Raw genomic sequence first — 72,089 nt, 5'->3', positions numbered from 1 at the left:
TTTTTTCCATATAGCAGCTGGTGGGTTCGAACCACTAACCTTTCAGTTAGCAGCCGAGCACTTAACCACTATACCACCAGGGATCCTTATATGTTTACTTAGTAGTACTTTAATTAAATATTGTCACTTTATAGGTGCAGGTACTTGAAAGGGTAAGCTTCCTTTACGTGGTTTTCATTTAGTTGTTTCTTCATGGGACAGTTGGTGTTGCTGTCAAAGTCCCACATGAATGTATTTCTCTTTTTTATGTTTTAGTTTTTATAATACAGAAACTTTCACTAAATTACCTAGATAGACCATGTCGATAGATTATTTCTTGTCTGTAGACAATTACATCAGGAATATGCTCGTCTTACCGAGAGGCTGACAGTTCTCATCCTGTGCACAAGGCCATGTATGCCTGGCAGTCCAACAGCTGCTCTTATTTTTAACTGCTTTTGTGTGAGAATACAAAGAGAAATATCATGTACAGAACAGGATGTTTTCAATGCTGACTTAGATTGCATTACCTAATACTGTAGTTACAGACTTCGTAAGAGCCATCTGCAGGTGTTGAGGGCCTCAAATATGCCTGTGATTGCGCTTTAGATACTGATAGCTAAAACCAACTGGAACACTCCACACATAATATTTGAAAAGGCACCAGAAATAAATCATGTATTATTTTGGGCTGGAACGATGACCTGACTTGTTGCAGATATCCAGTTTATGAAGGCTGTGCTCTAAGTGTGTTCTCATGGGCAGTGAACTTGGGGGCTGGCTCCCGTGTCTGTGAACTGGAGAGAGCACGACACTCTGTCACATAAGGCACATTCGATTCCATGGGATGCTGGATGCGAACCACTGTGGAGTCCTGGGTGCCACCCAAATGCAAGTTGTTAATATTCGGTGCTTTGAGGTTTTACTAAAAACACCCTCTCACCTTTCGTTCACTTTTGAGACAAACCTAGGAGGTGCCCATATTTGCAGATGAGAAGGTTCACTTTCAAGGTCAACGCTGTGAGGAGGTGAACGTGGAACGTATATCTCTCAGCTCCTATATGTATCCTCTTCTATTATTCCAAATCATGTAGGGTATAAGCTATAAGATTGAATACGGGGCAATTCTGTAAGCATTCCTTCAGAAGAATGTAAGCTCTTCATTCAAGAGTGGCAAAATTTAGACCTTCTTTTCAAACTCGGATAGGAGTGATGTTGAAGGGGCGCTCTCACCCTTTTCCCAGCATTACAATGGGACTGACTGAGGAGTTCCTCTACAAATACCACTGAATTTCACTGACCTCCCTTTTTAAGCTCTGTCATATGTGGTTTCATAAACCCCAGGCTTACTGTGCTGTTTCAGGGAGCACATCATCAGACCCAACAGTGGGCTTAGCAGGGGGAGACCACCACTTCCTTGCTGCATGGCTTCCCCCTTGGCAGGTTCTACCTGCAGTGTTCACAGGGAGGGAACAGAGAGTAAGGTCATTGATTTAATTACAGCACAGCGATCATTTGTTGAAAACTACTTCGAGGAACAATATAAGCATCATCTCATTTAGGCGTCACACGAAGCAAAATGGTTAAGAGATTATGTAGATTGAAATCTTAGCTCTCTCCATCTGGATGATCTTGGTCAATTATTTAAACACTCTGGGCCTCAGTTTCCTCATCTGTAACATGCCCGGTTCTCATAGAGCCTCATTAGATTTAAGTTAGGGATATGAAAGCCGCTTAGACAATGCTTGGCACATAGCAATACTTAGTCACTGTTAACTGTCTGTATTAGTATTAAAGCCCATTTTACAGACAAGGAAACTGAGGTTGCAGTAGTAAAATGATTTGCTCAAGGTCACACAGTTAGGCAGACAAACCACAGGTTTCTGTCTTAACCATGATATTTGTGGAAAACTCACAATCAAATCTGTGACCTAGGAGGAGACTAGACAGCCTGCTGTCCTCTGCTGGGGTCAGAATTTTTCCATCTCTTAAGGGAGGATGGAACTCCTGTATTGGCCAAGGCTTCTCCAAGTTTAAGGCCAGTCAGAGGCTTGGGACATGTATTGCTTCTTGCAATAGCTATCATTTATTCTGACATCAATTCTGAAGTCTTTACATCTTACTCAAGGAAACCAAATACAGACCGCAAATAAGCGGTGCTACTGCAGAGCAGGCGACATGCTTTCCTTTTTTCCTTTATGGAACTCACCAAGATTAAATATTTTTCTTGAAATCATATGCCTATAATTCTTTGCTAACTACTTGGCAGAGGTGACCATGGCCTGAAGGCACAATTGATTTTTATTTCAATTTCTTTTTGGGCCATTGCCCCTGCCTTGAACAAAGAGCATCCTGACTTCTCGTGCTGGTTAGTAGACTCAATTGCTAGGTTTTCCTGCCAAGCTGTGGATTTCATGCAAGCTCTTGCCTTGGTGGTTATGAGGGCAGAGAATGAATGCTGTAGAGAACTGCATGAGCCACTTTCTTGGGAGGGAAAGGAGGAAGCCTTATGGTTAAAGCAGGTTTCTCAGTCTCAGCACTGTTGATATTTGGGGCTAGATCATCCCTTGCCATGGGGCTGTCCTGGGCATTACAGGACGTTTAACAGCACCCCTGGCCTCCACCCACTAGATACCAGTGGCACCGTCCCTCCCCAGTAGTGACAACCAAAAACGTTTCCAGACGTTGCCAGTGTCCCCTGGGGGGCACAGTCACCCATGGTTGAAAACCACTGTTACAGGTTTGGGGTCTTTGGCTTTTCCAGGGTATCAGAGACAGAGGGGGTTTTAGGGCCTGAGGTTAGGTTTTGGTGTGCTGCTGATAGGTGGCGGAGTTCAACCAACTGTTCATGATACTCAGGGTGTTGGAAGACAAAAGCTTTCACTGCTAGGGCTGTTTGCATATTAAAACACATAATAAATTAATATGTTGGCTCATAGCTCTTCACACTGTAGAAGACCGGACCTCTATTTTTTTTAACAGTTAATCGTTTTGCAGTGATCTTCTATATCCAGAGGTATGTTGGGCTTTCTTACTGTTTAAAAACACATACCACCCAGACTCCCTTAGAAAATAAATTTCACGCAAGAAGAGGAAATGTTTAGAAGTAGAAGAATAGGTTAACTTTTTCATTAGGACTATGGTGTGGTTTTCATTTCTTCTACCGGGGTTTCTTTGAAGCCCAGAGCATGTTTGCAAGGCTAGTCTAAGTCTTCTCCCGTACCGTTACTGGACAGAATTAAGAAAATAAGAATAAAATGGGAAGGTCAGGTTCTCCATGGCCCAGTAGGGGCCCTTGTAACTCCTCCTGCTGCTGCCACTGTGTGTGTGTGTGTGGTTTGAACTTGGTTGTGTTAGTCCAGTGAGAGTTCCAACCCCTTTTGCAATCCAGAACCAAATGAGGCAGTTAGGAAATGTACTTAATTGCTGCTGGGAAGATAGAGCTGCTTTGTGGAGCTTATTTCAAATGGGTTTTGTTTTGCATCTACAAATTCATTCAAATCCTATCAGCAAAATCCATAGATTGTGATGTCATGCAGATTGAAACCAAGAAAGGCTGTTTAGGATGCCTCCTGCCAGATTTCACTCACAGCTTCAGGAAACTCCCCCAGCACCGGTTGTTTCTTTCCTATTTAAAAAAAAAAAAATTGGTTTTCCTTTATGATCAAGACTCTAGGGCTGTGCTTTGCTAGCCTCACTTCCATTTATAGATTTTTCTTTTTGTAACAGCCCTTGGGCCTATGGCAGCTCATCTGTACTACTGTTTTTCTAAGCTCACATCATGCTAATTTATTATATTAAAAACAGAATATATCTTCATAACTGTGCAGACACCAAAGTTGTCTAGGGCCTGAGAAGAGAGTAGATAGAGGAGGAATTTACTAGTAACCTGTCTCACCTATTGATGATTCTAAGGTTGATGAAATTGAGACAACAATTTCAATGTACATAATTTATGGACTTTAAGGCTAATTGAAATGAAAACACATTCTCAATCTGCACGTGGAAGTCCCTTTGCGTGGACCCATTCTGTGCACTCTCTCTGAGGTAAGACTAATTTTGTTGTGCCTCCTGGAGACCTCACTCTTTCATCACTGTGTGGAGGAATTGGGCTTTAATAAAGCCATTGGGGATGACTTAAGGAATCGATATATTTTAAGTCTATTTAAGGGGAGGTGTGAGCCTTAGCCATTTTTTTTAAAGGAAAAGGATGATTTTCAACGCAAGGGTAAGAAATTGGAGGGACCTTGGGCATGTGCATTTCACCCCTCTGTCTGTTCCATTAGGAATGTGGTGGGGAGGGAGCCATATCCTTTAGCACAGCAGGGGGTCTGTACTGCCCCCTGTGATGGGAACTATATGCCCACCCTGGTTGGGATTAGAACTGGGTGTGTGTCTGATTCCCTTTGGTGAGTCTGTTACTGTTGTTAGTTCCCATTGAGTAGATTCCGATTCATGGCGGACCCCTGTGTTGCAGAGTAGAACTGCTCCATACATAGGGTTTTCTTGGCTGTAATTTTTATAGAAGCAGTTCACCAGGCCTGTTTCCGAAGTACTACTGGGTGGGTTGGAACTGCCTACTTTTAGGTTAGCAGTCAAGTGCAAATTCTTTGTGCCACCCAGGAACCTACCAAAAACTGCCTCTTCCCAGTGCTGTTCTTGAGTGATAGCAAAGGTCAGGTGTCTTAGCTCAAACTATCACAAACAGGGAATGAAATTGTAGTGTTGCGTTAATGAATTCATGAACAGATGTACAGTGGCTTGGCAGTCGAGTTTACTTTGTGTCTGTCTGGGGATCTGAATGGCCGATCCTAAGAGCAGGAATGATGTGTTTACTCTCTGAGCTGTGTTCTTGTGTCACCGGTATGTGAGGCCATCCTTGATTTTACAGTCATGCTTACTCCTTTCTTACCACAATGGTTACCATTTCATATGAAGTTGCTTGTTTACGTCCATGCCCCTTACCCCACAATTTCAGAACCGAAACCCCGGTGGTATAGTGGTTAAGAGCTATGTCTGCTAACCAAAAACTCAGCAGTTCAAATCCACCAGGCACTCCTTGGAAACGCTATGGGGCAGTTCTACTCTGTCATATAGGATCTCTGTGAGTCAGAATAGACTGAATGGCAATGGGTTTGGTTTTTGATTTTAGAAAAGTTATAACTTCTAGGAGCTTGTTTCCACACTTAGTACATTGACACAATAAATATGCCAGTAAACTTTGGTTGAGAAAACAATTGATGCATGAATGAAGATAAGTCTCTCTAATGAAAGAGTGAGTTCCTGGATGATGCAAATGGTCAAGCATTCAACTACTAGCTGAAAAGTTGGCAGTTCAAAACCACCCAGAGGCACATTGGAAGACAGGCCTGGCAGCCTGCTTCTGAAAGGTCACAGCCTTGAAAATGCTATGAAGCCATTTCTACTCTGCACACGTTGGGTCACCAAGAGTCAGAACTGACTCCGCACAACTAACAACAATGAGACAGCCTCCAAGATCTCAGAGTTGTGTTTGGAATGTGCTGTGAGGCGATAGACCAAAGAAACAAGGCTGGAAATACTGAGGTGCAATAGATGGGTCTAATATTTCAAAATGCAAAAAATAATACAATGGAGTCATTGTGATGTTGTTCAACCAAAATGAGTTTCTTTTTTTTTTTTATCCTAATTTTTTAGCTCCTGCCTGCTAAAGGGCCTGTACTTAATCTCGTAGGAACTCATATTTATTTAACAAATACCTTCTGGACTCCTACCATGTGTAAGGCACTCCACTAGAGTGCCCCTAAAACACCTTACAGTCCAGTAAGACTGTAAGCATCTCCTTGTTCATTCCCTCATCCACTCAGCAAACCACCACAAGTCCTCGGCTAGGTCAGGAATTGTGCTGGTGCTTAAGACAAATGTGGGATGGGGCGGTCTGGGTATCATTCAGGGCCTGGCATAACACACTGAACTGGATACTCTGAGGAGAGTACAGTGAAGGGGACATTTACAAAGACGTAGGCAGGTTTCAGGAAAAGCAGCAGGGAGTGCTGGGGAGGTATAAGGTGGGTGTCTTTACAACCTCTACACCATAGCCGGGTGCCCCTGGAGCTAGAGGACAGGGTCCAGTTGCAGGATAAATGGAGAATGGTGAGGAATGGGTTGCAGGCCCTGAGCCATAGTCCTGAGTGTGTGAATGTGCTATTTAAGAAGCAGAGCAACAAGACTCAGTTGCTGATTGGACTTCAGTATGTGCGAAGGAGAAGAATCTGGGGCCCTCAAGTTTTCTGTTTGGGTAAGAACAGGCAGCTATACCAGTCACCAAAGCTAATGGGGAATACAAAAGGATGAATAGACTTTGAGGGGAAAGAACATGATGGTAAGCTTGGTTTTAGTATTTTCAAGTTTGAACTGCCTATGAGATGTCCAGTGGAGATACCCACCATGAACTGGAAGTGTGAGTTTGCAGCCTGGGGAACTGGGAAGCTGTCATGGAGATAGCACACCACCAACCAAGTAGATGTGGATAAGATCTCTCTGGGAACAAGGGGGAAACTGCATGGTGTTCGTTGAAGGAGGGCTATGGACTTGATTTTGATTTTAAGGTTTGGTTAGAATTATCTGACTAGAGGGAGGGAAGAAGTCAAGATCTGTGGAGGGAAGGGCTGTGCAAGGCTGTGGTGGGAATGCCCACAGGAGGAAGGAGACGGGAAGAAGTCTCATTCCTGATAGGCCCCTGAGGAGCATGAGCCCCTTCTTACAGAGCAAAGGTGAATGGCTGTGAAGTCACTAACAGCGATGCTGGGTCCCAGGACATGGTGGCCCCGTGTGGGCTGGCCTCTGTCTTGCTCACTGTGACATCTCCAGAGTACGGAGCAGGGTCTGGCACCCAGGAGCCTTTGACAGTAATTTGAGCATGAACCACGAGAAAGAAAAATGCGTTGCAGACCAGCTCTGAGGTTATGGGCCTGCATTCCTGGGAGAATGATACTATCTTTGGTAGAAATTGGAGATCAGGTGGGCTAAGCTAATTAAATTTGGGAAGGAAGATACTGCATTAGCTTTTCAATTTACTGAATTTTCAAACAATGATATGGAATTCAAGTGAAAATGTCTACTTGCAGCTGGAAGTATGCACCTATGACTTGAGAAAAATGTCAAGGCTGTAGCTGCAAATTTCAGTCATTAGTGTAAAATGTTAGTGTAAAGGTAATTGTTGAAGATCATAAGAAAAAAGAAGGCCAAGGTTGCAGCCTTAGGGCTCAGCCACAATCAGGTGGGAGATGAGAAAGAGAAGCTACTGAGGGAAGGAAAAGCATCAAAGGAGATCTGTGATGGGGGAATCCAGAGCTTTCTTCAGAGAGAAGCAGTGAAAGCGGGCTTACCAGCAAAATGTACTGTTCCTCTGGCAGTTGTAAGCTCTTGGTGTGGGAGAGGCACAGGTATTGTGTGGAGGCCTGCCTGCCCACCCTTCAGGACAAATTGCCCAGGCATTATATGGTGAGTGAATCAGGAGGGCTTTCCAATTAGTCTCTGATCTTTGTACTGACAGACTTGAAGTTCTATGTATGAAGGGAAGAGGAATTGCTGTTTTAGTTTCTATCTCTGAAGAGGGCCCAGATTTTGGGGGAAAAAAAACCATCACTCCCTTTAGCTTTATAAATAATCTTTAGGACCTCCAAACACACACACGTGAATCTGGCTTTTTGTTGTTTTTCTCTTTCTAAATTTTGTTTCCCCATGCATCTGTCAATTTGTCATACTGTGGTAGCTTGCATGTTGCTGTGGTGCTGGAAGTTATGCCACTGGTATTTCAAATACCAGCAGTGTCAGCCATGGTGGACAGATTTCAGTGGCGCTTACAGACTAAAATAGACTAGGAAGAAGGACTGGGCAGTCTAGCTCTGAAAAAAGTTGGCCAGTGAAAACGTTATGAATAGCAGTGGAACACTGTATCATATAGTAGCAGAAGATGAGCCCCTCAGGTTGGAAGGTACTCAAAATACAACTGGGGAAGACCTGCCTTCTCAAAGTATGGTCAACCTTTATGATGTGGATGGGGTAAAGATTTCGGGACCTTCATTTGCTGAGATGGCACGACTCAAAATGAGAAGAAAAAAAAAAACAGCTGCAAACATCCATTAATAATCAGAACATGGGATGTAGGAAGTATGAATCTAGGGAAATTGGAAATTGTTAAAAATGAAATGGACCACATAAAGATCGATATCCTAGACATTTGTGAGCTGAAATGGATTGGTGTTGGTCATTTTGAATCAGACAATCATATGGTCTACTATGCCAGAATGAGAAATTGAAGAGGAATGACATCTCATTCATCCTTAAAAAGAACATTTCAAGATCTATTCTTAAGTACAATGCTGTCAGTAATAGGATAATATCCATATGCCGACAACGAAGACTAGTTAATATGACTATTATTCAAACTTACACACCAACCACTAATGCTAAAGAGAAAAAAATTGAAGATTTTTATCAACTTCTGCAGTCTGAAATTGATTAAACAGGAAACCAAGGTGCATTCGTAATTATTGGTGATTGCAATTCAAAAGTTGGAAACAAAGAAGAAGGATTGGTATTTGGAAAAAATGGCCTTGGTGATAGAAATGACACCAGAGATTGCATGATAGAATGTTGTAAGACCAAAGACTTCTTCATTGCAAATACATTTTTTCAATAGTATAAATGGTGACTATTTGTATGGACCTTGCCAGATGGAAATACACAGGAATCAAATCGACTACCTCTGTGGAAAGAGACAATGGAGAAGTTCAATTGTCATCAGCCAGAACAAAGCCAGGGGCCAACTGTGGAAAAGACCATCAATTACTCATATGCAAGTTCAAGTTGAAGTTGAAGAAAATTAGAGCAAGTCCACAAGAGTCAAAATAGGACATTGAGTATATTCCACCTGAATTTAGAGACCATCTCAGGAATAGATTTGACACACTGAACACCAGTGACTTAAGATGAGATGAGTTGTAGAATGACATCAAGGACATCACACATGAAGAAGGCAAGAGGCCATTAAAATGAGAGGAAAGAAAGAAAATGCCAAAATGGATGTCAGAAGAGACTCTAAAACTTGTTCTTGAACATAGAGCAATAAAAAAAACTGAAGAAATGAAGTAAAAGAGCTGAACAAAAGATTTCAAAGGGTGGCTCAAGAAGAAAAAGTATTATAATGAAATGTACAAAGACCTAGAGTTAGAAAACCAAACGGGAAGAACACATATAGCATTTCTCAAGCTGAAAGAACTAAAGAAAAAATTCAAGCTTCAAGTTGCAGTAGTGCAGGATTCTATGGGGGAAATTATTGAATGACACAGGAACCATCAAAAAAAGACAGAAGGGCAAATCCAAACTCCCTTAGGGACTGAATTACTGGGCTGAAGGCTGTGGGGACCACAGCCTTTGATGAGTAGCATCTTGGGTCTTAAAAGCCTGTGAGAGGCCGTCTAAGATACTCCACTGGTCTCACCCCTTCAGGAGCAAGGGAAAATGAAGAAAACTGAAGACACAAAGGACTTACAGACCACAACTACCACAGCCTCCACCAGACTGAGTCCAGTACGACTAGATGGTGCCAAACTACCACCACTGACTGCTCTGACACAGATCACAATAGAGGGTCCCAGACAGAGCTGGAGAAAAATGTAGAACAAAATTCTAAAAAAAAAAAAAAAGACCAGACTAACTGGTCTGACAGAGACTGGAGAAACCCTGAGAGTATGGCCCCTGGGCACCCTTTTAGCTCAGTAATGAAGTCACTCTGGAGGTTCACCTTTTAGGCAAAGATTAGACAGACAATAGGACAAAACAAGACTAAAGGGACATGCCAGCCCAGGGGCAAGGACTAGAAGGCAGGAGGGGACAGGAAAGCTGGTAATAGGGAACCCAAGGTTGAGAAGGGAGAGTATTGACATGTCATGGGGTTGTTAATCAATGTCATAAAACAATATGCGTACTCATTGTTTAAGGAGAAGCTAGTTTGTTCTGTAAACCTTCATCTCAAGTACAATAAAAGGAAAAGAAAAAAGGTGGAAGGAATACATAGAGTCACTGTGCCAAAAAGAATTGATCGACACTGAACCGTTTCAGGAGGTAGCATATGATCAAGAGCTGATGGTGGTGAAGGATGATGGTTAAGCTGCACAGAAGGGAATGGCGAAAAACAAGTCTCCAGGAGTTGATGGAATACCAGTTGAGATGTTTCTACAAAGGAATGCAGTGCTGGAAGTACTTGTCTATGCCAAGAAATTTGGAAGACAGCTTCCTGGTCAACCAGCTGGATCCATATTTGTGCCCATTCCAAAGAAAGGTGATCCAACAGAATGCAGAATTTATCGAATAATATCATTAATATCACATCCAAGTAAAACCACGAGGATCATTGAAAAGCGGTTGCAGGAGTACATCAACAGGGAACTGCCAGAGGTTCAAGCAAGGTTCAGAAGAGAATGTGGAAAGAGATATTGCTGATGTTAGACGGATTTTGGCTGAAAGCAAAGAATACCAGAAAGATGTTTACATGTGTTTTATTGACTATGCAAAGGTGCTGGACTGTATGGATCATAACAAATTATGGATTTGTTCATTTCAAAGAATGAGAATTCCAGAACCTTTAATTGTGCTCACGAATAACCTATCCATAGATCAAGAGGCAGTCGTTGAAACAGAACAAGTGGATACTGCGTGGTCTAAAGTCAGGAAAGGTGTGTGTCAGGGTTGTATCCTTTCACCATACTTATTGAGTCTGTATGCTGAGCAAATAATCTGAGAAGCTGCACTATATGAATAAGAATGCGGCATCAGGGTTGGCAGAAGACTCAACCTGTGATGTGGAAATGACACAACCTTGCTTGCTGAAAATGAAGAGGACTTGAAGCACTTACTGATGAAGATCAAAGACTACAGCTTTCATTATGGATTGCACTTTGACATAAAGAAAACAAAAATCTTCACAACTGGACCAATAAGCTACATCATGACAAATGGAGAAATATTGAAGTTGTCAAGAATTTCGTTTTACTTGGATCCACAATCAATGCCCATGGAAGCAGCAGTCAAGAAATCAAATGACATATTGCATTGGGCAAATCTGCTGCAAATGACCTCTTTATTAAAGTGTTAAAAACCAAAGATGTCACTTTGAGGACTAAGGTAAGCCTGATCCAAGCCACGGTATTTTCAGTGGACTCATATGCTTGTGAAACCCGGACACCGAATAAGAAAGATTGAAGAACTGATGCCACTGAATTATGGTGTTGGCGAAAAATAATTGAATAAACCGTGGGCTGCCGGAAGAACAAACAAATCTGTCTTGGAAGAAGCACAATTAAAATGTTCCTTAGAAGCAAGGGTGACAAGACTTCATCTCATGTACTTTGGACATGTTATCAGGAGAGACTAGTCTCTAGAGAAGGACATCATGCTTGGTAAAGTAGAGGGTCACCAAAAAGGAGGAAAACCCTCAATGAGATGAACGGACACAATGGTTGCAACAATGGGCTCAAGCATAACAAAGATTGTGAGGATGGTGCAGGACTGGGCAGTGTTTCCTTCTGTTGTATATAGTGTCTCTACGAGTCAAAACTGACTGGGTGGCACTTAACAACAAATTTTATTTTTTTTTGTTGTTGAAAATATACAAAGCAAAACATACAGTGATTCGACAGTTTCTACACATACAATTTGGTGACACTGATTACATTCTTTGAATTGTGTAACCATTCTTACCTTCCTTTTCTGAGTTGTTCCTACCTCATTAGCATAAACACAATGCCCGCCTAAACTTTCAAATTGGTGTTGTCAATTTGATCCCATACAGATAGTTCTTTAAAGAGAATAATGCTTAAGGGAGACATTTTTAACTAGCCAAGCTAAACTATTATTTGGTTTTAAGAAGGCTTCAGTGGATTAAAAAAAAAAAAAAAAAAAATTTTTAATTTTCAGTGGATATTTTTGGTTTAAGGTTTAAAGATAATGTCAGGGCAGTAGTTTCAGGGGTTCACCCACCCTCCATGGTTCCAGAAAGTCTGGCATCCATGAGAATTTGAAATTCTGTCTGCATTTTCCCCCTTTTGGTCAGGACTCTTCTATGGAATCTTTCATCAAAATGTTGAGTAATGGTAGCTGGGCACCATCCAGTTCCTCTGGTCTCATGGCAAATGAGGTAGTTCATGGAAGCAGTTAGCCACACATTCCATGTCCTCTTCCTGTTCTTGACTCTCCTTTTTTCCCTGTTGCTCCATATGAATAGATACCAACTGTCATGCTTTGGATGGCTGCTTGCAAGCTTTTAAGACCCCAGGCACTATGCAATGAACTAGGAGGTAGAACAGAAGCAATGAAGATGTTATTAGACCAATTAACTGGAATGTCCCATGAAACCATGACACTAAACCTCCAAACTGAGGAAGCAGATCCCATGAGGTATTTGGTTGTGCATAAGCAGCCTCAGCAGATAGTTTTTTTGGGGGGGGCGGGGGGTAACTCTTGTAAGTATATCTATCACAGAGCTGTTGCCAATTCAACTTTTTATAGGTGTACAACTTATTGACAGCAATTACAATAACAGGCTGTATAACCCTACCCTTAATCAATGCAATTTTTCTGTCACTGTTAACCTGTCTTGTCCCTCTCTCTCCTGCCCCTGGTAACCACTAATAAACTTTGGTCTCTATATATTTGCCTTTTCTGTCTTTTTACACAAGTGAGGTAATACAATATTTGTCCTTTTGTGATTGACTGATTTCACTCAGCATAATGTCTTCAAGCTCCATCTATATTGTAGCATGTATCAGGACTTCATTTCTCCTACTGGCTGAGTAGTATTCCATTGTGTGTATTTAACACGTTTTGTTTACCCATTCATATGTTGATGGGCATTTAGGTTGTTTCTGCCTTCTGGCTATTGTGAATCGTGGTGTAATGAACATTGGTGTACAAATCTCTTTTTGAATCTCTGCTTTCAATCTTCTGGGTATATACGTAGGAGCAGAATTGCTGGGTCTTATTGTAGTTTTTATCTTTAGTTTTTTGAGGAACTGCCACTCTGTTTTCCACAATGGCTGTACTATTTTGCATTCCCACCAGCAATGGATATTGTATCCCTGGTGGCGCAGTGGCTAAGAGCTACGGTTGTTAACCCAAAGGTCGGCAGTTCGAATCCACCAGCTGCTCCTTGGAAACCTTATGGGTAGTTCTACTCTGTCATATAGGGTCACTATAAGTCAGAATCAACTTGAAAGCAATGGGTTTGGTTTGATTTTTGCTAGTAATGAATAAGAGTTCCAATTTCCCTACGTTCTCAACAACATTTGTTATTTTCAGTTTTGTTTTTTATCTTAGCCAACCTAGAAGGAATGAAATGGTATACCATTGTGATTTTGATTTGCATCTCTTTGATGGCTAATGACGATAAGCATCTATTCCTGTGTTTGGTGGCCATTTGAATGTCCTCTTGGTGAAATATCTGCTCAAGTCCTTTGCCCATTTTATGATTGGGTTACTTGTCCTTTTGTTAAGTTGTTGGGGTTTTATATGTTTTTGTTATTAGGCTCTTTTTGGATATATGGTTTGCAAAGATATTCTCCCAGTTGGTAACTTGTCTCTTCTCTTTTTTGGTAAAATCATTTAATGAACAAACGTTTTTAATTTTTATGAGGCCCCATTTATTTATTTTGTCTTTTGCTATTTGTGATTTTATTATATTAGATAATCCATTGTTAAAAAGTTAGATCTGACAGCTTTGCCTCTGCATTTTCTTCTAAGAATTTTATGTTTTTAGTTTGCATATTTAGGTCCTTAATCCACTAAAAAAATTTGCGTGTGTGTGTATGGTGTGAGGCATGGGTCCTGTTTTATTTTTTTGCATGTACAAATCCAATTTTCCCAATACCATTTATTGAAGAGACTCTTCTTTTCCCACTGAATGGACTTATCACCCTTGTCAAAAATCAGTTGGCCATAGATGTGTGGGTTTTTTTTCTGAACTGTCAATTCTATTACATTGGTCTACGTGTCTTTTGTTATACCAGTATCAGGCTGTTTTGATTACTGTAGCTGTATGGTATGTTTTAAAATCAGGAAGTGTGAGTCTTTTTACCTTGTTCTTCTTTTTCAACATTGTTTTAGCTCTTTGCGGCCCCTTGCCATCCCACATAAAGTTGAAGATTGGTTTTTCCATTTCTGTAAAGAAGGCTGTTGGAATTTTGACTGGGATTGTGTTGAATCTGTAGATTGCTTTGGGTAGTATGGACATCTTAACAATTTTAGCTCTTCCAGTCCATGAACATGGAACATCTTTCCATTTATTTAAGTCATCTTTAATCTCTTTCAGCAGTGTTTTATAGTTTTCATTGTTGAGTTCTTCGTTTCCCTGGTCAGATTTATTGTTAGGTATTTTCTTCTCTTAAATGCTATGGTAAATGAAATTTTCCCCCTAACTTCCCTTTCAGACTTCTGATTGTTGGTATATAGAAACCCAATTGATTTTTGTTTGTTGACCTTGTATCCTGCAACTTGGGTAAATTCCTCTATTAGCTCTAGAAGTTTTCTTGTGGACTCTTGGGGATTTTCTATATATAGGAGCCTATCATCCACAAATAGAGATAGTTTTACTTTTTCTTTTCCAATCAGAATATCTTTTATTTCTTTTTTCTTGTCTTATTGCTTTGATTAGGCTTCTAATACAATATTGAATAGAAGTGGTGTGAGAGCATACTTGTCTTGTTCCCGATTTCAAAGGGAAAGCTCTCACTCTTTCTCCATTAAGTATAATGTTGGCTGTTAGCTTTTCACATATGCCTGGAATCATACTGAGGAATTTCCCTTCTATTTCAATCTTCTTTAGGGTTTTTATCAACAAAGGGTGTTGGATTTTATCAGATGCTTTTTCTGCATCCATACAAATGATCATATGTTTACTTTCCTTTATTCTGCTGATGTGGTGTATTACGTTGAATGATTTTCTAATGATGAACCATCACTGCATTTCTGGAATAAATTCCACTTGGTCACTGTGTATGACTCGTTTAATATGCTGTTGGATTCTGTTCTCTAATATTTTGCTGAGGAGTTTTGCAGTGAATCTGTTTTGAGCTCAAGAATTGTAGCAGGTTTTTGATGATTCTATTATTATAATTTTACTCTCTGGTTTAATGCTATTTTAAAATAGTGTTTTTGGTTTAATCATTTTTCTAGATCTTGCTACTAGATTAAAAAAAAATGTTGCTAGAAGCCAAGATAATTTGTTCGCATAACTGATTTTTAAACAGATATTATGCAAGCTATTTAGTGCAGTAAAGCTCAATTGTGCATCTGCTCCTGTGGGCAGACACCAAGATGGACCCCAGATGACAGGCTAATGGACGTGAGACACATGTGGCCAAAAATCAGTTCTCATGACTCAGGAGGGGAATGCAGGTCTCTGTGGCTCACAGCCCTGGCTGGAAGCAGGCTCTGCCTGCTGCTGAGATAAGCAGTTATTCTCCCTGGAGCAGCACTTGCTTCCCAGTTCCCGGGGAGAGCCCCACCTCCTCTGGCCACCCCAGGCCTCCAGCCCCCACTTCCTGGAGGCAAATGAGCAGCCCTGGGAAGGGAATTGTCCATCCTTGGTTTGGCTTACCTCTTCCCTTATATTAAATCCCGAACTGGGTCAGTGAAGTGACTCAGGAATGATGAGGTGGATCACCCAGATCCATTTCACTTTGGGATGTTCCATTTTCTCCCATCCTTGAATCTGGCAAAAAGCACCGGGCGGGGGGGGGGGGGGTGGATTTCAATCATCAGAATTACTGTAAAATTAAAAACAGCCTTAGTAAGCACAGCCACAGCCCACTTGAAGCCAGTGGCTGGTATGAACTTGTTATTGAAAAAAACTGTAGTTCCTGTTTTAATTCTTTCTTTTATTGTAACTCAGCTAGCAACACTGTTTAGGCAGCAGGCAGGCAAAAAGAAATAAAAGTGTAACTTGGATTTTGCACAACTGGGTTCTGCGCCAAAACACACCACCCATTCACTGAAACCGCGTGCGTTGTACAGAGACCGCACATAGGTGTAGTTTGGAGAGAGTGGCCGCCTCCAGGGCAGCGGGGACCTGGCCAGCCTGCAGATCGCCCCCTTGATTCGAAGGCAGCCACTCTGCCGCTCCTAGCTCTATTCCGGGAACACACAGAAACACATCAGGTTGCTTTGCACTTTTTTCCTCGGGTATTTTATTCCCTCCCCCCCCCCCCATGTTTTTACAGTCTCTGTGTAATGACTAGCTGGCAGTGTTTCCTGTCGTTTCATGCTTCTCTTGCTCTGGTTACAGGTTGTACTAACCCAGTCATATCCACAGGGACCACAGACAGCCAACATTTCCAAGTGATATACAGCATCCCCCTTTCTTTTCAAGTGTAAAACATTTACAAGGAAATGGGCTAACGCACTGGAGCCTTCCCCTGGTCGGTCATTAGCGCTAGTCCTCCCTAAGCCCGGGGAGCCCCCCGCCCTGCGCATTTCTGTGCCAGCGGGCGCCACAAGGCCACAATTGCGCTGCCCTAGATTGACGAGCCTCCGATGCCCATTTACTGTGCGCGGCAGCCACTCTGGAGCCGAGGCACATCTGGATGGAGTCAGCCCGAGCGCCGGGGGCCAGCGCAGCCGGCCGAGCCAGCGGAGCGCGGCGGCGAGCGCGGGGAGGCCGGCGCCGCCCGCCCGCGCCCGGCCCCCCCGCCCCCCCGCCCTGCGCCAAGGCCCAGTGCCGCGTCTGGCCCCACTCCCCCGCCCCACTCCCGGCTCCCCGCGCCCCAGCCCGGCGGTTTCCGGAGGTAAACAGAGCGGCCCTGGAGGCCCCGAGTGGCCCTGCCGAAAGTGTCAGGCCTCGCTCTTTATCTGCTGGAGGTCAGAATAGCGATTTAGGAAAACAGAAGCACTGCTTTGAATTTAAACAGCTGAAGAGCCGTAGATTCTGCTGCTACGTATGGGGGCAGGGGGCCTGAAAACTTAGCTCCTGCTTTGGTGTTTACTTGTTGCACTTGACGGTAATGTTGGGCTAATTTCATTATCTACAGCCAAATTGGAAAGGAGATGCCGCCTCTGCGCACGCTGGGCGTTAAAGGCTTGTGAGTCCCTGTTCCTGGGCGCCCACCAGCGCCTGGCGACCCTCCCCAGTCCCTGCCAAAGCTGCAGTGATTTCCCACAGGAATGTCAACTGCTGCTTGTAGGAGAGCATTGCTTTCTGTCACTGGGCACCGTCAGGAATGTGCTTGCTGCCTGGATCCACCGAAAGGGTTGGGGGCTGGGAGGACCGGTCTCCGCGCCTGCAGAGGGGTGCCATTCTTCTGTTTCTGAAGGAATGGGAAGAATTCCACTTGTCCAGTTGTCCACTGGAGTGTGTCTACAGGGGGCTAGGTATCTTCCTTGCTTCACTGTGTTGGTTTACTTTCCCTGGTTCCATCGCAGGGGATGAGCTCTTAAGAATTTTGGTTTTGAACGTTTAGTTAAAGCAGAAATCAGTCTAGGAAAACAGGAGAAAGCCACTTGAAAGAGATGGTAGAGAGGGGGAAATGCTAGTGTGTTGTCACCCCAGTGGAAATGGAGAGACGCTTCGAGCTTGATCACAGGTCACTGACACCGCTGCGTCTAGTAGATAACAAGGGCGGCATACACCCTCTTGTACTAGCAGACCTTCCCTCACCCTGGAGTGAGGACTAGTTTCACAGAAGTCTTTAAATGGTGGTGAGGAGTGTCTGAGGGCAGGATATGGAGTACTCAGGGCAGCAGAAGGCTGGAAATGCTCTGGGGTAAGACTTCAGTAAAGCTCCTCATGTGGGATTTGTCATCACGTTTGAAGTCCTCTGACACAAATATAGGGGACTTCAGGACCATTTTCATCTCACAAAACCCTCATGGGCATCACTGTAGCTACTTCATATGTGGCTGCTTGCTAAGAAGGTGACTGGTTACACCAACGCATAGAGTACCCTCTTTCCTCCTGGAGGCTGTATTTTGATGAATTTGCCAGAAGTTGAGCCAAACTGGTGGAGAAAACTGAGGTCCAACTCAGCTAATGAACTATTGGCAGCTATTTAGTGATCTGATGAGGAAACTGGGCTAAAACCCATTCTTCAAATGAGATTTATTTAGCACAATCCCATGATCTACAAATGGCAAATGCAGAATTGGCTCCACCCTTGTTCTCAGTTTACATGTTGAAAAACTGTAGTGGGACCCTTCAGTGACCTCCTAGGGCCACCAGGTGTTCCAGCCCACTGAACACTGGTTAGGCATGCAGGAATCTTATGTCCAAAGCAATTATTCCTACCTTTCCATTTTATGAAGTGTTTCAGTAGGTCCCATGGGTACAACCAAGGTACCTAGATAGAGAATTCCGAATTTGCTAGGTGAGAGACAAGAAATTATGTGGCCTTGGCCCGGTTACTCAGCTGCTTAGAATCTCAGTTTCCTCGTCCATCAAACAGGGATAACATCTCTACATTTCAAGGTCACTAGAGGTTAAATGAGATAATGTATGTGAGGACCTAGACTAGTGCCTGTGGCATAGTTGTTACTCCACAGATGTTTGTAGAAGAAGGATTGTCACTGTGCATTTTGATTTTGGTTTTTGCCATTTTCCTTCTCATCTGTTAGAGACACAAAGAATATGAAGACATTTTGATCGCTTGCCCTTGAATTCAGAGATCTCTTCAAAATTCGTCCCAAACATAAGTCTCGCATTTTCTGGGACGTTCTCGATTTCACATATTTGGTTCATTGTCAAACTTGGGTCAGACCATGTATCCTGATTTTGTAAGTTTAGAAAGAAAGATCTTTCAGCATAAGATAGTAAATGTGCATCAGCTGTGTTGGAATGTGTTTATAAACTCCGATATCTGGAAGATGGTGCTGGTCTCCATGTCTACAGGGACAGTAAATAATTATGCATCATCTGATCCTAATATTGCAGGATTGCCTCAGTGAAGTGGGTTTTCTCCTAGTGATGGTCCGCCGCTAATCACACTCTCTGGGTCTGCACCTGGTCATGGTGGAGAGGCAGTGGACTGTCGGTGGCAGCATCTCTAGGGAAACATACGCATCCAGGTAGAGGTTGTTGCATTTTTTTAATTTAAATTTTTGTTGAGATAGCTGTAGATTCATATGCAGTCATAAATAGCACACAGAGATCTTGTGCACTCTACCCAGTTTCTCTCACTGATAACATTTTGCAAAACTATAGTAATACCACAGCCAAGATATTGATATTGACACCATCCACTAGGCTTATTCAGTTTTACTGGCACTCCTTTGTATGTGAGTGTGTTTATTTGTTCTATATAATTTTACCACATATGTAGGTTGACATATGTATCCACCAAACGAGGCACCCTACAAAGCAGTTACAGTATCACAAGAATCCCTCATGTTGCCAGTTTATAACCACACCCACCTCCCTCTTGCCCCCCATTCTTCCACTTCTATCCATAGCCTTTGATGACCTCTAATCAGTCCTCTATTTGCCATTTCAAAAAATATATATATAAATGAAATCATACAGTATGTAACCTTTTGGGAGCAGATTTTTTCACTCATCCTAATTCTTGGAAGTTCAGGTTATTGCGTGTATTGATAGTTTGTTCCTTTTTATTACTGAGTACTATTTCATGGTATGGATGTACTACTGTTTCCTTAACCATTCACCTGTGGAAGGATATCTGGGCTTATTCCATAAAGCTGCTATGAACATATGTGTACAGATTTTGGTGCAAATGTAAGTTTTCATCTTTCTGGGATAAATACCCTTGAATTTGGAAAACAAATGCCAAGAGTAAAATTGCTGGGTCCTGTGCATTTCTCTGAAGGCTTATGAGGTTTAAAATCTTTCTATGTGCTTATTTTCCATCTATGTATTCTCTTCGGTGAAATGTCCCTTTATGTATATCTTTTGTTCATTTTTTAATTGAATTTTTTTTTATTGTTGAGTTTTGAGAGTTCTTTATGTATTGTAGCTACTAGTCCTTTGTCAGGTAATGTGGTTTGTAAATATTTCCTTCCAGTTTGTAGCTTCTCTTTTCACATGGGCCTTAGCAAAGCAAAAGTTTTTTTGATGAGGTCCTACTTAGTCCGTATTTCTTCTAATGGATCGTGCTTTTATGTCAAATCTAAGAACCAAAACCTCCTGCTTCTCCTCCTCTTCCCTCTTCTCCCTCCTTCTCCCCTTTCCCCTTCTTCTCTTCCTACTCCTCTTCTTCCCCCTTTTCCTCCTCCTTCTCCTTCCCTTCCTCCTCCTGCTCTTCCCTCCATCCCCCTCCTCTTCCTTCATCTTCCTCCCCCTTCTCCTCCTCCTCTTTTTTTTTTTTTTAACCAAAATGCCTCCCCTTCAGAACAGAGCTGTAACTTCCTGCTATACTGTATCATGGAGCCCTGGTAGCACAGTGGTTAAGAGGTTGACAGTTCAAATCCACCAGCTGCTCCTTGGAAGCTGTATGGGGCAATTCTACTCTGTCCTATGGAATCAACCCAATGGTGAGTTTTTATATTGTATCATAAAATGTGAAATAATCTTCTTAAAGAATATCACAAAATAGGATAGAGCCTCCTGTGTTATCTCACTTCGGTTTCATCCTTACATCCTTCCCTTTCCAAATTAACCTACCAGGTTGTTCCCCAGCTTTCTCTAACAGCCAGATACTATGCTTAGGCAGAGGCGCCCACACTGAGGGCACAGCCAGCCCACACTCCCTCCTTGTTCCTGTAGGCTGTGAAGAAGAGAGCCACCTGGAACAGGCAGTGAAACATGAAAATTAGCTGAGGGAAAGATGAACGATTAAATCGATTGGGCAAACTGCACCAGTGCATCCAAGAGACTTCCTGCCTGCTGCCACTTGGCAGCACTCTCCCTCATGCCTGGTGACACTAGATCTCTTCATGCAGGGGAGTAACCAGGGGTGGAGTAGATGGTCCAGGGGGTATGGAGGAAAAAATCCAACAGAAGAAAGTAGAGCTTTCATAATACGTAATAAATGGCTGACTATAGGACATATGTGACATATACATTAAAAAAAAAAAACTTGTCATGGAGTCAATTCTGACTCATAGTGACCATATAGGACAGAGTAGAACTGCCCCATACGGTTTCAAAGGAGCACCTATATGTATACTACACTTTTAAAGAAAAACTTCATAGAATAATAATAATAGGTAACATGTATTTAGCCCTTACAATGTGCCGAGACTTCCCCTGAGTCCTCACTGCAGCACTATGTATAGCTCGACCATATGATTTACCATCCAAACCACAATCCTTCCGAGAGTGAGAGGATGCTATTGTTAGAGGAACCAGGGCCGCAGGTATCCATCAGGGCTTCCAGGAAAACTGGCAGGCAGGTCACCTACCTTAGATGCAACATCCAAGCCTAGAGGAAAGAACAAAGTGCTTACTGATGCCATGCCAGAATGCATGGAGACCTGGAAGTCAGGTTCCGGAGCTGGCCACTAGCCCTAACACAATAAAGGAGGGGGAGGGGAGATGATGACCAGGCTGCTAATTGACTCCTGATCTCCCCTCTTCCCCTCTGCAGTTTGTCAACCCCTAGGTGCTACTCCTTTGCTGGCACCCAGGCCTTTCTCATAGTAGCAGGAACCTGTTTCCTGGCACTGTACTTTGCTCCTTGATTACATTTTTTTTTAATTTAATGACTTAAATACTATAGAGAAGACAGTGCTGGTTATGACAAGGTGTTTGTTACCTGTATTTTCTTGCCAAACAATTTCCTGACAATATGGATATTTTGAGAAGGTTTCCTGGAAATTTGCCACTAGTTTCAACCTGTTGTTTCAAAAACAACTTTTAAAAGTCGATGATGAAAGGTCTCTTTGCCATCCCAGGAAAGAACTGAGGAAAAGTTGGTAGACTATTTTAGGAATTACCCCTGCTAGTATCTGCTATGAAGTTTTTAGGAGATAATTCATTTTGTCTCCCCAAATTTTTATGTTAAGAAAAATAATCAGTTATACAAAATCTTAAAACAATGATATTCTTGATTATGTAGGAGTCAATATACTGTCAGCTAATTTCTTTCTTAGTCTTCAATTACTCCAATAACGTTTTCCGTTTATTCTATAAGAGACTATCTAGATCAATTAGTTCTCAGAATCATCAGACTTAAAATTGCTTTAAAAAGATGTTTTGTGTACCCAATTGAGGTACACAATCTGCCACAAACACTTCAGAAATATCATGTCCTAAATGCACTCATTAAGGACTCCATTTTCAATCAGAAATGAGCACAACCACTTAGACCAGCCCCAGGTGTCTCCACCTATATACCTTACTTAACTTGGCCTTTCCAAACCCACTTTCTCTTGCGACTTCAACATAGTAAAGCCAAGAGCCCTGCACCTATTTCACAGGACAGAAAGGACATGTGGCCCAATCAAAAACTTGCCCCCAATTCGAAAGGACCCACCTTTGCTTAAATGACATCTTGCCAGATCCTACCCTCTTTTTTCCATCTAGCTTCCTTAGAGTTTCTTGTAAATGGAGATCGCTGTGTTTCATAAATCAAAGCCCTTTTATCTCTTCTTTGAGTGCCAGGCTTCCTTGCTGCAGCAATTTGGTTTAGTCCCAAATAGAACCTTTGCTAAAATTTTTATAGCTCGACTCCAGAATTTGTCACTTAAGATGAGGCATTATCTTCATAAAAATATTTTTTCTTTTAAAATGCATTATCAAATTTTTTTCACCTATGGAGTTATTTCAGTGTTATTGTTAAAAGAACATTCAGGACAATACATTCCTGAAAACCTAATTCTAGAACTATATTGCTAATCTAGACAATTTTCCAATAACTTTTAAAACATTTTATAATATTTCTTTACCATCATTATTATAATTTTTACTAGAAAAGCCAAAGACATGGGTTCTATATTTCTGTCATCTAAATAGAGTGCTCTGCAGGCTAGTCTTCTCTTCTTGGGTACCATCTTGTCCTGGTAGTGCCAACACATTGAAATTAATTTAAGAAGTACACAGTTTGATCAAGAGAAACTCACTTAAAAGTGCTATGGGGTTGAACTTAACAACAGAAGACAACCCAATCAAAAAAATGGGCTAAGGACTTGAACAGACATTTCACCAAAGAGGATATTCAAATGGCTACATGAAAAGATGTTCAGTGTCATTAGCGATTAGATGCAAATAAAAACTACAATGAGATACCACCTAACCCCTATTACTATAACATTGATCAAAAAAACTGAAAACAACTGGTATTGGCTGGGTTGTGAAGACTGGAACCCTCATCCATTGCTTGTGGGAATGTAAAACGGTACAGCCACTGTGGAAAACAGTTTGGAGGTTCCTCAAAAAGTTGAACATAGAATTACCACATGACCCAGCAATTTCAACCCTAGGTATATACCCAGAAGACGTGAATGCAGGACTGCAAACAGAAACCTGTACATCAATGTTCATTGCAGCAATATTTACAATAACCAAAAGGTGGAAGCAACCAAAATGTCCATCTACAGATGAACAGATAAACAAAATGTGGTACATATATGCAACGGACTATTACTTAGCCATAAAGAGAACTGAAGTCCTGATGCGTGCCACAACATGAATGACCCTTCTAAACATTGTATTGAGCGAAATAATCATCAGCTGCAAAAGGACAAAGATTGTATGATCTCACTTATATAATATAAGCAAATATATAGAAACCAAAGATTGTTAGTGGTTACCAGGGGTGGGAGGAAAGGGGAGGGTGGGAGTGTTTGCTTAGGGGGTATTGAGTTTATGTTAATGGTGGTAGAATGACAAGGAAGAGGATAGTGAGAATGAGTACAACTCGAAGGATACTGTTAACGTCACTGAATTGTACATGTAGAAATTAATGAGATGGTATGTATTTTGTTAGGTACATTTTTACCACAACAAAAGTTTTTAAAAAATGAAATGATATGGGGTTGATATGTTATGGAAAGCTTAGTTTGGTCAGACACAGTGACAAGAGAATTTCTAAATCGAGATTAATGTTAGCTTTGCACATAGGGTGCTGGCCAAAGATGGACATATTAATTAGGCCTCTTTGCTGTCATATCTCTGTTAAAAATAATTTTCAGAATTAAGTATGATCATGACTCTCATACAGGTATGAAAATGAATGCGTGTTAAAGATTTTATTTTATGTGTTAATCAATTAAGGAACCAAACAGATGTTAAAACCAGTTCAAAGGAAAGTCAAAACACACAAATTTCTACGGAGGAAAGGAATTAGACTGCATATGGAGGCAGAACTAGTATTTCCCTCAGTGGGAGGAAAGTCATTTGAAACTCTACACAACAAGATCTAGTTGGCAATTTAAAAATTACCTGCAACTTGTAAAATAGCTCAATAACAAACAAACAGGGAAAATCAGCCAGCCAGCAGGGCATGCAATACACAATGGCTAATTTTTCAGGAAGTACTCTTTTTTTTTTTTCCTGAGTTGTATGTGGGTTAATTTTCCCTCCTACAAGTGAATTAAATCATAGGAAGGAGTAAAAGACAAAAACCAAACCACGTTTGTACAACCCTTCAGTTCACTGTGATCAAACCAAACGAATATACATTGTTTCCAACTGAATTTAGGAAATTTACTTCACTTAAATGGAAATGGGCTTTCCATTATTAGTAATACCATCTTATTATTTTTCCAACAATGCACCAAGGCTATGCCATTACTTTTGAGTCCAGAACTAATGAACTAATGCTCCAAAAAGACCAGAAACTACAACAAACCAGAAAAGTAACAAAGTATAATAAAAGTAGTGAGATATTGGATAAAATCATAATAATTTCACATAAGAAAGTATATTTACTGTAATATCCTATTATACATATTCCATGGGTTTGCTATTTCCCTCTATCCTGTAAGGAAACGCTGTGCAGAGTCCAGTTCCAGCCCTAACCAATCTTGCTCAGGTCCTAGGAGCTGCGTAGTCATAGTCTCTGTAAACTTGATTCATCTGATCAACGACAGGAGGAAGTTATTAAAGAATTTGGAAGTTTATTTCACTTGTTCCAAGCTTTTCCTCCCCAGTTGCTTCAGCATACAGTGGAGGTTTTTGAGGGCAAATTTAGAAGTAAAAACATTTTCAATTCCCCCAAGAATTTAGCATTAGGTCAGCTTCTGGGAAGGGAAAGAAGTAAAGAAAGTGTTGACTAACTAGTTTCCCTTTTTGGATACATTTAAAAAAAAAAAACTTAAGGAAGTTTTGAATGGTTTAAAGGACAAATTCTAGTGAGTTGAATAAACTAGTTGATGGGTTTGGGAAAGAACTTTAAAGCTTCCTTCTCCCCTTCCTTCTGGGGTTCTGTGCTCTCTGAGGGGTGAGAGAGAGTGTGGGTCTTCCCAACAGCCTGCCCATGAACATGTGCTCAGCTGAGTTATCTGTCCTGACTGGTCAAAGCCACTTGGAGCTTTGTCCTGTTACTAAACCTAGTGAATCTTGGTTTATGCATCTATAAAATGGGGATAATAATATTGACCTTGCAGGGTTGGGAAAATAATGTGTGCAGAGTAACTGGCATAATGCCTAGAACTCACCAGTAATTCAGTGACTAGTGCTATTATTAAGTACCCCCCCCCAAATGATCATCATGATACTTGGTGGCTCTGCCTGGCTTCCTGCCAAGCTCATAGCAAGGCTGGCCCCATGGAGATCAAGCTACTGAAGAGTCTGATGGAGGCAGCCTGATGGACAGGACTGAGGCTTTGGACTCAGAAGGATGGGGTTCAGATGTTGACTTCGCCACCAACAAGCCACACAATTGTGGGAAATTGGAAACCTATTATTAAAGTTACCATCAGTGTGTCATCACAGAAATAGAAGTGATTCTGCTTCATGCAATGGAACGAACTAAATGAGGTGGCTCATGGTGCTTAATAAATGACTTGTTACTATTAATATTACTATTAATATCTGTGTGACTCAGTTACCTCCCACTAGACCTGAAGTCATCCGTAAGTCCCCCTTCTCCTCCCAGTCTTTGTCGTCAATCCCTAGTCACCTGTCAAGATCTAGCCTCAGTGACCCCTTTATTGTGAAGCCGTCCACAGCCTGTCACGCCCTTCCCTCCTTGCTGACCCCCTTGTATCCTTTGGACCCTTTCACCGCAGCTCTCCAGTGGGCCTTAGAGCCTCTGTGGGGCCTGTAAGGACCTGTGCCTGGCCAGCTTTTAGAGTACCTTGGTGGGGAAAGAGAGCATTATCGCCTCGAAAATCTGTGACCACTTACTGAAGGGACGTTCCTTACACACTGCCCTACTCCTAACCAAAACCTCTTAAAAAAAACTCTTGCTGTCAGAGACTTCAGGGCAATTTATCGAAATTTTCTAAGCCTTAGTTCATTATCATCAAAACGGGGAACCTAAAATTTTTTTTTTTTTTTTTACCTAGCTCATAGCTTTCATAGTCTGAAGGAACCTGGTTCTGAGCACATGAAAAACAATGGCTTGTTAAAAAGTTAAGGCCCCAGTACCACGCATCCCAGGATAGAGCGGACTTGGGTGTCTAGAAGATGTGTGTCTTCTCTGTGAACACACTGCTTCTCTCTTCATTGAGCTCTGGCTCAGAGACACACTGAGGCCCAGGAGAAGAGGAAGGGCATGGTTCTCGCAGAAGGCTGTCCTCGGCCTCTCTGCAGCCCGTCCTGGGGCGACCCAGAACTGGCAGCCACCCTTGCTCTCCTTAGCCATCTGAGGGCTCCTGTGAGGTCAAAACCAAGGAGCAAGCTCTTTCGCATTTGTGCAGTAATCTAACCTATTGTCTGAAAATGCAAGCTCTATTGTGAGAAATGTGCGAACTAAATATTTCAGTTTGACCCTAGGGCTCTCTGGGGGCAGCCGGGGAGACGTGTGTCTCATGAATATGCTCCGTATTTGCATTCCTAAAATAGAGCAATCAACTGGGAGCAGGGGCTCTTACTTGAGACACTAACTTCAAAAATACAACAACAAAACAAAACAAATTCAGTCCAAGGAGAAGGGAGACAGAGTTAGAGGCATGATCCTCAGTGCTTCACTGGCTTGGGTCTTCCTTTCGGGTTAGCCTGTTGCTTCACACGTGGTGTGGCTAATCTTACCTCTTCTTAGTTTCCTTGTGCTTGAGGCCACTATGGTGCAGAGAAATGGTGCCAGCTGGGAGTCAGGAGTCCAGACTCTTACCCTCTAACCGTATGACTTTGCACCAACTTGTTTAGCCTTTCGGGTGCTCATTTGCCACACCTGCCAAAAACAAGGACACTAATGCTTGTCATACTTGATTGTCATGAAGAATAAATAAAAATCTGTGAAACTGCCTGGTACTGAGCAGGTATTTTCATAAAAGTTCATTACATTTTTTTTTTTAACTTTGCCAATCTCAGCGTGGACATGGATTTTTCTAGAACTAAAGTCCTGTTAGATTGCTGTTACTGCTTGAAAACCATCTACCCGTCCTCACTAAGCCTGGACACCGGATTAAAAACCACATCACACTGCTACCTTAGTTTGACTTTGCGCTACTCCTCTTTTCGTTAGCATGAATTTGCTATTCCTGTTTTCATTAACATGATTTTATTTTTCCAGGAATCTCCTGCCCAGGCAAATGATTTGATTGCTTATCAGCACGAACTTCTTAAAAGACCATCCAACCCTTCAATGGATAGCATCACTAGATGGTTTGCACCCTAGAAGTTTTTGAACCCCTGCCACAAAATCCTCCCTTTACTGTTTCCACCGATCCTGGACTGTGCTGTTGGGGTTCTCACCCAAACTTAATCATCAAGTCTCGCTTCAAAAGAGTCAGCTCAAATCAAATCAATCGGTTCTGACTTCCCCTTCTCACCTCTGAGACACTGCTGAAGCTTTGCGAGGTGTTCTTCCTTACCATGATCAGCAATAGACTCGGACTTGTCTCAGCAACAGCTTGTGTGGGACATTTGGGGAGCCGTTTTTGTGACATACTTTTCACATACCAGATATCTCAGAGAAGGTATCAAATATAGAACTTGAAATATGCCTGCTTTTTGTGTTATACATCTTGAATGATTACTACAATTCTGAATTAACGTTTATATATTTAAAATATTTCAGCTTCTTGAAATTCATCTAAAAATAAATGTATTATTATCATTACAATATTTATTTCTGAAAAGTTCAGCAAACACCCATTTGATGCTTTTTTTTTTTTCTTTAATCACTGCAGCTTACTGATAAGCCTTGCGCCAACCCGAGAGGACATTTAGGGTTGTAGCCTCCAGCAGCAGTTGGGGTAGACGTGAAAGTGATCTTTAGAGGAAGCTCTGCTGCATGCAGGGTGCTGAACACCCACACACCAAACCACACCACACACACTACACACACATACCACACACCACACACACATCACACATACCACATACACACCACACACACCACACACACACACCCCTTACATGCCATACCACACACACCACATACCACATATATGCATACCTTATGAACCACACCACACACACCAAACCATACCACACACACTACACACACACCACACACACCAAATCACATCACGCACAACACAAACACCACACACCGCATATCACATACATACCACACACTACACATACCACATATACACACCTTACATGCCACACCACACACACCAAACCACACCACACACACTAAAGACACATACCACAAACAGCATGCACACACCACAAACACCACACACACTAAATCACACCACACACACCACATATACCACACATCACAAACACACATTACACACCACACATGTACACCATGCACACACTACACCATACACATCACATGTACTGCACATACCACACCACCCCTCCCCGCCTCACCATACGCATCACGTCACACTGTACACACCATTCCACACCACGCACACAGCACACACACACAACCTCACCCCCCCCCACACACCATTTTTTAGCCTCCCAGCAATTCTGCCACAGTGCTATTATCTCTATTTTACACATGAGGAAACTGGTCTCCCGTCAAACACATCCCCACAGGACTCAGTGAAGATTTCCAACCCCTGCGTGTCTGACTGCCAGAGAGAAAGCCCAGCTTTCCTCCTGGCCTGGCTTGTACTGCTGCCTGTCCTCAGGCATTCACAGGCAACAGAGGCACAGCCACCTGTTCAAGGCAGACAGTCACATTCACCAACAACCACAGCATTCTGCAGCAAATGTGCTGATGCCATCTTCACAAGCTTTTTGGGACCACTGAACTCCTGAGGTAGAAAATGTGCCACCTAGAAAACATGGCACCGAAACAGGGTGTTTGATTCTAAGTCTGCACCAAAATGGAGTCTGTGGGTCGGCAGGTTCTCTGTCTCCCCAGAGAATCCTCAAGGCTCCCCTCTTGGGCGCCTCACCCTGCCTTCCTCATGCTGTCACCTTCTCCTGCAAATCCATCTATGCAGGACTACTGTGTGTGGCTTTACTTTCTCACTACTATCACCCTAATGAGGAGCCCTGGTGGTACAGTGGTTAAGACCTCAGCTGCTAACCAAAAGGTTGGCAGTTTGAATCCACTAGCTGCTCCTTGGAAACCCTATGGGGCAGTTCTACTCTGTTATGAGTCATAATCAACTTGATGGCACTAGGTTCTGTTTTGTTTTTTGGATCACCCTAATGCACCCCATAAGTTTGGGGGGGGGAGGGGAGAGCAACATTCTCCTACCATCACACATGGGACCCCTGTAGCTGTCCCTGCTGGAGTGAGGAAGGTGTTTCTGCTGGCCTTCTCATGCTTCACAGGCTTCTAGCGGGTTCTCCAGGGCTCCTGGCATTGCCCTCTCGTATGATATTCCTTGCCTGATCTCACAGCCCTCAGCACATGGTCCATGTTGAGTGGGGAGGTGGAAGCATTCCCGTTGGGGTGCCTTGAGGTGTCATGTCCAGGTGTCATGTCCAGGTCTCTTGGGCTGCAGCCAGCCTAGGTGACAAGAAGGCGCTTGGCGTCTTTGGCTTTCTTGCCCTCGCCTTAGAGGTTGCCCTATAAACAGTTCAAATCTGTGGTAAAATGAGTTCCTTTATGTGGACTTTTGCCTTTGTTCTTTGAAGAAAACAGCTTAGGGAATTTTTTTCTCCTAACCCCTGAGGAGTTACCTTTGCCCTAGTCCTTTAAAGAAGCAACTTGGCAGGGGGGTGGTCCCAGGTTGTTTTATAAACTAGAGGGTTTGTTAATTTTGCCCAGGGAATGTGACATTTCCTGCAGGTTGTAAACAATTTGGTAATTTGATACTTTTGTCTGACCCTGGGCTGCAATCTGCCCAGAGATTGGTCTACATTACTCCCCTTAACAGGATTGGTCAGTTTACTAGTCAGAAAGGTGGTGTGTAAAACCACCCAATAGGATTGAGCAACTGAGTCCACTGAGGAGATTGGTCAGTTTGTGGTCCTGCTGGGAGGGCTATGACTTGAAATTGACAAGGAGTTTGCTCGTATAAGTGGTCATACCAACCAAGGTTTTTAAAGGTGAGGAGGGAACCTCAAAACCACAAAGAGCCTGGAGAGGAGCAGTTTGCAACCGGGGTTTCCAGAATGCGAATCTTGTAATATGGGTCAAGGGGTGTAACACTGAAGACAATGAGAGGCCTGGAAGGGGCTCAGCAGTAGAACCAGCAATGACAGTGAAAGCTGCTGCTCTAAGCTGGGCCAGTTAACAGAAGAGAGGCCTATGGCAAGGAGGCTGAAGGCACAGAGCCCTGTGCAGTGAAGAGGGGGCCTGCGTGGCCTAGAGGGGGATAGTGTGGCAGAGGGGCCATCTGCATGGCAGAAAAGCCTGCGTGGCAGAGGATCTGCACTGCATGGCTGAGAGAGCCTGCAATACTGGCTATGGGCTGGGCCAATTAACAGCACAAAGACCTGAAAGCAGAGAGCAGCTGAGAGCGCTGCCCTGGTTGGAAGCTGTCCTGCACTGAAGAAGGGAGGCATGTGCCCTCCACTCGGGGGAGCTTTCTAGTTCTTGCCTATGTGCTTCATGATCCTGATCCAGAGTTATTTCTGTTACTTGTAAGTTGATCTTGATTCTAAGTTGCAGTTTATTACTTCCCTAATTAGCCATATAACTGTGAACATAGTCTGTGGGTTCTGTGTGGCCATTGCAACAAATTATTGAACCCTGCAGAGAAGTAGAGAGTACCGCAGGGGGACCAGCTGATGTCAGAAATGGTGGAGAAGTTGGGGAACAGAGGTATGTCTGACTTCTACCTCATAGAAACCAGCTTTGTACTGATCCTGATTCTTATCTTCTATTAACTTAAGCAATTCCTGAGGCTACATTATATGTCAAAAGTGAGATTTGTTGCGATGGCTCCTGACTCATGGAAGCATGGGATTTTGGAAAAGAAAGGATTAATGGGCATAGGATGAGAAACTTTAGATTCTTGGATGGTTATTTTGGTTTTTGCTATCTATAATGGCCAAGAGAAAGTAAGAGATTTTGATGGGTAACACTGTGTGTCAGCTTGGCTGGGCCATGATTCTCAGTGGTTTGGCAGTCATATGATGTTGTGATCACTTCCATGTTGCAATTTGACCTGTTATTATCTCCATGATGGGATCTGCTCTGTGAGTAGCCAGTTGGTTGAAAGGGAGTTTCCTTGGGCATGTGGCCTGCATAAAATATAAAAATATAAATGGACATTCTGACAAGGCTCCTGGGCTTTTGCTTGGTCTGGATCCTGTAGCTGGGTCCTGTCCATCTGACCTCCAGTTCTTGGGACTTGAGCTAGCAGCTTACCTGTGGTCTTCCCTGCTGATCTTGGGATTTGTCAATCTTCACAGCCTGTGAGCAAGTGCCCTGCTGTCTGACCTGCCCATCTTTGGTTTGCCAGCCCCTGCAGCTACGTGAATCAGGAGAAGCCCCCAGCCTGGCCCATTGACTTGGCACTTTCCAGCCTCTACAACCACATGAGCCATTTCCTTGATATAAATCTGTCTCTCTATATATTTATATGCTGAAGGGTAATGCTCTTCAACTATATGCATCCCTTCCTAATGGAATCAGCTTTGCTCTTCCCTGAAGCATGCTGGGGATGAATTCGGGATGGACTCAGGCTAAGGTACAATGCCAGGAGTGGCATGACTGGGCCAGCAGGCAAGGCTGAGGGATGCCTTAGCAACAAGAAGGAAAACATCTGGGCCTGGACGTAAAGTCCCTGGGAACACTGACTGCCCAAGGATGTGGGAGAAAAACAATGAGCCTTGGTCCCAGCTGGAACGGTACATAAGCTTGGGTCCCTTGCTAGGTGGTTGTGGAAAATACTCCAGCCGGCTGCCACTGGAGAGCAGCTGCTTGCCCATGTCAGTAAGTTTCTCTGAATGCATGAATCTGGAAAGGCCATGTGTCAGTTCTTCAGATTATCTGCCAGGATGCACAGTGAGGGTCTTTCCTTGCTGGGGCTGTTCCCAGACATATGCTTTACTTGTTTTGCTTCTCTAGAGAACCTGGCCTAAGATAGAGATGTTATGCTTCAGTTGTGGATAGGGAAGTCACTTTTGGAGTGATTTGGGGTATAAGCTTGGCAGGTTAAACAAGCTGATTGATTGGGGGCCTAGAGTCTTCTGGTTTGACCCAGCTAGTGAACCCAGGTCATATGCTAACAAATGGGTAAGATACTCAGAGGATGGAAAAGAGAAGATGAAATTTGAGTCTTTAAAAAGGTTATATGATTATCTGATATACTATGAATATTGGTTTGACTGAGGAATGTTTTCCCTACTTGGTATTGTAAAAGATGTCTGAATGTATGATGGAAGTGAATATTGGATATTGTGAAAAAAAAAAACAGCATGTAACTCTGCCTTTCAGGCAATACTTGATTGGATATGCTAAAACAGGAAATAGATAATGGGACTTATGACAAAAGCTTGTGATGTCAAGTGATTTGCATTTGAGACAATTATATTGGACTTTGATTGAAGGCTCAGTTAGCCAAAGAGCTGCTTGATGAATGAACAGTAAAAGGATGTCTGTGTGGGGCACAACCCTATGGAATCTGAAGGGTACATTGGAATAGGACATGTCAGTGCCTAAGAACCCCCTTCCAGGACTGGAAGTTAATGGGAGCCAGTGAGTAGATAGCCTGGTATGCTTGCTTGAGTTGACAACCTGGGTCCATGAGATGAGTGGAAATGGAAGAGGTACAGCAATAAAGAGATAAGCTTGAGTTTGGACGTGTTCCTCTGGCACCTATTGGCCTAGCCCTTAATGGCTAGGGGTGAGAGAGAGAGAGAAGGGGGCAGTTATCTAAATGTCAGGGAGTTGTATGGACTCCCAAGCCTATGTTTGGTACCCACTGACCTAGCCTGGATGGCTAGGGATGAGATGATCTGGCCCTGGGTAAAGGGGGATAAGATGACTTGGCCCCAGGTAAAGACAGAGATTTTTGAGGCTGCAAAATTGGAATAGCAAGCAGGATTCACCACAATTAGGTGGCTTTCCCTGGACAGAACTTTGTTTATAGATGAAAATGCTCAGAGTTCTAACCAGAACAGAAGACTGTTCAGGCTAAGAAACATACTTGTTTCCTCAGAGTACTGGTTTGGTAGGGACAATTTAAACATTGGCTGTCTAAAATGGGGGGAGATAAAGGCATGAAGTGGCTGGCTTACATGCTGTTGTGAGCGAGCTTACACTCAAAATAAGGAGAACATGACAGGATTCCCACTGAATAGATTTTTCTTTTCTTGATGTGTCCAGGAAAAGAGAGGGTGGGGAAGATGCTGATATGACTATATGATTCAGCTGTGAGTAATGATTGCTAAACAGAGATGATTGTGAAAACTGTGATTGTAGAAGCTGTAACTGTGAAAGAGTGGACTATGGGGGAGGCATGTGCCGGACTAGACCAGTACAGTGGCCAAACCTAATGTCCCTTAAATGTATTGCTATGTTAATACGTTGAGTTAGTTCCAACTCAGGTGATCCCATGTGTGGGAGAGTAGAACTGTGCTTCATGGGGTTTTCAATGGCTGATTTTTCCGTAGTTTGCCAGGCCATTCTTCCAAGAGTGTTCATTAATTTTCCCCAGGGGATTTCCTGGGTTGATGGACATTTCCTAGGTAAGCTGTAAACAATTTGACGGTTTTACACTTTTGTCTTGCCCTTGGTCACAATATGCCTTGTGATTAGTCTGCTTTTTTCACCTTAACTGGATTGGTCGTTTACCAGTCAGAAAGGTGGTGCATAAAATCACCAAATAGGATTGGGTGTTTGTGGTCCACTGGGGGGATTGGATGGTTTGTGGTCCTGCTGGGAGGGCCATGCCTTGAAACTGACAAGGAGTTTGCTTATACAAGTGGCAAGATCCATAAAGTTTTTTACAGAAGGTTAACCTCAAGATGGAAAAAAAAAAACAAGCCTGGAGAGAAGAACTTTGGACCTGGGGTTCCTGCAAGGAGAACCTCCTAAAAGAGCTATGATATGGGTCAAGGGCTGTAGCTTTGAAGACACCAAGAGGCCCAGAAGAGGCCTGGAAGCAGAGCCAGTAGCCTATGGCCCAAAAGGGCCCCAGTTGCAGAGCTGGTGGCATGAAGCCCAGAAGAGGCAGAGCTGGTGTAAACAGGAAAGAGCTGGTGCTAGGATGAGTCGGAATCAACTTTACAGCAATGGGTTTGGTTTTTGTTTTTTAGGATACCAGCAGCTGAGTAAACTGCTACGCTGGCTATGAGCTGGGCCAGCTAGCAGCAGAGAAGCCGATGATGGACAGGCTGAAGGCAGAGAGGCCTGCACGGCCAAGAGAGGGTCTGTATGGCAGAGCCTGGCTGCACAGCAGAGAGGCTGCCTGCACACCCAAGAGGCCTCCACTACACAGTTGAGAGGGCCTGGAACACTGGCTATGAGCTGGTCCAGTTAGCAGCAGAGAAGCCAATAGCAGAAAGGCCTTAACAGAGAGCAGCTGAGAGCGCTGTCCTGGTTGGAAGCTGTTCTGCCCTGAAGAAAGGAAGAATGTGCTCTTCACTTCAGGGGAGTCTTCCAGGTCTTGCCTATGTGCTCCATGATCCTGATCCTGAGTTGCTCCTGTTACTTCTAAATTGATCCTGATGCTGAGTTGTAGCTTATTACTTCTCTAATAAACCACATGACTGTGAGTATTGTCTGTGGGTTCTGTGTGGCCATTGCCACAAACTATTGAACCCTGCAGAGAATTAAGAGAGTACCGCGGGGGGAACAGCTGGTGTCAGAAATAGTGAAGAAGTTGGAGAGCAAAGCTATGCCTGACCTCCACCTCATAGGAACCAGCTTTGTGCTGATCCCGTTTCTTGACCCTTGTGAATTTAGACTGTCCTGATGCTAAAAAAAAAAAAAAAAATTTTTTTTTTTTTGATGCTACGGTACATCTTTCTTCTCATCATGTCTCTCAAGGAAACACTAAATCTTAATGCAGAGGAACTTGTGCTTGCTCATCACAGCTCATCCCATGGGGACCCATATATAAAGCCCATGTGGGACCTTTACCATACATAGTTTAACTGACTGGTTTCCTGGAACTGCCTTTCCCTCATATTCGAGGTTGTCTTTCTTGAAACTAAGAAAGGGTTCACATTTTTTTTTTCTCTCTCTCTGTACATTCCTGAATAATGTTCCACTGGGTAGCTGTTAGGAAATCTGCTAGAGAACATTTAAGTCTTAGGAAAGTAGCCTTTCTCAATTGTCATGAATTAAATTTGAGTTACATAATGTTTACTTGATCCTTGGCCAAAGATTATTTTTATTTGGAAATAAGTTATTACTACTAAGTGCTACACTCCAAGTCCTTTTGGCTATCCATGAATCTTTATCAGAAACAAGTGGGGCACCAGCAACTTGTTTTTTTTTTTCCAAATAAAATAACTTTAACTGTTACAAGAATTTATTTCAGTGTTATGACAAATTTTATTATTTACAACTCATTTATTGTCTCTTAGAATGATGGCCTACTGTAAGAAGTTTAACTCAGTCAGATTTGGAGAACTTTTTGGCACTTCAGGACACAGGTAGTTCTTGTACAGTGCCTATGCTTTAGTGGGGAGGGGCCGTGAATCCATGCAGGGCTGCCGGGAGCGGGACCAGCATGGACACTTGAAGATGGGAGTAGGAGAGACATTGTGGTCTCCAGGCAAGGAGAATAAGGGGTTCTGTAAATACTCTGGATAAATACAATGCTGAAATTAGTATGCATTCAATTAAAACAAATCTTTTCTTTCTTTGAAACATTGTAAGTTATAGAGGTCTCACTATGTTGAATGCAAATCAAAATTCTTTAAAAAATGCAAAGGGAAATCTTTCCTTTCCAATTGTGTCTTATCTGATATCATCTAGACTAGATGTCCTGGGCTGGCTGTTCTCCTTTGTGATGGAATTAGCATTCTGTAACTCTGATTATCTCCAGGTCCTGGGGCTGTTCCGTGTACTGGCACCCTGCTGCTGAGGGCCCTTCTCTGGCACTCGTACGGGAGTCCTCATCTCAGATGCTTGTATTTCTACTTTTGCAGGTGTAAAGGAGTTTCAGACTAAAACAAAATGACATAGGATGGACTCTTTTGTTCAGGACTTCTACATTCTCTATAACCATGAAAGTATCTTTATTCACTTGAGTGAAATGGCTGAAGCACTAACCATCACTCAGCACGAGTGTCAGGGAGCTGGAGTTAGGTCAGGGGGATGGCCTGGTCCCATGTACTGGGGTCCCTCCTCCACAGACCGTTAGATCCTGGGCCTGCAAATGAGGATGCACTCACCTTTGCAAATGTATAATTAAACTCATAGATAACTTTCATGCTTGGCTGCATTCTTAGCTAAAAATCTTAAATAGGGATTCTGTATTAGCCTTTTAGGAGTCCCTGGCTGTTGCAAATGGTTGAGTGCTCAGCTGATAACCAAAAAATTGGCAATTCCAGTCCACCCAGAAGCACCTTGGAAGAAAGTTCTGACAATCTGCTTCCAAAAAGTCACAGCCATTGAAAACCCAATGGGGCACAGTTCTACTCTGACACACATGGGGTCCTCAGGAGTCAGAATCAGCTCCATGGCAACTGGTTTGGTTTTGGTTTATTAGCTATCTTAGAAAATTTAAATTGAGCTATGTGAATATCATGGGTTCAGAGGTACTGGTGAGAGGGAAGTGGTTTATCATGACAGCCATGATGTTATGAGCCATCTCCTCAGGGGCTTTTAACAAAGGCAGGAAAGTCAATTAACGTTTAAGTTGGTAGCTGAAAGTTGCTGACACAGCAGTAGGAGCCTCTTGTTTACTAATTCACCTTGCTTATTTGGGCACGCTGGGATTGCTCCGTGACTGTTTCTCATCAGACTTTTTTTTTTTACTAAGGGCATGCCTGATTCTCTAACCTTGTTTACAGCTGCAATTCTGTTTTCATCGCCCCAATTCAGCCTCTGAACCGTTGTACAAATATAGCCTCTGCTGCCATTGAAGCATATTTGAAGGTTACAACATTCTTCACAGCACAAAAAGGAAAATCTACAGGTAAGTGCTCTGCTGCTAACTGAAAGGTTGTCTGTTTGATCCCACCCAGCAGCTCTGTGAGAGAAAGACCTGGTGATCTGCTTCTGTAAAGATTAAAAAAAAAAAAAAAAAAAGATTACAGGCAAGAAAACACTATGGGGCAGTTCTACTCTTCACCTGGGGCGCTAAGAGTCAAAATTGACTCTATGGCACCTAACAGCAACAGCCATGACTTATTTACAAGGAGCCGGTGGCCACCCCCTGCTATTGATGGGGCTTGGGGTACTTGCTAGTATGGCTGTATTGGGTCATATTGGTTTGATAGCTCTGGTGTTTTGTTAGATATGGCATGAGATCCATAATTGCTTCATCCTCTTCCATGGGGAACGCCACCTGGTACCAACTGGTGTGAATCAGAGCTTCTAATGGCTTTAAGAGAGGGCGTCTGCTGACTCTTCTGAGGTAAGGGAAGAAAGCCATCAAAATGGCAACCCTGGTTGCTACCAATCCCCACAGTGACATGCATTCTGGGCAGGGTTAGCAAGGACCTAGTGTGGCTGCTGCTCCTGGCTCTGCAGTGTGGGCAGTGACCACAGCTCCAACAAGACCGCACACAAGAGGGTGGGCTTTTGGCAAGGCAGAGGGAGTGGACAGCTTGGGGGGCCTCTTAGGAGCGAAAAAGAAGAGCAGAGGCTGGATGTGCTGATCATCCACGCTTTGAAATCTCTGAGTTTGCAAACTTAAAGCCTCACTTAGAAAAATAATCCATTGTTCATGAGTTTGGTCAAAATCACCATGAACAACTTACTTGGCTCTTTTAGGATTTGGAAATGGCATTTCTCACCTCTTCCACACTAGTCTTTTCAGTTGCTTGCCAAGTTTAAAAGGAAAAAAATACTTTAATTCTGGTTAGAAGTGTTTCAAAAGTTATATAAAGGGTAGCCTGGCTGGTTAAGTGCAGAGTTTCTAAATAAACTTCATTTCAGGAAGCATTTAAGCATGCTGTATAGGCAGCCCTGCTAGTAAACACCCATGATTTAAAGCACCTTCTACCCTTAGACCCCTGCATACCTGGTTTACTACCTCATTACTCTGCTTAAGAACACCACCAGGATATAAAAGTAACAAACACATTATGTTGGCTGACATATTTTGGTCTGTATTTAAAAAGGTGAAATAAATTTCAACATGAAAAATAAAATTCTCTGATGAAAAGGTTTTCTTTCCCTATTTTTTTTATGTTTTGCATCTTGGCATTCAAACATAATTAAAAATCAAATTGGCACATGGTAAAGCCAGGACTCCTACATGATTCAAGACTTCTAATCCTAAAATGATTCAATACTTCTAATCCTAAAATATAAACTGCTTTCGTTGATGAATGAAATTGGGACATGCTATCCATTTTTTTTTTATCCATTTATCCATCGATAATGTTTTAACTTTCCAAATGTCATCAGTAGATCATTTTTTATGCTACATCCTTGTAATTGTTGAGGCAGAGAGAGCCAAGACAGAACCAAGACAGGAGCATCAAGTATTTAAGGTATAAAAGTAGATTTCAGTTTAACGTGGTATTTACAATTTGTAGGAACAAATTGTGTGTCCTTGTTCTGGTAAGTTCCACGGACTGCCACAATGGTGTGTCTCAGTGCGTCATGGTTTGGAACAACATTTCATGTCCAGTCTTAGAGGACAAGTGGAAAAAAGTTCTCCTGCATAACAAGGGCGGAGAATTCTGCTGTGGCTGCCTCAAGCCACAGAGTAATCTTACCAGGGACTCATTGAGCAGGCTAATGTGGGGCTGAGTTCAGCTGTTGCACTTCTTTTTCATCTGGAGAGAACGTGCTCTGAAATGCAAGGATGACTACTACCAGGATTCGTTAGCTCTGACAAACGCAATTGCTGCCGATATTTCTACATACAGGAGAGCTCTTACGTTCCTGCACAGGGGACTTGTCCTCCACATGAATCTGGAATCCTGTCTCCAGCACTGTTATGTCTCCAGGAAATTTCCAGCATCTTCCACAGACGCCCCCCTAGAGGTAAACACAGGGAGCTGACTTTACGGAGCTGGAATGAGAGCTGAGTTCCTGAGCCAGGGGCCCTCAGCAGCCCTCTCCTCTTGTGTCTGCGTGCATTTCCACCAATTGTGGATTTATTCCCTCTTAATTCATTTTGTTGCTGTTTAGTTTAAGGCATGTTTTGTTTTCTTACAAATTCCTTATGTAATACTTGGAGCTTTTCAGATATAAACTGCAATAAATGATTGCTGTAAAGAAACATTAGTGAAGATAATTAAAGAAATTTATCTTCTTTCTGCATAAAGATGCTGCATCAAGGAAGAGAAACGTCAAAGTTGTACATTTTCAATCGCCTGCATTTTGCTATGAAGCAAACACGTAACGATGACACTGTATGTGGAGATGTAGTGACAGTGTGGATTTACAGCAAGTCAGGGAAGCCAGGGTGGACAGAGACAGGCTGGGAGTCAAGGCGCCCAGGCACTTAGTGTCTCTATCAGCTCAGATAAACTGCCCCGTCCTGGTCCCAGATTCCTAATCTTCAAAGTGGGAGTGTTGGGTTACGTTTTATAACCAGAAACTCAGATTCAAAGGACTCACAGAAGATAATCTAGCCTTAACTCTGAGACGCTCGAAAAACGTGCGTCTGATATTTACATGCTTTATTTTCACAGGCACTTTCTTCTTTCAGTCCTCTCCTAGGTCAGGACTTTCAACCTGTAACCCTCCTCATTCCTACCTCCACACCGTCCTGGTCTTCTGGCTAAAGTCAAACCCTGTGGCAGTTGAATCGTCGCTATCGGGAGCCTCTCTGCTCTCCCACCCGGGGCTGGCTCACGATCTCAGGGCCTTGTTCCAGCTGCTGTTTTGTAGCGATCTAACGGCTTGTCTCTGCAAGGGCCGCTACCGCAGGAACCCTGTCCTGGGGGATTTCTGAGAGCTCGCTGGACAGGGGACCTTTAATTGAGTCATTCATATACAAACCTGTTAAAAAGTTTATCAATTACTGGAGGGCTTGCTGGAATCATTCTACGTTTAACTGAAGTCATCTGGTGTCTTTGCTCTTATTAACTGAAGCCTTTCACTTCACTTCATAGATCAGTTGGCCTGGTTCTGCTGTCCTTCCTCAGGGCGATTCCCAGCCCTCTCCATTCTGACTGAGGATTTTGTGGTGGAAAGGTCCTGTGCTTGAAACCCTTCTTATTCACTTTTTTCAGATCTTCCATTAAAACACTGGCCTGTTTCCTTCTATCTGAACTTCTTGATTGTTAATGGAATGTGGGCACATTGGTTAATCTTCCTTCAGAGAATCATTAGGCACTTCCCAGAACACTTGTCCAGAAAGAAGAACATTAGGCAAGCAGGCAACAGCCGGCTAATGGGCAGAGACCAGTCAGAGCAGACAGTGGATGTGGCGCTCTCAGGCAGGGACCGGAAGGCCACTGGGGATGGTAGGGCTGGCCTCAGAAGCTTGACTTTCTCCTCTTTGGGAGCCCTCTCAGGCCTGGTCCTGGGCTCTACTGCCAGCCCTAGTGTTCTCTCACACTTGTCACACTCAGGCTTCTTGATCCGCTTTCTCCTCAGCGGGGTTTTCTGCTAAAGCCCGAGGTCCAGACCTTTCCTGCCTAGGGAGGGGCTTGTTCCTGTGCCGGATGGATGGCCAATGCTGCAATGTCTCTCCATTTCTCTATTTCCACAACCACCCTCGTGCCTTTCTGCACCTCCAGCGCTCCCCCCACCCCCTCCCCTGGGAAACGACTTGTTTGCTTTCGCATTCCACCCCCTCCAGACGTGGGACATTTCGGAGTCTGGTGGCGGGGCAGATGCAGCGGGCTGCGGGGGCTGCAGCGCGGGGCGGCGGGCGTCCAGCATTCCTGGTCTGCCCTCCACCTGTTGTTGTTCTGCTCCCAATCAACCTGCTCGCCAGGCTGGAGCCGGCGGCCATCTGGAAACGCTGCTCTGTTTATAAACTTGGCACGGAGCAGCACTCTGGGCCTGACCTCCCACACGAATCTGGAAACAATTAGAGCAGGATGATAGGCAGGCGGGGAGCTGGGGAGGGCCGGGGAAGGGGGGACGGGGGCTGAGGGGCCGAAGGGGGCGGAGAGTGCTCGCGGCCCGCGCCCTCCCCTCACTGCCCCCACCCGCCAGGGCCCTGAGCTTTTCATATCCTGTGGTTTTCCCAGCCACGTTGCTTGTTACAGGACCCCTCCGAGTGTCCCGTGTTGTGAACCTTCCTCTCTCGCGTGTCCTCAGCTCTTCCTTCCCCAGTCTGTCGAGCTTGGTTCTCAGGTACTTGTTTGCGGTGACCGCACCGGGTCACGTGCCAACTCGGGGAGTCCGCACAGTGCGCGCAGCGTCCCCGGCCACGAGCCCCGGTGGAGTGGCCTGGCGGTGCGGGTTCCGGCCTAGGGCCCGTTGTGTGGTCGAAGGTGGCGGGTGTCGGGCAGGACAGCCTCCAGCCCCACAGTCGTCTTCTCACGGGGAGGCGGCGGCGTGGCGTGCTGCCTTCCCTAGGTTCATGGGACGAACTAAGAAACAGAACAGGCCCATGCGACAGAGCAGACTCCCTGGCTGCTCCTTACCAGGAGTGGAGAAGGGTCTGTGGTGCACACGCGGAAGCAATGTTCTTTTCAGGGCTTCTAACCACTAGGAGTCGGCACTGGGTTGGTAACCACTATCATTTGGGTTCTAACCCCTGCTGAGAATTTGCATTTCTCCCAAGTTCCCAGGGGATCGTACTGCTGCTGGTTAAGGACCCATTGTGAGAACCACCGGTAGTGCAGTGCTTTTGAAAATTTATTACACATAAGAGTTAGTTAGGGAGAGTTAGTTGGGGAGTTTGGTACACTGTAGATTGTTACTCAGTATATCCAGGGTGGAAATGCAAATTCTCAGCAGGGCTTCAAACTGGAGCGAACCAGTTTGAAGCCCTGGTCTTTTCTGACCCCTGCAAGGAACTCAGTGGAGAGTCTCAGGTCATTTTGTTAGTTTAGAAATAAATTCTTGGAAGTACCAGAAGTAACCAAAGGAAGTTTAAGGAATTTGCCGTTTTGCTGGAGAAAATCTGAGACACACTTAACTATAGGAGACAGACTGGTAAAAGGCTCCTTAGAGCCACATGCTGGGATCTGTGTGGAGGAGCCCAGGGCCTTGAGGTTGGCAGGCTGACTCAGACTCCCAGGGCCTGAGCAGGAGCAAGATAAATGCGTCTTTTCCTTCTCACTCATGAAACAATATTTTCCCCATGTTTTCCCTGCAGTTTTGCAGTGTGATTCCTAACTCAAAGTTGATGCTGTTTTCATGCTCAGCTGGATTTCTAACTCCTAAAATATTAATCCGTGGGAGTTGCTGGCAAACCAGTAATTGGCACCAATTAACCAGGCTTCTGGTTGACCAAACAACACTGGAAGAGGGAAGTTAGCTGTGTGGTGCTCTTCTTGCTCCTGGGGAGCTCAGGCAGCTTTCAATGGGAAGGTTTCCCTGCCTCCACTCCCACCCCCGACCCCCAGCCTTGAACACTCTCCCCAAGCGCATGGCTTACGTCTCTGAAAAATATTCCATCAAACACCTTGCCATCAGCCGAGGACGAAAATTTGCACCCTTCCCACATGCAGATCACAGGACTTGCCCCCTCCCCCCCCCCGCCCCATTTTCAGTATTGACTTCTCATGCATTTTTCCCCGGTTGCCTGCATTCACACTCTACTTCTGAATGGTTACTAAATTCAACCCACCAACGTTTAGGGCTGCAGAATATACCACACAAAGTAATGTGAAAAAATAAAAAGGCAAAAACTGTGACGATGCTGCCTGCACCCCAAGTGGAGGAGGGGACCGAGGAGCCACCTGTAAGCCTCCGTCTTCCCCAGCTGTACCCAGAGCAACATGCGTAGTGTCCACAGAAACGTTCAGCCCAATAAGCCAACCGGTGACTCTTGGTCTTGTTGCAGATGGGCTCACTGGAACTGGGCTGTAAAATATTATGTTTATTTAACCCCTGTAAACGGGGCATCTTTGTCTTTGTGAACTTGCTGGGCAGCTTAGAACCCACATTCTTTCCACGGTTCATAAAATTTTGTATTTTTCTCTGTATTCATAAACACTGGGACCCATTTTATCTACATCAGTTTTTCATACTTTAATAGATTAACAAAACATAACCCTCCAACATCCAACTTAATCATAATGTTTAGATTAATAGACATGAACTGAAAATTTATTTTGCCACTTTTGTTCCCAAGAAATCATCTTGTATCTTTTGAAGTTTCACATCTAGAGAGAGCGGAAATGTAAATGGTCTGGGCTACAATTCTCCCCAAGACAATAGATTTTTACACTTTAAATGCCTACATTTGTTCAACCTTATTAAAAAACAAAAACAGAACCAAAACAAAAACAGCAAAAAACAAGCCAGATCTAATTTGCTTTATGCAAGACTCTGAATTCTTTAAACCACCTAGCTTGTACTTGGGATTTGTTCCGATTCTCAGAAAACAGAAAAGGTGGTTCCCTGGGGACTGCCCCCCTCCTTTCTTCACCCTGGGCCCCTCCCAGGGTTTTTAGGAAAATTAATGACATTTCTGTAAAGTGTTTTGTTCTTTCTGGGAGAAGTAAATACAACTTGTCCAAATCCAGGTTATTCCTTATCTCCAGGAGCCCTTGGTACAGATCAGAGCTTGATCATTTAACTCATTGCAAAAACATTTTCCATTTTGGTCTCCTTTTCTTGAATCTTCTCTAAACAATATCTATTCAAGTAGTGCTTTTAAAATCATCTTTCTCTTTTGTTACTGACAACACCATGACTCCCTCTTAATTCAAAATGTTTTTCTTCATTTTCAAAGCTTTCTCCTTTCCTGTCTGCTGTCTTTAATGGCCCCTTCTAATTCCCTTCTCTGGACAGAATCATCTGCTAATGACCCCTCCTCTGTTCATCTTTTGCCATCATTTGGACTTGACCTGATTTGATTTGTTCCCACCAAAAAATAAAAATTAAAACAAAAACAGAACCCAGATGTATCCTAGACAATTGTTTTTATTTGAATGTTTCTTGAAACTTTATTTCTTCATAATGTCATCTTACAAAAACACCTTACTTAAACTTCCTGTCCCAAGGAAAACTTTAAAAACATGAGAGTCTTTGCAGCTTTCTCATCTAGAAAGTGGCTAGTAGCCAAACCACTTGATGAATGGAAGAATGACCACTTTGAGTGTGATGAGTTTTTTTTCTTCATCTAAGGAACAGACCCATGGGGAGAAGCAGCTTTGAAGGCTTGCCTGCTTCCAAGGACACTCAGGTGTGTGTTATGGTTTACAATTCTAAATTTTCTAAGTTGCCATTTGCACACTGGAAAACAGCTTTATTCCTGCATGTTTTCGTGGCGGGGAGAAAGGTCAGTGACATTAACAACCTCATGATATGGCCATGTGTGGATTCTATTGGCTGTCTAGTTATTAGATCATTTAACAGAGGATAATTTTTAAGGCAAATATGCTATGAAGCCCTCTGTCTGTTAATCCTAATTACTGTTCTTCCCCATTCCAGAGGAATGGTGAGTTGCTCCAGGACCTCTGCAGAGTTGAAGCTCTCCTTAGCTGCAGGTGTGGAGCCTGGGAGTAGCCTTGGGTACATGGTGCATTGGGTATTCCCTGGTTATCTTGACCATCTAGCCCATTCAGAATGTGTGTGTGTGTGTGTGTGGTCATAGTGAGGACTCCCAGTGCTGCTTGTCCGATGATGGTAAGGGCTTGGCAGGCATCTGATTTCAGGCCCACTTCCAGAGCATGGGAAACCCCAGTGGCATGGTGGCTAGGAGCTACGGCTGCTAACCAAAAGGCTGGCAGTTCGAATCCACCTGGTGTTCCTTGGAAACTGTATGGGGCCGTTCTACTCTGTCCTGTAGGGTCGCTGTGAGTCGGCATCGACTCGATGGCAGTAGGTTTTGTTTTTTCCGGAGCATGACGCAGAGCTTTTAGTGTTGCTGTAGTAAATGCTCAATAAATGCATTGCCACAGTAGAAGTGTGTGTAGAAAGTCTAGACAGTATTATGGTGTGATTATTTCTTTACCGCGTATCTGCCCTTCTAGATGATAAACATGCATTGCCACAGTAGAAGTGTGTGTAGAAAATCTAGACAGTACCAAGGTGTGATTATTCCTTTACCATCTACTGCCCTTCTAGATAACTGTCTTATTCACCGCTCTTGCCCTGATCCTGGCACACTGCCTGACTATAGCAGCACTCAGTAAATATTTGCTGATTGAATGAATGTTAAGGCACATTTTCTGCTTTGAGAAGCTGGGGAATATTTTACAGAAAAAATATCAGAGCAAGCCCAGGAGCTCTCTGGAGGGATCACGCGAGCGGTGTCCTTTCCATCTCCTACCCTCCCCACTAAGGAGGCTTTGCCATTTCAGCGTGGTTGTTATTATTGTTGTTATTGTTAGGAGCAGCGTTAATCCTACTCCTAGTCTCGGTAACGGGAGTGGGATCGTTGTAATGGGGATCATATTTCCAGGTGTATTTCCATGTCGTATCCATCTTTTTGCCTTGTAGGCTCTACGACCATAAGAGGTATTGCTACAGGGAAAGAAAGGGCAGACGCCCAGCAAACAATAAGACATTTCTCACTTTGACCGTCACATCCAGTTTGCATTTGGCAACTTAAAATGCTTTAGAGAGAGAGAGACATAGAGTGAGAGCGAGAGCTTTCTAAATTCCTTAGCACATCAAGAGCCAAGCACTGATGATTCAGGCCTTAGAGTGCTGCCCACAAGTGGAGAGAAGACACCACCATGATGTTGGTATCTGAGGGAGATTGGGTCAAGGGGTAAGACAGCCTAATCCCTAACCATACTTGTCCCACAGTTTATGGGAAGAAGGCGGGGGGAAATTAGGAAGCCACATGTAAAGGCTCTGACTAAGCCCTCAGGGCCGTCCCAAGCTGATTGCTTTAGAAACATCTGGATAAGTAGGGGGACCAGGAGAGTATGCTCTTAGTGGTGTCCTTCCCTCACAGATGGAGGTGCTGCATCTTCTCGGAGAAGCCCAGCACAGGCCACTCCCCATAACACAAGGACATGGGTGCTGTGCACACCCTCTGCTGTACCTTGTTGACAGCTCAGGAAGAGAGGAGGATTGGGCAGAATCAGAAAGACCAAAAAAATCAAACCAAACCCATTGCCATTGACTTGATTCCAGCTCGTACCGACCCTATAGGACAGAGTAGAACTGCCCCATAGAGATTCCAAGAAGCGCCTGGTGTATTCGAACTGCCGACCTTTTGGTTAGCAGCCATAGCACTTAACCACTACACCACCAGGGTTTCCATCAGAAAGACAACCTTCCCTGAATGGGTGAGAGTCACCCAAAGGGGCAAACCTGTACAGCCCTGATGCAGCGTTAAATCAACTGACTGCCCAGAAGAGACAAAACGTATTTGTTGTCCCCCTCCCATGGGGTGGGATGTGAGGAGCTCTGATCACATGATTACGCTGCTTGCACCTTTCCTCCCTCACTGCTCCACCCCTCGCACCTGCCCTGCTCTAGAGGAGCTTCTGAGGGCAGCCCAGCATGGCACTGGCACGTAGGACCTGCTGCTGGACTGATGGAAGTCATCTCTACTGTTCACAGAGACATGCATCATTGAAATGAAGGTGGCCCTGTGTGTCCACAGGTTCTCTCACTGTGGTTACTGGCCTGGGGTCACATAGCAACAGGAGCATCAGACGGCCAGCAGGTTCAAAGGACGCTTACTTATTGGGCATATGCACCTTCTCTCCTTCTATATCTCAGGCCAGTAACACCATGAGCTGTTTGTGTTTGAACTTGTGGGGAAAGTGGGGTAGCCACAGTGGCACTTTTGGTTTTGTTTGTTTGTTTCTGAAGCTATGCAGATATTTCCAGTGCACCATCTGCTACTCTTGCTTTGCTTTTCCCTTCCCTTCATGTCCTGCTATTTTATCTTCCCCTCCTACTCTCTATAAGGTTGCTGTCTCAAGTAATGATCTTAGCACTTACTTTGACTCATTCAAGTTCATTCCTCAGCTTGATGTGTCTGCTTGGAACCCATCCCTCCTCTCATCAGTGGCGCTCTTGCCACAGTCACTCTGGCAGACAGATTGCAACTTTCCATACACATGTATACACAGCTTTTGCAATGTGACTCCGCAGTGTTCCCTTGAAGAGGCTGAGCTATGTCCCTACTCTTTGAACCTGGGATGTCAGTGACTTGCTTTGGGCCATAGAATGTGGTGGAGTGTGCCAGTCCCTGTCAAGCTCTCAGAGGTCCTGCATGCATTCCTTCTTTATCTTGAGCCCACCGACAGTAGGAGAGAAAACCAGGCTTGCCTGTCAGAGAGTTGAGACTGTGTGGAGCCAAGCCAAGTCTCCTTGACCAGCCAGCCTAGCTGATCTGCTGTAGGGGCAGCCAAGGGGAGGTCAGCTGAGTTTACCTCAGATCAGCGGGAGTTTCCTAGTCAATCCACAATTCATGAGAAAGTACTTTTTTTTTTTTTTTTTAACTGCCAGGTGTTAGGATGGTTTGTCCGGTGGTGGTAACTAACTGATACAGCCAACCCAAATTTATTGCTAAATCTAAAGGATCTTTTTCAGTTTTTGGCAGAGACTGAAAAAGGTTAACCCAAATCTGTTTCCTTTTCATTACAGGCTTACAGCTGGACGTGTTTCCTAGCCTCTATTGGATCATGTGGCAGAGTTCTGGCTGATGGAATATGGGCAGAAGTGATGTGCCACTTCCAGACCCTGCCCATACGCACCTCGCCTCACAGTGCTTTAATCTAGAGGAGGGCAGAACCACAAGGTGGAAGAGCATAGGTTCCAGAATGACCATGTGGATGACTGCCACTCAGGAGAGATATCTGCAGTGGACTTCATGGGAGTGAGAATCAAACTGTTGTGTTAAGTTACTGAGATTTGGGGGTTGTTATAACAGCTAGAGTCATTTACCTTAGCCAATACTTATCCTGCTTCGCATACTTGACCTCTCTGTAGCTTGGACAGTACTAAATCCTCCCTCTTTTATGACATTCTGTAGTGGGTCGGATAGTGTCCCACAAAAATTCATGTCCACGTGGAACCTCAGAATGTGGCTCTATTTAGAAATAAGGTCTTTGCAGATGTTATTTAGTTAGGGATCAAGATGAAGTCATACTGGATTAAGATGGCCCTCAATTCAATGATTTACATCCTTGTAAGAAGAGAGGACACAAAGACAGATAGAGAGAAGAAGGACATGTGAAGACAAGGGCAGAGATTGGAGTGATACAGCTGTAGGACCAGGAATGCCAAGGATTCTGGAAGCTACCAAAAGCTGGAAGAGAAAAGGAAGTATTCTTCCCTAGAGCTTTCAGAGGGAGCATGGCCCTGTTGACACCTTAATTTTGGACCCAGAACTGTGAGAGAACAAATTTCTGTTGTTTTCAGCCACCTGGTTTGTGACCATTTCTTATTGCCATAGGAAACCCATACAAATCTACCCTCTTGGTCTCCTTGATGCCATATTCTATGATTTTCCCACAAATATGTCAGTGGCTTGTCTGTCACCTTCAAGATAAAGCCCAAAGTTCTTACCATAAGTTCGTATAGCCTTTGTTCAATGCTTACGCTTACCTCTTACCACTATTGCTTTCAGTCCCTTTGTGTGTGCATGAACACCTTGTGTTCTTGTTTGCTTAGAGGCTTCACATTTGTTGTTCTCACTGCTTGAAATACTCTTCCCACTCTCTGCCCTGCTCACTTTTGCCCCCACTGCAGGCCTACCCTACCCCCAGCTCCATGAACCTATGGGAGGTAAAGAGCCTCCTGTGGGCTCTGAGCAAGTCCTGGGTTGGCCCAAGTTGTGGGACACGGGGTTGTATGTAGCACTTCAGGGTCTGTGTTCACCGGTAGGCGGCAAGCTCTCAAGAGTTTCAACGTGTTCTCTTGTTCATTGTTGCATCCCAAATGCATGGAGGAGTTCTTGTCGTGAAGCCCTGCTAGTAAACATTTGGTAAGGGTGTAAATGAATGAGTTTTGTAGGAGTAGGAGTAAGGAAACAGGAGTGCATGGGGTCTAGAGATCAGATCCAAAGTTTAACAACTGGCAATGAATGAGGAAGTCAACCAGAAAAAGGTTGCTGCTTAAGTTTCCTTAGAGATTGTACTCAGTTCCTCTGCCAATTATAGATATAGAACAGACTTCTTTCAAAACGTGTTTCCTTCTATTATCATTAGTGATGAAAATGGGGCAGGATTTACTTTACCTATTACTGTGTAGAATTTGATGTTTTCTGTGAACATAGCTGCTCTGTAGAACCTCAGGCATTTTCCCTTTAGGATTGGCAGACAAGAGGTTGTATAAACTATGGCTAGTGGGGAGGTTCCCAAAGCATCACTATGGAAGGAGACATCAGGCATCTGACGGTGTGGGTACATTGCCAGATGTGCCCTGACTTGCATCTGGGTCTTATGCTGCTTTTCAGTCACAGGGCTAACTCGGGCACCTGTGGCTCAGGTGGGCCACCCAGGGTCACACAGAGATTTGGGTTTGATGTGGTATCTGAAAGCAGGTAAAGGCTTCTTTCTCTAAGCCACACTGACTCCCCGTGATCAGGACTTTGTGCAGAATTTGTTTTCAGTTTAGTATTGATAAGTGGGGGCAGGGTGCCAGAATGGCAGTGAGGTTGCATCTGGAAGAGACGGCCTGAGGGATGCTTAGCACATATGCTCAGGACTGAGCTCTGCAGGGTTGCTGTGTCTTGGCATTTTGGTGCTGGGCTGGCGTTGTTTGTGGCTGTCCTCCCTGTCCTCCACCTGCCCTGGTTCCTGACTTCTGATTAGTGTGCAGGCAGTCAGGGAAACCGTTTGAGTGAATCCTGCTCCGGTCTCACATGGCTGGTATGTAGAGCAGCTAAATATGACTGGGTTTGCTGTTGAGTCAATTCAGTGGCCCTGCAGGACAGAATAGAACTGCCACATAGGGTTTCGAAGAAGTGGCTGGTGGATTCGAACTGCTGACCTTTTGGTTAGCAGCCATACCTCACCATAGCTCTTTTTTTCCCCCATTTTTATTGTGCTTTAAGTGAAAGTTCACACATCAGTCAGTCTCTCATACAAAACCTTATATACACCTTGCTATATACTCCTGTTGCTCTCCCCATAATGAGGCAGCACATTACTTCTCTCCACCCTGTGTTTACATGTCCATTCAGCCAGCTTCTCTCCTCCTCGGCCTTTACATCTCTCCTTCAGTCAGGAGCTGCCCAGATAGTCTCGTGTGTCTACTTGATCCAAGAAGCCCACTCCTCACCAGTATCATTTTCTGTCTTGTAGTCCAGTCCAATCTTTGCCTGGAGAGTTGGCTTCGAGAATGGTTCCTGTCTTGGACTAACAGAAGATCTGGTGACCATGACCTTCGGGATCCCTCTGGTCTCAGTCAGGCCATTAAGTCTGGTCTTTTTACTAAAATTTGTGATCTGCTTCCCACTGCTTTCCTGCTCCTTCGGGGATTCTCTGTCGTGCTGCCTGTCGTGGCAGTCATCAGTTGCAGCTGGGCACCACGTAGTTCTTCTGGTCTCAGGCTGATGTAACCTTTGATTTATGTGGCTCATTCTGACTCTTGGGCTCATAATTACCTTGTGTCTTTGGTGTTCTTCATTCTCCTTTGCTCCGGGTGGGTTGAGACCAGCTGTTGCATCTTAGATGGCCACTTGTGAGCATTTAAGACCCCAGACACCACTCTCCAAAATGGGATGCAGAATATTTTCTTAATAGTTTTTGTTAGGCCAGTTGACCTAGATGACCCCTGAAACCATGGTCCTCAAATCCCCACCCCTGCTACTCTGATCTTCAAAGTGTTCGGTTTATTCGGGAAACTTCTTTGCTTTTGGGATTTTTGGGATAGTCCAGCTGTGCTGACCTCTCCTGTATCATGTGTTGTCCATCCCTTCACCTAAATTAGTTCTTGTCTACTATCTAATTAGTGAGTACCCTTCTCCTCCCTCTCTCCCTCCCCCCTCTCATAACCATCAAAGAATATTTTATTCTGTGTTGAGACTATTTCTTGAGTTCTTATAATAATGGTTCTCATACAATCTTTGTCCTTTTGCAACTGACTAATTTCACTCAGCATAATGCCTTCCAGGTTCCTCCATGTTATGAAATATTTCACAGATTCACCATTGTTTATCGATGCATAGTATTCCATTGTGTGAATATACCATAATTTATTTATCCATTCATCTGTTGATGGGCACCTTGGTTGCTTCCATCTTTTTGCTGTTGTAACCAGTGCTGCAGTGAACATTGGTGTGCATATATCTGTTCGTGTGATGGCTCTTATTTCTCTAGGATACATTCCAAGGAGTGGGATTGGTGGATCGTATGGTAGTTCTATTTCTATCTTTTTGAGGAAGCGCCAAATCAATATCCAAAGTGGTTGTACCATTTTACATTCCCATCAGCAGTGTATAAGTGTTCCAGTCTCTCCACAACCTCTCCAACATTTATTATTCTGTGTTTTTTGGATTAATGCCAGCCTTGTGGGAGACAGAATCTCATTGTAGTTTTGATTTGCATTTCTCTAATGGCTAAGGATCGTGAGCATTTCCTCATGTATCTGTTAGCTACCTGAATGTCTTCTTTAGTGGAGTGCCTGCTCATATCCTTTGCTCATTTTTTAAATAGAGTTATTTGTCTTTTTGTTGTTGAGTTCTTGCAGTAACATATAGATTTTAGAGATCATACGCCGATCAGAGATGTCATAGCTAAAAACTTTTTCCCAATCTGTAGGTAATCTTTTTACTCTTTTGATGAAGTCTTTGGATGAGCGTAGGTGTTTGTCTTTTAGGAGCTCCCAGGTATCTAATTTCTCTTTTGCTGCTTTTTTTTTTTTTTTTTGCAGTGCTAGTAATGTTTTGTATACTGTTTATGCCATGTATTAGGGCTCCTAGTGTTGTTCCTATTTTTTCTTTCATAAACTTTATCGTTTTAGATTTTATGTTTAGCTCTGTGATCAATTTTGAGTTGGTTTTTGTGCATGGTGTGAGGTATGGGTCTTGTTTCATTTTTTTGCAGATGGATATCCCGTTTTGCCAGCACCTTTTGTTAGACACTGTCTTTTCCCCATTTAACAGACTTTGGGCCTTTGTCAAATATCAGTTGCTCATATGTGGATGGATTTATGTCTGGATTCTCAATTTTGTTCCATTGGTCTATGTATCTGTTGTTGTACCAGTACCAGGATGTTTTGACTACCATGGCAGTATAATATGTTCTAAGTCAGGTAGGGTGAGGCCTCCCACTTTGTTTTTCTTTTTCAGTGATGCTGTACTTATCCCGGGCCTCTTTCTCTTCCATATGAAGTTGGTGATTTGTTTCTCCATCTCATTAAAAAATGTCACTGGTATTTGGATTGTGATTGCTTTGTATCTATAGATTGCTTTGGGGAGAACAGACAGTTTTATAATGTTGAGTCTTCCTAGCCATGAGCAAGGTATATTTTTACACTTATGAAGGTCTCTTTTGGTTTCTTGTAGTAGTGTCTTATAGTTTTCTTTGTATAGGTCTTTTCTGTCTCTGGTTAAATTTATTCCTAAGTACTTTAACTTCTTAGGGGCTATTGTAAATGGTATTGATTTGGTGATTTCCTCTTCATTTCTCTCTTTGTTGATGTAGAGGGATCCAACTGATTTAGGTATGTTTAGCTTGTATTCTGAAACTCTGCTGAACTCTTCTATTAGTTTCAATAGTTTTCTTAGGGATTCTTTAGGTTTTTCTGTGTATAAGATCATGTCATCTGCAAACAGAGATAGTTTTACTTCTTCTTTGGCGATTTGGATGCCCTTTATTTCTTTATCTAGCCTTATAGCTCTGGCTAGGACCTCCATCACAATGTTGAGTAAGAGTGGTGATAAAGGGCATCTTTGTCTGGTTCCTGTTCTCAGTGGGAATGGTTTCAATCTCTCTCCGTTTAGGATGATGTTGGCTGTTGGCTTTGTATAAATGTCCTTTACTGTGTTGAGGAATTTTCCTTCTATTCCTATTTTGCTGAGAGTTTTTATCATGAATGGGTGTTGGACTTTGCCAAATTGCCTTTTCTGCGTCAATTGATAAGATCATGTGTTTCTTGTCTTTTGTTTTATTTATGTGATGGATTACATTGATTGGTTTTCTAATGTTGAACCATTTCTGTATACCTGGTATGAATCCCACTTGGTCGTGGTGAATTATTATTATTTTAACACAACATGCATTTATTATCTCACAGTTTCTGTGGGTCAGGAGACTGGGAATGGCTTAGCTGGGTCTTTTGCTCAGGGTCTTGCAAGGCTGTGATCAAGGTGTCAGCTCAGGCTGGGGTCTTCTGAGTTCACATAGTTGTAGGCAGAATTCATTTCCTTGCAGTTACCAAACTCACGCCAGCTTGCTTCTTCTTCTTGGGGTCCCAGCGGCAGGGTTGAGGAAAACCTCAGGATTGATTAGCTTCAAAGAACACACTTTATTCCGTCTCCTCTCCTTATTTGAACTGTAAAGAAGAACTTGAAAGTGTAAATAGTAACTTTCTGCTTTATTCTTGTCTGTAACACTTCTGGGCATTGCTGCTTGGGAGGAAATTCCAGAAATCAGGCACCGTGGACAGGGAATGGGTGAAGGTGAGACAGTGGAGGGGTCCTTGTGGTACCCTCAGTGAGAACTCCAAGCAGTCCAGCCCCACTGGGGCTTAGTTTACTCTCCACGTCCGGGAGGCCACCCTAGAAACTGGGCAGGATAGAAGAGTGGACAATGGTAGAAGTCACGGGGTGGGGGGGGAGTGTCATAATGTTCTAGAATGCTCTCACTCAGAAGGTGCCCCCCTGGTTCTGGTCCATGGACAGCTCTCTCCTGCCTAGCACCAGCCTCACTGCCAAGAAATCACTCAAATCCACAGTTGACAATTTACCAAATCCTTATACAGCTTTTCTTTCATGTCGCAGCACCAAGCACTTGACAATAAGCAAGAGAGTCCCCTGCCCTCAGGTAGCTCATAGTTTAGTGGGGGTGAGAGGACAGGGATTTAATGACACATTGGTGTGATGGGCCTGTGGAGTCACTCACTGTTGTGGCCAGATAACCTATATTTACTCCACAGCCTAAGGTGGATCATTTGGAGCTGAATAAATGAGGCACATGTCTGTTTCTACAACCTGTTGCCTCCAATTACTGCTTTATTTCTGCCTGAGTGAAAAATAGGAGGCCGCTCACATTATTTTGACATACAGCCCCCTTTGCCAGGAATAAAACCTGCTAGAGTTCAAGAGCTGATCTGGCCAACACACGGGTTTTGGTAAACCCAGAGATAGAATTGGAAACAGGAAGCGTGGCCTCGCAGCAGGGCTGGGTGTTCCTCACTGGCTTTGTCCAATATGCCTGGATGTGGGGCACATCAAAGACAAATGCAAGGAGAAGACGCCACGGAACCCAATCAGAATTTCTAGCTGGCAGCTGTGGCAGGATCCCTGCTTGGGTTTAGCTGGCTAGCATGGCTGCAGCCCTTAATCCGAGAAGGGATAAATAAGCTGGAGATGGCTGTAGGACAGACACCAGGAGCCCTTGAACTTGAACTCACTCTATTTTCCCCTGGGGCCACATTTGACATACTCAGGAAACCAGTTGCCATCGAGTCAGCTCCGATACATGAGGACCCCCTGTGTGCCAGAGTAGACCTGTGTTCCATAGGGTTTCAATGGCTGATTTTTTTTTTTTTTAATTTTTATTGTGCTTTAAGCGAAAGTTTAGAAATCAAGTGTCTTTTTGCTATGTACTCCTAATTGCTCTCCCCCTAATAAGACAGCATGCTCCTTCCCTCCACTCTCTTTTCTCATGTCCATTCGGCTGGCTTCTGATCCCCTCTGCCCTCTCATCTCCCTCCAGACAGGAGATGCCAACATAGTCTCATGTGTCTACTTGATCCAAAAAGCTTACTTTTCACCAGTATCATTCTCTATCCCATTGTCCAGTCCATTCCCTGTCTGGAGAGTTGGCTTTGGGAATGGTTCCTGCCTTGAGCTGACAGAAGGTCTGGGAACCATGACCACAGGGGTTCTTCTAGTTTCGGTCAGACCATTAAGTCCAGTCTTTTTATGGGAATTTGAGGTCTGCATCCCACTGCTCTCCAGCTCCCTCAGGGGTTCCCTGTTGTGTTCCCTGTTAGGGCAGTCATCCATTGTAGCTGGGCACCATCTAGCTCTTCTAGTCTCAGGCTGATGTAGTCTCTGGTTTATGTGGCCCTTTCTGTCTCTTGGGCTCATAATTACCTTGTGTCTTTGGTGTACTTCATTCTCCCTTGCTCCAGGTGGATGGAGGCCAATTGATGCATCTTAGATGGCCACTTGCTAGCATTTAAGACCCCAGATGCCCCACTCCAAAGTGGGATGCAGAATGTTTCCTTAATAGATTTTATTATGCCAGTTGACCTAGAAGTCCCCTGAAACCATGGTCCCCAAACCCCCACCCCAGTTACGCTGGCCTTTGAAGCATTCAGTTTATTCAGGAAACTTCTTTGCTTTTGGTTTAGTCCAGTTGTGCTGACCTCCCCTGTATTGTGTGTTGTCTTTCCTGTCACCTAAAGTAGTTCTTATCTACTATGTAATTAGTAAATACCCCTCTCCATCCTCCCTCCCTCCCCCCTCTCGTAACCATCAAAGAATATTTTCTTCTATGTTTAAACTACTTCTCCAGTTCTTATAATAGTGGTCTTATGCAATATTTGTCCTTTTGGAACTAACATCACTCAGCATAATGCCTTCCAGATTCTTCCATGTTATGAAATGTTTCACAGTTTCATCATTGTTCTTTATCAATGTGTAGTACTCCACTGTGTGATTATACCATAATTTATTTACACCTTCATCCATTGATGGGCACCTTGTTTGCTTCCATCTTTTTGCTATTGTAAACAGAGCTGCAATGAACATGAGTATGCAATTATCTGTTTGTGTAAAGGCTCTTATTTCTCTAGGATATAGCCAAGAAGTGGGATTGTTGGATTGTATGGTAGTTCTATTTCTAGCTTTTGAAGAAAGTGCCAAATCGATTTCCAAAGTGCCTGTACCATTTTACATTCCAACCAGCGGTGTATAAGTGTTCCAGTCTCTCCACAACCTCTCCAACATTTATTATTTTGTGTTTTTTGGATTAATGCCAGCCTTGTGGGAGAGATGGAATTGCACTATAGTTTTGATTTGCATTTCTGTATTGCCTAATGATTGTTAGCATTTCCTCATGTATCTTTTAGCTACCTGAATGTCTTCTTTAGTGAAGTGTCTGTTCATATCTTTTGCCCATTTTTTAATTGGGCTTTTTGTCTTTTTGTAGTTGAGTTTTTGCAGTATCATGTAGATTTTACAGATCAGGGGCTGATTGGAAATGTCATAGCTAAAAACTTTTTTCCAATCTGTAGGTAACCTTTTTACTGTTTTGGTGAAGTCTTTGGATGAGCATAGGTATTTGATTTTTAAGGGCTCCCAATTATTTACTTTCTCTTCTGCATTGTTGGTAATGTTTTATATACTGTTTATGCCATGTGTTAGGGCTTTTAACGTTGTCCCTATTTTTTCTTCCATGATCTTTATCATTTTAGATTTCATATTTAGGTCTTTGATCCATTTTGAGTTAGTTTTTGTGCATGGTGTGAGGTATGGGCCTTGTTTCATTTTTTTGCAGATGGATATCCAGTTATACCAGCACCATTTGTTAAAAAAAACTGTGTTTTCCCCATTCAGCTGACTTTGGGCCTTTGTCAAATATCAACTGGCTCATAGGTACGTAGATTTTTATCTGGATTCTCAATTCTGTTCCATTAGTCTATGTATCTGTTGTACCATTACCAGGCTGTTTTGACTACTGTGGCAGGATAATAGGTTATAAAATTAGGTAGAATGAGGCCTCCCACTTTGTTCTTTTTCTGTAATGCTTTGCTTATCCGGAGTGTCTTTCCCTTCCATACGAAGTTGGTGATTTGCTTCTCCATCTCTTTAAAAAATGTCATTGGAATTTGGGTCAGAATTGTGTTGTGTCTATAGATCACTTTTGGTAGAACAGACATTTTTACAATGTTAAGTCTTCCTATCCATGAGCAAGGTATGTTTTTCCACTTATGTAGGTCTCTTCTGGCTTCTTGCAGTAGTTTCTTGTAGTTTTCTTTGTATAGGTCTTTTACGTCTCTGGTAAGATTTTTTCCTAAGTATTTTATCTTCTTGGGGGCTACTGTAAAAGGTATTGATTTGATGATTTCCTCTCCGATGTTCTTTTTGTTGGTGTGGAGGAATGCAACTGATTTTTTGTGTGTTTATCTTGCATTGTGATACTGTCCTGAACTCTTCTATTAGTTTCAGTAGTTTTCTTGAGAATTCCTTAGGGTTTTCTGTGTCATCTGCGAACAGAGATACTTTTACTTCTTCCTTACCAGTCTGGATGCCCTTTATTTCTTTATCTAGTCTAATTGCTCTGGCTAGGACGTTATTCACAGTGATGAATAAGAGTGGTGGTAAAGGGCATCCTTGTCTGGTTCCCGATCTCAAGGGGAATGTTTTTAGACTCTCTGCATTTAGGATGCTTTTGGCTTTGTATAAATGCCCTTTATTGTCTTGAGGAATTTTACTTCTATTCCTATTTTGCTGAGAGTTTTTATCATTAATGGGTGTTGAACTTTGTCAAATGCCTTTTCTGCACCAATTGATAAAATCATGTGATTCTTGTCTTTTGCTTTATTTATGTGATGGATTACATTAATTGTTTTTCTAATGCTGAACCACTCCTGCATACCTGGTATGAATCCCACTTGGTCATGGTGAATTATTTTTTTGATACATTGTTGAATTCTATTGGCTAGAATTTTGTTGAGGATTTTTGCATCTAAGTTCATGAGTGATATATAGGTCTGTAATTTTCTCTTTTTGTGGTGTCTTTACCTGGTTTTGGTATCAAGGATATGCTGGCTTCATAGAATGAGTTTGGGAGTATTCTGTCCTTTTCTATCCTACGAAATACCTTTAGTAGCAGTGGTGTTGATTTTTCTCTGAACGATTGGTAGAACTCTGTAGTGAAGCCATCCAGGCCAGGGCTTTTTTTTTGTTGGGAGTTTTTTTGATTACCTTCTCAATCTCTTCTTTTGTTATGGGTCTATTTAGTTGTTCTACCTCTGTTTGTGTTAGTTTAGGTAGGCAGTGTGTTTCTAGAAATTCATCTATTGCTTCTAGGTTTTCAAATTTGTTAGAGGACAATTTTTCGTAGTAATGTGATATGAAACTTTTAATTTCAGTTGGGTCTGTTGTAAAATTGCCCATCTCATTTCTTATTCAGGTTATTTGCTTCCTTTCCTGTTTTTCTTTTGTCAGTGAGGCCAGTGGTTTATCAATTTTGTTAATTTTCTCAAAGAAGCAGCTGTTGGTCTTGTTAAGTCTTCCAATTGTTTTTCTGTTTTCTATTTCATTGAATTCTGCTCTAGTTTTTATTATTTCCTTTTTTCTTGTGCCTGAGGGTTTCTTTTGTTGCTCTTTTTCTATTTGATGAAGTTATAGGGATAATTCTTTGATTTTGGCCCTTTCCTTCTTTTTGGCCCTTTCTTCTTCTTTTGTTTCAATTCTCATTGGATTCAATGAATTTCTTTATTCCATCCTTAATGTCTTCTATAACCCAGTCTTTTCTGAGCAGGGTATTGTTCTGTTTCCAAGTGTTTGATTTCTTTTCCCCGCTTTTTCTGTTTTTTTATTTCTACTTTTATGGCCTTAAGGTCAGAGAACATGCTTTGTAGTATTTCAGTGTTTTGGATTCTGATAAGACTTGCTTTATGACCTAATATGTGGCGTATTCTAGAGAATGTTCCATGTGCACTAGAAAAGTAACTATACTAGGCTGCTGTTGGGTGGAGTGTTCTGTATATGCTTATAAGGTCAGGTTGGTTGATTGTGGCATTTAGATCTTCCGTGTCTTTATTGAGCTTCTTTCTGGATGTCTTGTCCTTCACTGAAAGTGGTGTGTTGAAGTCTCTTACTATATTTGTGGCACCGTCTATCTCACTTTTCAGTGATGTTAGAGTTTGTTTTATGTATCTTGCAGCCCTGTCATTGGGTGCATAAATATTTAATATGAGTATATCCTCCTGGTCTATTGTCCCTCTAAGCATTATATAGTTTCTTTCCTTATCCTTTGTGGTTGATTTAACTTTAAAGTCTATTTTGGTAGAAATTAATACTGCCACTCCTGTTTTTTTTGTTTGCTTGATGTATTTTTTCCATACTTTGAGTTTTAGTTTGTGTCTCTAAGTGTAAGGAGTGTCTCTTGTAGGCAACATATTAACAGATGGTTGTTTTTTTTTTTTTTTAATGCAGTCTGGAACTCTCTGTCTCTTTATTGGTGCATGTAGTCCATTTACAATCAGTGCAATTATGGATAAGTATGAATTTAGTGCTGTCATTTTGATATCCTTTTTTGTGAGTTGTTGACAGTTTCTTTTTCCCACTTAATTTTTTGTGCTGAGTAGTTTATCTTTATTATTGTCTTTTCCTCATATTCATTGTCATTGATTTTGTTTCTGCTGAGTCTCTATTTTTTTCTTGTATTTTATTTTAAAGTGTAGGATAGTTAGTCTCCTTTGTGGTTACCTTAATATTTACCCCTATTTTTTGTAAGTTTAAACCTAAGTTTTATTTCTTTATATTACCTTGTCCTTCTCTCCATATGAAAGATCTAGGACTACATTTCTTAGTCCCCCTTTATTGTTTTAATGTTGTCTTCTTTTACATAATAACATCGCTATTTGCCTCTTTTGAGCGGTTTTTTTTCTTGATTTATTTTTATGATTTCCCTGTCTAGGCTGACACCTGATTGCTGTCCAGCGTTCTAGTCTTGGGTTGATACCTGTCATTATTGATTTTCTAACGAAAGAATTTGCTTTAGTATTTCATGTACTTTCGGTGTGGTTTTTACGGATTCCCGAAACTTCTGTTTATCTGGAAATATCCTATTTTCACCTTCATATTTGAGAGACGGTTTTGCTGGATATATGATTCTTGGCTGGCATTTTTTTTCCTTCAATGCTTTGTATAAATCATCCCATTGCCTTCTTGCCTGCCTGGTTTCTGCCAAGTAGTCCGAGCTTATTCTTACTGACTTTGCTTTGTAGGTGACTTTTCGTTTATCCATAGCTACTCTTAAAATTCTCCCTTTATCTTTGGTTTTGGCAAGTTTCGATTATAATATGTCTTGGTCACTTTCTTTTATAACTACCTTATGTGGGCTTCGATGAGCATCTTGAATAGATGTCCTCTCATCTTTCATGATATCAGGGAAGTTTTCTGCCAACAAAGTCTTCAACAATTTTCTCTGTATTTTCTGTTATCCTTCCCTCTTCTGGTACTCCAGTCACTCGTAGGTTATTTCTCTTGATAGAGTTCCACATGATTCTTAAGATTTCTTCCTTTTTTAAAATTCTTTTATCTGATTTTTCTTCAAATATATTGGTGCCAAATGCTTTATGTTCAAGCTCACCAATTTTGCCTTTCATTTGCTCAATTCTGCTCCTCTGACTTTCTACTGAGTTGTCTAATTCTGTAATTTTATTGTTAATTTTCTGAATTTCTGATTGGTGTCTATGGATTCATGAAGCTTATTAAATTTTTCATTATGTTCTTGAAGAACCTTTTTAATTTCTTCAGCTGCTATATCTGTGTGTTCCTTGGCTTGTTCTGCGTATTGCCTGATCCCCTTCCTGATGTCTTGAAGGGTTCTGTACATTAATATTTTGTATTCTGCATCTGGTAATTCCAGGAAAGCACTTTCATCTAGAAGATCCCTTGATTCTTTGTTTTGAGGGTTTGTTGAAGCAATCATGATCTGTTTCTTTATGTGATTTGTTATTGACTGTTGTTTCCAAGCCATCTATAAGTTACTATATTTGTTTATTTTATATTTGCTTACTCTGTCGTAGCTTCTTTGCTTTGTTTTGATATGCCCAAATGGGTTGCTTGAGTGAGCTAGTTTGATTAATTTCACCTTTGAAGCTCTGACTTCCTGTCCCAGATGGCTAGACTCTTATCAGGTATCAGTCTAGGGGTCCATTCTCTTTTCTTGTATGGATTCAGCTTAGGTGTCCAGTTAGCTGATCATCAAGTGTGTGGTATGGGCTCTACCCTACAGTCTTAAAGGGCAGGGGTTATTGGTGGTAGGTACCGGTATCTGGTTGCAGCAGAGGGTCACGGTCTGAACAAGGCAGGGGGCTCAGATTGTCCCCCAAGTGTCTCTGAGGAAAGCATGCCCCTCTTCCCTAGAGCGTACAGGTGGGTGGGTTCTGCAGATGGACCCTGGGCCCCCAATGCTTCTGGTTTTAAGGACTGGGTGGTACCAGTTATCCTTGGACCTCTGTCTTGGGTGGATGGGTGACCTGAGTGGAGCCACCATTCCTTAGGCCCCTAATGTGGGTAGGTGAGGATCTGTTTAATAAGCAAAGCAGTGTCAAATATCAAATACCCACCTATCTACCACACAGCTGAAACAGTTGCAGTCTGCCAACAAGGGCCTGTTCTCCGGAAATAGGCCCACATAGGACCATGCAGGACAGAAAGGTGTTCAAACTCCGTGGACCGTTTATGCCTGGGCAGGAGACACTTCTGTCTGGAGCTCTCAGGTTAGTGGAGCTGGCAAATTATCTTTTCCCACAATTGTGAATTTATTCCTTCTCCAAGGCCAGGAGAATGGTTCCCAGCGCTCGACAGAGCCTATCTAAGGCCCAGGGAAATCATAGCCTCTGAAGCTGACTTGGGAGCGGGGGACATTGTAAAACATATACAAGTACTTAGCTTTTGTTGAGAGTGCCATTATTCTCTGGTTCCAGAGGTGTGAGTAGGCTGTGCGGCTGGCTGCTTCTCCCTGAGGAAAATGCGGCCGAACGCTACTACCAGGCAGCCTCAGCTGCTCCTGGTAAAGGTACCTGAGGGTTCCCGGCATTTCAGGTCCGGCAATTCCTCTCCGCTTCGGAACAGTCTCTCCCTCCCCCTGCCACTCAATCCATTTTCTAAGTTTGCCTTTGATGTTCAGGGTGCCTAGCTTATCATAAGTATAATCGTTTCACTTGTTTTTAAGAGGGATTGCTGGAAGTCTATTTTTTTTGATATGTTGTTGAATTCTATTGGCTGGAATTTTGTTGAGGATTTTTTCCGTCTAAGTTCATGAGGGATGTTGGCCTGTAATTTTCTTTTTTTGTGGAGTCTTTTCCTGGTTTTGGTATCAGGATTATGCTGGCTTCATAGAATGAGTATGGGAGTATTCCATCCTTTTTTATGCTCTGAAATACCTTTAGTAGTAGTGGTATTAACTCTTCTCTGAAAGTTCGGTAGAATTCTCCAGTGAAGCTGTCAGGGTCAGGGCTTTTCTTTGTTGGGAGTTTTTTGATTACTTTTTTAATCTCTTCTTTTGTTACAGGTTTATTTAGTTGTTCTGTCTCTGTTTGTGTTAGTTTAGGTAGGTAGTGTGTTTCTAGAAATTTGTCCATTTCCTCTAGGTTTTCAAATTTGTTAGAGTACAACTTCTCATAGTATCCTGTTATGATTCTTTTAATTTCAGTTGGGTCTGTTGTAATATTGCCCATCTCATTTCTTACTCGGTTCATTTGCTTCGTCTCCTGTTTTTCTTTTGTCAGTCTGGCCAGTGGTTTGATTTTGTTAATCTTTTCAAAGAACCAGCTTTTGGTCTTGTTAACTTCTTTTAATTCTTTTTCTGTTTTCTATTTCATTTAATTCTGCTCTAGTTTTTATTTGCTTTCTTCTGGTGCCTGAAATTTTCTTTTGTTGTTCTCTATTTGTTCAAGTTGTAGGGATAATTCTTTGATTTTTGCCCTTTCTTCTTTTTGTATGTGTGCATTTATTGATATAAATTGACCACTGAGCACTGCTTTTGTGGTGTCCCAAAGGTTCTGATAGGGAGTGTTTTCATTCTTATTAGATTCTATGAATTTCTTTATTCCATCCTTAATGTCTTCTATAACCCAGTCATTTTTAGGAGGGTATTGTTCATTTTCCAAGTGTTTGATTTCTTTTCCCTGCTTTTTCTGTTATTGACTTCTACTTTTATGGCTTTATGGACAGAGAAGGTGCTTTGTAGTATTTTGATGTTTTGGATTCTGTTAAGGCTTGCTTTATGGCCTAATGTGTGGTCTATTCTAGAGAATGTTCCATGTGCACTGGAAAAGAAAGTATACTTGGCTGCTGTTGGGCGGAGTGTTCTTATATGCCTCTGAGGTCAAGTTGGTTAATTGTGGCATTTAGGTCTTCTGTGTCTTTATTGAGCTTTCTGGATGTTCTGTCCTTCACTGAAAGTGGTGTGTTGAATTCTCCTGCTATTATTGTGGAGCTGTCTGTCTCACTTTTCAATGCCGTGAGAGTTTATGTATCTTGAAGCCCTGTTGTTGGGTGCATAAATATTTCAAGTGGTATTATCTTTCTGATGCATTGTCCCTTTAATCATTATATAGTGCCCTTCGTTATCCTTTGCAGTAGATTTAAGGTTTAAGTCTGTTTAGTCAGATATTAGTATAGCCACTCCTGCTCTTTTTTGATTGTTGTTTGCTTGATATATTTTCCTCCATTCTTTGAATTTTAGTTTGTTTGTGTCTTTGAGCCTAAGGTGCGTCTCTTGTAGGCAGTGTATAGCCAGATCGTGTTTTTTTAATGCATTCTGCAGCTCTTTGTCTCTTTATTGGTGCACTGAGTCCATTGACATTCAGCGTGATTATATCTAGATATGAGTTTAGTGGTGTCATTTTGATGCCTTTTTTTGTGTGTTGTTGACAGTTTAATTTTTCCACTTTTTTTGTGTGCTGAGAGGTTTTTCTTTGTGAATTGTGTGTTCCTCTTATTCATCATGGTTGAATTTGTTTTTACTTCATCTTTATGTTTATCTTGTTTTTTATTTTTAAGTGTAGGATTATTAGTCTTCTTTGTGGTTACCTTGATTTTTACCCCTATTTTTCTAAGTTTAAACTTATATTATGTCTCCCTACATAGCCTTGATTTCCTCTCCATAAGCAAGATCTACGCCTAGTTTATTTAAAAAAATATAGTCCCTCTTTATTATTGTCATCTTTTACATAATGACATCACTGATTCCCTGTTTTGAGCTTTTTTTTTTTAAATCTTTTCTTTTTATGATTTCCCTATCTGACTTGATATCTGGTTGCTCTGTTCTGTGTTCTAGTATTGGGTTGATACCTGATATTATTGATTTTCTATCCAGAGAAATCCCTTTAGTATTTCTTATGGTTTTGGTTTAGTTTTTGCAAATTCCCTAAGCTTCTGTTTTTCTGTAAATGTCCTAATTTTGCCCTTATATTTGAGAGACAGTTTTGCTGGATATATGATTATTGGCTCACATTTTTCTCCTTCAATGCTTTATATACGTCATTCCATTGCCTTTTTGCCTGCATGGTTTCTGCCAAGTAGTCCGAACTTATTCTTATTCATTCTCTTTTGTAGGTGACTTTTTGCTTATCCCTGGTTGCTCTTAAAATTTTCTCCTTGTCCTTGGTTTTGGCAAGTTTGATGATAATATGTCTTAGTTACTTTCTTTTGGGAGCTACCTTGTATGGGGTTCAGTGACCATCTTGGATAGATATTATTTCATCTTTCATGATTTCAGGGAAGTTTTCTGCCAACAAATCTTCAGCAGTTCTCTCTGTATTTTCTGTTATCCCTCCTCGTTCTGATATTCCAATCACTCACAATTTATTCTTCTTGATAGAGTTCCACAAGATTCTTAAGTTTTCTTCATTTCTTAAAATTCTTTTATCTGATTTTTCTTCAAATATATTGGTGCCAAGTGGTTTATCTTCAGTGTCACAAATTCTTCATTCCACATCTTCAATTCTGGTCCTCTGACTTTCTATTGAGTTGTCTACATCTGTAATTTTCTTGTCAGTCTTCTCAATTTCTGAATGCTGTCTCTCTATGGATTCTTGCAGCTTGTTAAATTTTTCATTGTGTTCTTGAGTAATCTTTTTAATTTCTTCATTTGCTTTATCTGTGTGTTCCTTGGCTTTTTCTGTCTGTTGCCTGATCTCATTTGTGATGTCATTCCTGATGTCTTGAAGAGTTCTGTACATTAATCTTTTGTATTCTACATACAGCAATTCCAGGATACATCTTCATCCAGAGAGTCCTTGATTCTATGTTTTGGGAGTTTGTTGAAGCAATCTTGGTCTGCTTCTTTATGTGATTTGATATTAACTGTTGTCTCTGAGCCATCTATAAGTTACTGTATTAATTTATTTTATGTTTGCTCACTGTGTCCTAGTTTCTTGCTTTGTTTTGTTTCGATATAGCCAAATAGGCTAGTAGACTAAGCTAACTTGGTTATTGGAGCCTTTGAAGCACTAATGTCCTGTTACCAGATGGCTAGAACTGTTATCAGGTATATGAGCCTAGGAGTCCATTCAGCATTGTTGCATAGATTCAACTCAGGTGTCCTGATAGTTGGGCACCTAGTGTGCAGTGTACGGTCTCACCTACTATCTTAGAGAAGTAGTGGTGATGGATGTATGCACTGGTTTCTGGTAGCAGCAGGGGTCACACTCTGAGGAAGGCAGGGGGCTGACAGCCTTCCCCCAAGTGTCAGTGAGGAAGGAGCATCTCTGTTCATTAGAGCACTCTGGTGGGTAGGCTCTGCAACTGTTCCTTAGACACCCAGTGCTTATACCTGCAAGGACTAGCAGGCACCACTCTCCTTTCGTGGGTGGCTAGGTGGCATGGATGGAGCCTCCAGTCCTCAGGCCCCTGCTGTGGGTAGGTGAAGGCCCTGTTTACTAGGCAGAGCAGTATCAGACCTCCAGAACCTGCCTCTCCCTGCACTGCTGACACAGATACAGTCAGATCTCAAACAGATTTGCCCTTGCAATGTAATAGCCACCTGGATCCATGAAGGGGTGAGAGACAAAGTCTGTGGATTGTTTATGCCTGCCCTGGAGCTGCTTCTGCTCTGAACTTCCACATTAGGGGAGTCTGCAGAGTATTTGTCCCCTGTTTGTTATTTTGTTCCTTCTCCCAGGCCAGAAGATTGGCTCAGAGAGCGCAGCAGGTTCTATCTCGGGCCCAGGGAAATCAACTGTTAATGAAGCCAGCTGGGGCAGAGGGGAGAGGGGTCAGATAGATAGGAGAGAGTTCTTTTAAAAGAAGGAGCTATTAAATCCACGCATGGTAAATTAGACAAAATTCACTTATCTTGTGTCGAGAAAGCTGTTTTATCTCAGATTCCAGAGGCGTGTGTAGCCTGTGTGTGCTGGCTGGATCCCTGCCAAGACTGCCCCAGGGGTTAGGGCTGCGTCCCACGCTCGCCTTCTTTTGCTGAAGCAGCTGTGTCCTAAACTCCACAGCCAGTCCTGTGGTTGTCATGCCAGGGGGTCAGGGTGCTGGCACTTTGGTTGCCTTCTTTCACTGAAGGAGCTGCTTCTTAAACTCTGCAGCCAGCCCTGTTGTAGACACGCCACGGGGTCAGGGGTATGCCACTCGGCTTGCCTTTTTTTGCTGAAGCTGTCGTGTCTCAGGGAACTACCATCAGTCTTGCCACAGTTGCGCCAAAGAACGGTGCCAAGGGATGAGAGCTGAGGCACTGCACGGGCTTGGCAACTCATCACTGCTTCTGCAGTGTCTCTCCCTCCCCCGTCACTCAGACTGAATTCCTTAATTTTGCCTTTGATGCTCAGGGATTCTAGCTTGTCATATATATAATTGATTCACTTGTTTTTTTGGGTCTTTGTTGTAAGAGGGATTGGCAGAAGCTACTGGCTAATTTGCCATCTTGGCCCTGCCCCTTTGCCATAGCTCTTAACCATTGTATCACCAGGGCTTTGATTGAGTACTTAGGCTGCTTCAAATTCTCCATCGGAACTAAGTTGTGTACTCCACCAGCACCTGCAGGCCAAAGTCCCCCTGCACCTCTTGTGTGCCTGCCACAGGATGGGCTGCTCCATGGTTGACGTGCTGACCCTCAGGACCTCCTCTGGGGCCTGGGCTCCTTCCCACCTACACACAGGGCCTGTCTGGAACAAACCCTCCTTAAAGTTCTTTTTCCTGGGCCCTTCCCCAGATATTTCTTTACTGCTCCCTAACTACTTGTGCTTAGTTTGTAAGAAATGTTTCTTAAGCCCTGAAATGAGAACATGCCAGTTTGAATATACTAGGAAGGAAAGAAGGTGACATGCTTACATTTGGAGTAAAGGAAACACCTTATTAAAACCGTGAAATGTTGGGTTTTGTATCTAGCAGGTGGCCTTGTAGATTCTAAGTTCTTCACAATGCATTTTTGTGTTAAGTTGTATGTGTGCCTCCCAGGAAGTGAGGATGAGGTGGATGTGGGCAGGAAGAGGCTCTCCTGACTGCGATCACGACACACAACCCTCTCGGAAGTTGACCCTTCCTATCGTGCTGCATTGCAGGACTTACCCCCACGCAGTCTCTGAGAGTCGGCTTAGACCCTGCAAACTTTTCCTCTGTCTTTCAGCAACATGATACCAGGCAAAGGCCCAGAGCTGCTGAGCTGTGAAAAGCTCTCTGGAAGAGGCTTGTGAGCTGGTGTGTTTGAAGTGGTGCAGAGGAAGTGGTACCAGGCACTTCTGAGCTCTCTGGCTTACTCAGCTCTCATGGATGGACTGACAGACACCAGCAGGGCTCTCTGCTTTCATGCAGTCTTGTGGGGTCCTGTGTGCTCCATCTATAGGCTCTGACACCTCATGTGCACAGGGGCCCAGGAGAAGGCTGCCTGCTGCACATGGCCTGGAGGGCCCCAGGGACCCCATGCTCCGTCTTGATGCACCACTCACTCAGCCTTGGTGCACCACCACTGCATGGCTAGGAAGATGTGTTTGTGAGGGCTTAGGGCCAATTGTGACTGAGGAATTAAAAACATGTGCCTGCTGACTAGGGAGTTTTCACACACAAAGGAGTTCACTTTCTTAAAGTCTTCCCACTTGTTTCTATCATCTAAGAGTTAAAATCTAAGATGCCATTCATTCTTTTAGCAAAAATTCATTGAGTACCTACTATGCCTTAGGTCCTGTTCTAGGTCCCCGCTGTGTAGAGCCAGCATTCTAGCGGGGGAGACAGACACTATGTATATTCATAAGTAAGTGTTATCAGAACTTAGTAGATAGCATAACGCAGGATGAAGGGCTGGGAGAGCTGCAAGGGGGACCAGGGTAGGCCTTGCTACTGGAGGGTGGGGAGGCATTTGAGAAATGACCAGAAGGAGGTGAGGATGTGAATCTCTGAGGCAGGGCATTCTGGAGAGAGGAAACAACTCTTGCAAAGGCCCTGTGGTGAGAGCGTGCCCATGTGCCGGTGTGCCTGCAGGTCTGGAGGCCTTGGTGGCCAAGCTCCTCTCAACACATCTGACTAAGAGACAGTCTTAAAACCTGACTGAAGTGTGTTTTCTCCACTGTACATGCTCCAGTGGCTCCCGATGTCACTAAGAGTGAAGACAAAGGTTTTCGGGGCCCCTCCCTCTCCCTAACCTCATTGTCCTCTGCCCTTCCTGTCCCCCACTGACTCTGTTGAGAATTGACTGTGGGGAAACAAGCGCGGAAGGGGAAGACCCTTCCAAGGCTATATAGCACATTACTCCAAACCTTGGTGACCTAAAGCAACTGCCATCCACTTACCTCATGATTCCATAGCTATGCCGGCCTAAGCGGGCAGGTCTGCTGTGCAGGCAGGCTCATTCATGCCTTTTGGCTTTAGTAATACATCTGAGGAGGCCTGGCCAGCAGCTCCACTCCTGGCTCCGGATCTGTGAGTCTCTTACCACGCAGCAGCATAGGCCAGGTGGCTACTCACCAGGTAGCTCAGGGCCCACAGGCAGGGAAGCAGGAGGGTGAGCCCCGGGAAGCAAGTACTTCAGGTTTCTCCTTGCTTGCCAAGGGTTCACACTGCTGTTGGTCACAGCTTAGAGTTGACGTGGGAGAGTACCACCAAAGAGTGTGCTTCTAGGAGGCCTGGATGTGCTGGGCTGCTGAGAGTATATAATCAAAGATAAATCAAAATCCCTACTCATACTTCTCTGCCACTTCTCTTCTGAGCACTTTCTCTTTTGACATTAACTACCCAGAGCTAGGTCAGGTCTCACAAATTAAAGGACCCAGTCCTCCAGACTGCCACGTAGGCCTAAGACTTCAGACTCCAGCCACAAGCTTGGGGATTCCCATGACACTCTCACTTCTGACCTGCTGGCCACACATTAGGGGTTTTCCCACAACCCATTCAGGATGCCATCCATAAGCTCAGGGGTTCCCAATCCCCTTCACTTAAAACCTGCTGGCCCCCACCACTCTCTTGAGTTTGATAATTTTCTGGAATGAGTCACAGAACTCAAGGAAAGCACTATACTTAGGATTACAGCTTTACAATGAGGGATAGAAATCAGGATTAGCCTAAAGACGAGATGCATAAGGTGAGGCCTGGGAGGGTTCCCACTGTGGAGCTTCCTTGTCCTATAGAGAGTGTGTCACCCTCCCAAGAGCAAGATGTCTTTCACCAACCAGGAAGCTCATGGAGATTCAGTGTCCAGAGCTTTGACAGAGGATTTTTGTCCTGTCATCATGAGGTGGTCATTATGAGGTGATATCATGAGATGGGTCCCTCTGGCCATGTCATCATGAGGTGATCATTATGGGGTACTATCATGAGGTGGGACCCTCTGGACTATCCAGCCCTCAGCCAAGAGTCACCTCACTAGCATGACCTGGTCATTAGGCGTGATCTGGAGTTTCCATCGAAGACCCTTAAACCGGTCAGGAAATTTCAAGGTTTTAGCGATTATCCCTAGGAACCAAGGACAGAGACCAAATTCATTGGGTTAATGTAAACCCCACAGCCACTTTAGAATTTATTGCCATGATCCGGGGTAGATGTGAATGTGTCTTGAGCCAGCGGAGTCATTAGGGATGGTAAGAATAGTTGAATTATGGATACTTTTTGAAGATGTAGTCAACAAGATTTACTGATGAATTGGATATGAAATATGGGAAGAAGGAATCAAGGGTGACTCTGAGGTTAGGGCTTGAGCAACTTGAAGGAGGGAGCTCCACTGGCTAGGATGGGGAGGCAGGAGTGGAGCAGGTGTGCGGGAAAAGTCCCATTATGAACATGCTAAGTTGGAGGTATCTGTTAGCTACCCAAGTGAAATGTTGAGTTGGGAATTGGATACGTGGTATAGAGTTCAGGGCTGAAGATATGCATTTCACCATGAAGTTTTCTAAAGACTTATAGACTGATTGGGCTGGAATGAACAACAAAGGTGTGCAGCCTGACTCTGGTAAGTATTCATCCTGACTTTGCTTAAATCGCTCCAGTAAATTGTCAATTTAACTAAATCCAATTGAACAAGCAGACACTGGGCATCTGTTATATACAATATGCTACAGTAGTCCAAAACCTATTGGGGAAATAAGTGTATATTTAAGTAGCTTCAATATCACTATTAATACGAATGAGTTTATTTGAAAACAGAAAGTATCTTAAGGATTTCAATAAGTTAGAATGTTTTTATAGCATGTAAATATAGATATACAAATATTCATACACAGATAGCTGGACACTGAATTCCTATAGTTTCTATTGTATTCTAGTTTCAAGTATTGGGACCACACTGACCAAGTAGAAACATTTCTTATGTAACAAATAGCTCAGCTTTTCAAAAAGAGGTATCAGGTGCTCCTGGGATTTCTATCTTCAATTTATGCATATTCCTTCAAATGCATCCCCTTAGAGTTCTCATCAGCTTATCCTAGTAATGTCTATGGCCAAATCATGTCTGTTACACTTCTGTTAGTTGTCCTCAAAGACAGCAGAGGGGTTGGAAAGGAAAAACAACCTCATTGCTTTACAGTTATACCTTGTATTATTACTAGTAAATCTCATTGCAGAATTTGATCATCTATATTACTTATCAGCTTTTACACAGATTACTTTGGGCTATTTGCTTTAAATCAAATTCTCTCTAAAAAGGACAAGAGTCACTTGCTATAGAAGATACTGAAAATAAAGTGCTGTAGATTCTGAAGGTAATTAACTCCAAAGGAGGGGCTATAAGAAGTGTCTGAGCAAGACCACTTTGAATGACACACTGGCACAGCATTCATTTGGATGTTTATTTGCAACTGAACAGCCAGGCGCTTCTCCCAGGATTTACTTCTGTGGCCCTATGTTTTCAGGCACTGTGCTCCATGTGAGGAAACTCAAGTGATTAGGCTACAGTGACTGACTGCACAGTTGTAGTCTTGTGGTAGACAAAGAAAAGCCCACATTGTTGCTATTGTAGTAGTGTGTGAGAAGAACATGGAGAAGGCCATATGGAAGACCTCCAGGAAGAGGTAACCGTGGAGCAGATCCTTGAATAAGGAGCAGTAGACCTAGGTGGGGGCAGGAGGTGGGCATTTCAGGCAGAGGAAATGGCTCCACAAGTAGATAGAGTTGTGAAAGCGAGGCACACCCAGAGATCTGGAAGCATGTCAGCACCCTGAGCTGCCCCTGCTTGGTAGGAGGGCATTGTGCATTTCCACTCAATATGTGTGCTCCAGGACTGGAAGAAG

This window comes from Loxodonta africana, chromosome 14, assembly GCF_030014295.1.
Source record: "Loxodonta africana isolate mLoxAfr1 chromosome 14, mLoxAfr1.hap2, whole genome shotgun sequence".
Taxonomy (NCBI): domain Eukaryota; kingdom Metazoa; phylum Chordata; class Mammalia; order Proboscidea; family Elephantidae; genus Loxodonta; species Loxodonta africana.
Note: the sequence above shows the minus strand (reverse complement) of the source record.